At 36.6% G+C, this 72089-nt stretch overlaps 1 pseudogene; it reads left to right on the top strand.

Moving 5' to 3' along the window:
* The first annotated feature begins 28436 nt into the window (after positions 1-28436).
* On the top strand, positions 28437-30265 carry LOC102473649 (heterogeneous nuclear ribonucleoprotein H2-like; annotated as a pseudogene).
* Positions 30266-72089: the final 41824 nt, after the last annotated feature.

Raw genomic sequence — 72089 nt, 5'->3', positions numbered from 1 at the left:
TAAAGAATGAAAGAACCCAGTAGCTGAGAAGGCTGTATATAGAGAGATGCCTAACGGTAGCTGTGAGCCTTGGGGAAGGAAGAATAATGAAGTACAAGGAGAAGGGAGGGTAAGGGGTGGATTCTTCCCTTCCTTTGTGCTTCTTCTGTATGAAGAGGGCAAGAGAGACCACAGCTGCAGGATCTGCACATCAGCCTTCCAGCACAGAGATCGAGGTTCAGAAGGTAATGAGGGGAAATGAAGATACTCGGTATAACTGAAAATTGTTTTACAGAGATTACCTATAGCCTATTCTGTAGCTTGAATACATTAGAAAAATAAGTCAGAAATAGTAAAATATTTCTCTTTTCTTCTTCTTTTCTTTCTTTTTTCTTGGCTAGGGGGGCACATACATCTGCCAGAAGAGAAGGGAAAGAATGAGTAAAGTTAAGAAATCATCGCCCAGGAACCAGCAGTTAGCGTAATGGCTATGTCGCTGGACTCCCACGTAGTCGACCGCAGTTTGTGTCCCAGACCCGGTGGCTTAAATTCACGCCGGGCACGTGTGCGTGCATGCCCGAGATCCCAAGAGGAGAATGGAGGAGAAAGGATTGCGGCCTGACCATCTCCCCTGGGGGTGATTTCTCACTTTCTGTCTCTATATCTCTCTCTGTCTGTCTGGCGAGTGCACGCACCCTATAGCGAAAAAAAAAACAAAAACCCTCAAAAAACAGCATGATTCTCTCATCAATAAAGAAAAAAGAAATCATCCCCCCAGGGGTATGATCACATTGTAATTCTTTCTCCTCCATTTTACTGTCAGGATTTTGGGCATGCACAGACATGGGCCCAGCATGATTCTTGAGCCGCTGAATCTGGGACTTGGATTGCAATGCTGACCATGTGGGATCCAGCTTTAACCTCCACATCACTGGCTGAAGTATTTCTTAAAAACTCACTTATTGGCTGACACCAGGTGCATGTGCATGCGTGCCCAAGATCTCGAGAGGAGAATGGAGGAGAAGGGATTGCGGCATGGCCATCCCCCCTGGGGGGTGATTTCTCGCTTTCTGTCTCTCCGTCTCTTTGTTGTCTGTCTGGCAAGCGCATGCGCCCTATAGCAAAAACCTCTCAAAACAAAACAAAACAAAACAAAACAAAAAACCTCACTACATTCAAAGAGTAATGAAAATCATTTAAGTTTGTATAGCGTGTTCTCAGAATTATAGAGATGCTACATATGCTTAAAAATATTATTTCTCATGAAATTATTTTTCAAGTTTTTGATTAAACTGTCCATGTACATGTCTTAATAAACAGTATGTATTTTAAACACCAAATGTGTTAACAGGGACTCTAAGATTTAAGGTTTGAATGCTTAGCAGGCTTATACACCTCATGCTCAAAGTCTACTTATAAACATTCCAAACTTTCTTTTTTTGGGGAGAGGTGTTTTTTTGTTGTTTTATTTATTTATTTATTTATTTTTTGCCATAGGGCGCGTGCACTCGCCAGACTGACAGAGAGAGACAGAGAGACAGAGAGCGAGAAATCACCCCCCAGGAGGAACGGCCGCGCCACAATCCCTTCTCCTCCATTCTCCTCTCGGGATCTTGGGCATGCACACACATGCCTCCGGCGTGAGTTTTAAGCCACCGGGTCCAGGACGCCAACCGCGGTCGACTACGTGGGAGTCCAGCGACATAGCCATTACGCTAACTGCTGGTCCCATCAACATTCCAAACTTTCTGTGCTCTAGAGCTGTGTTATTTGTTAAGTGAAAAGATGATTATATCCTGAAACCTAATAAAATTATTATTATTTTAATTAAAAAATTGATGCAGAAATTTTGTGAGTACAGTATATTTCTTACTGTATCTTTAACACTCAGTGCTAATTGATACCTGATTAATGTTTATTTAAGTGATTAAATTGCAAATAGACATAGTTCATTTTTTATGTAGCTCATTTATGAGGTACATAAGATAATTATTAAACATCTTTATGTATTCTGGACAACTAAGTTATAGGAGTAAATGTTTCAGTGTATTATTAATTTTTTTCTTACAGGATTTTTGGTCATTTTTATATAAAATGTTTTATAGATTAAGTAAACAAAAAATGTCCTTTTACAAACTCCCTATACATTCATATATATATATTCAATTTCTGTTCTATATTTGAAAAGGAAATAAAATTGGATTGGGAGGGAAATTGGCAGACAAATTTTAGAGATTGATTTATACATTTAAAAAACTGTTAAATTTCCACAAATAAATTAATGGTTGCAATATGGGTATATCTTTTATAAGAATAGGCAGTGTGTAAAAATTATATCCAATTATAATTTGAGACAAGGTTTTCTATAAAACAACAACAAGAAATAGATCATTGAAACCTCTGAAGGAAGTAAAAACGTACACAGCTTCCAATAAGAAACTGGCCACTAGAGGGTGCTACTGCTCTTTATCAAGCCAACTTGATGGCATGAAGTGTACTGAAGATTTTAAAACCTAGGGGTTCAGCGTGGCAAATTTGGATCGTGGTACAAAAATGCTCTAAAATAAATCAATAAATCATCCCAATATTATATATTGGGACAGTTTAAAAACTGGGCACTTCCATTAGGATTTCCAATTGAAGATATGTATTTTACCAGTCTTTATGATATATATTGAGGGAAAAAATATCCTTAAAGTAGATATTTACGAAATTCCATAGCAGCTTTGCTTAGATAAATCCTGTTAAATATTAATTACAAAGATTTCTACTCCCACAATGTAAAATAATAATGGTAATAATAACTTAGTCATACGGGCTTTGAAATGCTATGATACAGTGACACATGCACAATTTATGTTCATCACACATTATCTTCATGCTTAAACATCTACAGTGAGAAGGGAAACATGGGTAGGACGATCACCAGTTTAAAAGGGAAAACATTGTGGTGCCAAATGTTATTACTTACCTGAATCACAGAAGAGTTGAGAATGACTATGCTTGTGTGTATGTATTCCCATAGCGGCAAAAATGGAGATAGTTTCCTTTAAAAAAGAAAGAAATCTTCATAATTAAAGAATGTATCATACATACAAAACATATACATTTCAAAGAGGGAAAATTAAGTTCATTATTGTGAGCCATTAATTCATAAGTACATATGATGATCTTTAATAAAAATCAACAAAAACATGCTCTTCTTACTATTAACTCAAAAACAAATGGCCTATAGAGAAATATAAGACATATTATTTGATAAAAACAATGGAAATGGAATTAAGGGGATGTAATACAAATGCCCATAAAGCATGCATTGCATAATTTTATGTGGAATATATGCTGTGCTGTAAATACAGAATTTAGGGAGTCATTTTTAGGTTGCAATAAACCAAAGTGCTCTATGGAGTGGGTAAAGTTTGAATCTGGACTTGAAATCTAAGCAAAACTCAAATAGTTGATGGGCTCTACAGCATGGGCAACAACTCAGTGATCTGGAAGGTTCAGACAAAATAAGGACAGTCAGTACAGAAGTCTAGCTGTATTGGTAAGTAAGGGTAGAGAGAATGAATTGAAGGAACCTGGAAAGAGAGACTGGGGACAGATTGTGGGTGACTTAGAACTTCAAGCTTGTTCCTTTGTTCTCATCTGAAACACCTAACTTAGAAGTGTGACCTAATCAAAATATGCAGAAAGACTGACCTATTTGCAAAGTAGATTCATGCAAGCAAAAGTGTTACTGAGGGAAAAAAATCTGTGAAGATGTGTTTGCTAGAACACACTTGAGATGGTATGAGTCTTAATTAGGACAGTGGTGGGTGGATAGAGAAAGGACTAAGATAGGATCCAGCAGATGGTGTAATGGTTACGTCACAGGACTCCCACATGGTCAACCATGGTACAACTCCTGGACCCGGAAGCTTGAAACTCATGACAGGCGTGTGTGTGCGCGTGTCCAAAATCCCAAGAGGATAATGGAGGAGAAGGGGGTGGTGTGGCCATTCCCCCGGGAGGTGGTTTCTTGCTTTCTGTCTTTCTTTCTCTCTGGTGAGTGCATGTGCCCTATGGCCAAAAAAAAAAAAATCTATTTAAAAAAAAAAGAAAAGGACTAAAATAGAAGTCATTTGGAAATAAGTAGTATGGATTTCGGTTAATTAAATGTGGAGGTCTCAGAAGGGAAAGAAGATAAGAAGTGGTCATAAGAATTTAAGTCAAGATGACATGAAATATAAAGAAGAGGAAGTAGATTTCTACCAAGAAGAAAAGATACAGGAAAAAATCAGTTTAGATTTAGATATGTTAGTTAAATATTTAATTTTCCTTAGAAAAGGAGGACAGATTGACAGAAAAGAGTTAGATTGTCAGTATGGATTTAGTTATATTTAGAAGTAGTAATTTAACCTGAAAGAGGGGGTAAATTTTGAGTGAAAGGAAGTAGAGAAAATGTTAAAAGTTAGAATGTTGACTAATCCACATTTTATATTCAGACAAAGAATAGTCACCCCATAAATATTGAAATTATTTTAAATGTGTATAGAGAAAAAGAGACTAATTCACCAGGACCAAAAAAATAAGAAATTTCCTGAAGCCAAAGTAGAAAAATAAGTCAAGCGGTATAAGGAAAAATATGGAGTTAAACAATTAAGAACAGATGAACACCAGTTTGGAAACTGTCATTCTATCCAAATGGTGGGTAGAATTAAGATGTTGGTACATTCAGAATGGAGAGGAGGATGATAATTTTTTATGTTTTTGACTTGACTAATATATATTGTATTGATGCTGGGGAAAAGCCATGTAGTACATAGTAAAGATGAATAGTGATTAAATATAATTTCAAAAATAGTAATAAAAAGAAGAAAAGAAATAGGCAATGAAATGAAATCAAGTAGGAATTTAGGATCAAGGGATTAACTAGTAGAGTTAAATTCTGTGCTCTAATGTTCAGGAAATATTGTATTATAATAGTTAATATAGAATATTTCATGATTGCAGTCAAAAAGGAAAAAGAAAGGAGAGAAATGAAAGATCCAAAATAAAAAGAGAATAATTGAAGGATAAAGTGTCAGTTCAGATAGAGGGAACTGAGGACACAGGTTGAAACCATACCCTTGGGAACCTGTGATAATATAACTTTTGGTAAGCCCGTAGAGGTTTGTTAGACTGCAGGTTTAGTTGGGATATTCTTAGCTATCTCAAATCTATTTTGAAATTATATACAGACAAGTCAATCAGCAAAAGTCAAGGAAGCTTGTCATTTTTATATTGTAGGGGATAAGAAGATACTTCCAAAAAATAAAAGGAAAAAGTGCGGGCACGGAAAATGGCTATATCTTTGTTACACTTTTTCTGATATTAATACTTAGTACCAAATAAAAATCCTGATTATTATGTGTGAATCAAAGTTTATTATGAGACTTCTTGTTTTGCATTTTTTTAACTTTCTTTTTCTTTCTTTGTTCTCTTCTCTTCTTTTAGAATTATTTATTTTATTTTATTTCTTATTATTTAATTGTGCTATAGGGCACATGTACTCACCAGAGAAAGAGACAGAAGACAGAGAGGGAAAGTGAGAAAGCAAGTCGCCAGGTTTGGGACTTGAATCAGTCTGCCATGTGGGAATTCAGAGCCTTACCCACCACACCAGCTGCTGGTCCCCTCTTTTTCTTTTTTCTTTTGTTGTTGTTTCTTTTTTTTCTTTTTTTTTGGTTGTTGTGGTTTTTTGTTTGTTTGTTTGTTTTTGCTGCCAGAGGGTACATGTGTTTATCAGAGAGACAGAGAGACAGAGAGACATATTATCCCCAATGGGATATGGTCATGCTTTGATTCTTTTTTCCCCATTCTTCCTTTCCATCAGAATTTTGGGCTTACATTCACCTGTACCTAGTGCGTTTTTCAAGCCAATGGAATTGGGATTTAAATTATGGTCAGCCATGTGGGATCCAACTCCTTTAAATACTGCATTAGGAGGCTGGACCAACAGAATATTTTGCTTCTGTTGATATTTATACTTAAATCAAATAGAACAGGTTTTTTTATAGTCATGAAAAGAATAGTAATATAGTATGTTGAGCAGTGTTCAAAACTTACCTGTGTTTGCCTGATGGTTTTCAATTTTCAATTTTTAAAAATATTTTGTTAGAGGGCATGTGTGCTCACCAAAGAGACACAGAGAGAAAGTGAGAAAGCATCTCTGATGGAGAATGGTCATGTTGCAATCACCTTCGCAATTTCTTCCTTCTCTCAAGATTTCAGGATCATATGCACACACACCTAGCATGTTTACAAGCTGCTGAGCCTAGAACTCAAACTATGCAGTTGGCCATGTTGGATTCAGTTGCCTTAACCACCACACCACTGGCTGCCCTGGGTTCTGGTTTTTGAAAGAGAACATTTCCATAATCGAAGCCTGAAATACTGTAATTTAGAAACAATAGAGCAACTAAGTGCCTGGTTATATTTGATCACAGCTGAGTAAAGAACTGCTTGTCAGATTTCATCACTGTGCATTGATCCGGAGGCAGGTCTATGACCTTGCTCTGCTCTTTGCTCCTTTTCAAGTTCCTATTCCTAACTCCATTCTTCATCTTCCAGTCATCCAGCACCTTTTCTGGAAACTCCTAACCTGTGTGCTTTCGCTTTTGGCCTCCCTCACCACCAGTCTGCTGAATGACTATCATGCCTTATGATTTCCTGCACCAAAATTGTTGATCAAATGTTGTTCAGGTGCTAAATTGCCTCCTGTTACTTGGCTAGGATTTATTGACATATGTAGATTGCGTACCTGAATCCTGTGCCCCATCTCCATCTACAAGCTGCCTTGACCAATCCTAATCCTACCTCATCATTCTCCTTCAGAAAAAAAGTCTTCCCCAAGTTCTAGCACAAAAGCAGTTAATGGCAATCCCAAGATTTTCAGGCCAAGTTTACAACAATGCGATGAAAAGGGTAGAAAAAGAGCAAAATGGATAACGTGCTTGGTTGTGAACTGATTTTGTTTAAGGTTGTATTTACATTATCCAATTTATATTGAATATTCACAAGGTCTTGAGGTATAGTTACTACTATTTCACCATTCAGGGAAAAATGTTTCTATCTAATCTATTTTAAAATTCTTTTTAGTTTTAGGTTTTTACCATAGGGCATGAGCATTCCACAGAAAGATAGAGAAACAGACTGTGAAAGGCAAAGTGAGCAATCACCCCCCCCAAAGAGAATGGTCACAGCATAACACCTTCTCCTCCAGCACACACACACACACACACACACACCCTAATTGATCTTGTCACCTTTGTATTGTAGGGGATAAGAGTCTTATTCCCTATAATACACTGAGGAGTCCAGCACATTAACCACTACGCCACTTACTGGCCCTGGAAGAGTTCATTTTAGATGAAATAGAATTACCATGAGAATGATGCAGGACACCAAATGTCTCTCCAAATACTAATGATCTAATATAAGAATATAGTAAATTATGATTGATATAATACATGATAAAGATAGTAAAAATTTGAAACCAGCAGATGGCATAATGGTTATGTGGTTAGACTCCCGCATACTCACCTATGGTTTGAGTTCTGGACCTGGTGACTTAAAACTCAGGCTGGGCATGTGTACATGCATGTCCAAAATCTCAAGAGGAGAATGGAGAAGGGACTGTTTGTAGCCAGGCCCCCAGGGGGTGATTTCACTCTTTCTGTCACTCTGTCTCTATCTTTCCAGTTAGTGCACACACCCTATAGCAAAAAATCTCTCTCTAAAAATGGAATATTATTAACATAATTAAATATGATTAATCTAACACATCAGAAAGATCTCTCTGGGTGAGACGCTTTCTTTGAGGAGTTTGGTGTGAAGTAGGAAAGAAGCTGGTAGATTACCTCTGGACCGCATGCCATCATTTGCTATTCTGGGAATTCAAGACTGAAAATAATGGGATTATTTCAATTCAATTTAACATTTGACTCATATTCTTTGCTTGTGGCTATAACTGCACTTTTGTGTTCTTTCATAATGCTTCATGCATTTGCCACCTCACTAGAACTGTGAATTCCTTATCTTCAATTCTGTGTCTTATTCACATTTATATATCTAGCATATGGCCCAATTCTATGTCAGAGTAAAAGGAAAAGATATACTTTTTAAGTGGTTGAATGAATATTTTTTCATCAATAACAAATAAGTCATTGTCAAAATAAATACTTTTTTTCCATGCAAAGGTGAGGAGAGCATACATTCTTTATGCAGCCCAAAGGGGATGGAGATCAAAAGGGGATGAATTTGGCGTGTTTTACACAAAGAAACACTTGACAAATGTTGTGGGAAAAAATACATAAATAGTATGACAGAAATCATGGCCATATTTGCAACTGAATTTAAAACTCACACTGAGAGACAAAGCAGGATGGGCTCTAGATCAAGTTCCAACTCACTCATCAAGTTCCAACTCATCCAAAAATATTTGAACAAGTTGAATCTATAACAAGATGAATCTACAAATCATAATTTAATAGAGATAAGTGAAAAACCTTAAAATAAGATAAAATTAGGTAATAAAGCCTTAGAATTTGTTTTCAATTCTGAGCCCATAAGCAGTGAATTGGTTTCTAAAAATTGTATCAATGTCTGGGACCCGCAGTTAGTGTAATGGCTATGTCACTGAACTCCCACGTAGCTAAACATGGTTCGAGTCCTGGACCCGGTGGCTTAAACTCATGTCAGGTGTGTGTGCATGCGTGCCCAAGATCCTGAGAGGAGAATGAAGGAGAAGGGATTGTGGTGTGGCCATCCTCCCTGCGGGGTGGGGGGGTGATTTCTCACTTTCTGTCTCTCTGTCTCTTTCTGTCTTTCTGTTGAGCGCACAAACCCAATAGCAAAAACCTCTCAAAAAAAAGTATCAATATCAAACTTTATTGATATTATAATAGTTCCCTCTCTGTGCATGTAGGAATTAACTAAATAAGTTAATGATTTATTACTTGCTTAATTTATTTTCTGCCTAATTTTCAAACTTACTTGAAAAAAGCAAACAAACAAACAAACAGAAAAACTACCTTAGCCTTCTTTTTATGCAATGGGTCTGGAAAAAAGAGAGTGCATAATAACTACAGAGCATTCAAAATGATGACTAATTTTAAAGGCGTATAATATTAACGACAATTAAAGCATTATCAATACATTTATTAACAAAAAAAATTGTGAAGCAAATATTTATTAAGTGTGTACTACACACCAGGTATTCTATTAAGTTTTGGCCATCTAATGGAGAAGTAGAAAACAAAGAACAGTGTCTCTGTTTGCTCACAAAATGTGTAATCTAGCTGAAGAGTCAGGACAATCACAGGACCTCAGGAACAAACGTGTAATTGCAGCCTTCCTAAGTCCTGAAGGTGAGCTCTTTGCAGTCTAAAGGCATAACTGATGAAAAGCATAAGATTTCAGTAAGGTCAATGTAACTTCCCATAAAAAAGGTAAAAACTGGGACCAGCAGTTAGCATAATGGCTATGTCGCTAGACTGCCATGTAGTCGACCAGGGTTCGAGTCCCGGATCCGGTGACTTAAACTCAGGCTGGGCGCGTGTGCATGTGTGCCCAAGATCCCAAGAGGAGAATGGAGGAGAAGGGATTGTGGCGTGGCCAGCCCCCTGGTGGGATGATTTCTTGCTTTCTGTGTCTCAGTCTCTCTCTGTCTGTCTGGCAAGCACACGTGCCCTAAACTTCTCCAAAAAAAAGTAAAATCTGAGTTGGTATCTTACTGATAAATAAAATACTAGCAGATATGTAATTTTTATTTCATTATTGGTAGATACAGAAATCAGTATTATATTTTAAGAAAGTAATTTGGAATTAACTATTAAAATGTAAAATTTGAATACACTTTAACCCAGTATTACAAACTGCATGCTTTTGTCTCTCCAAAATTCATGCCTTGAAGCTCTATCCATAATGTGTTGGTATCTGGAGATGGGGCCTTTGGTAGGTAACTAGGTTATGAGAGTGGAGCTCTCATGATAAGATTAATAGCTTTATGGGAACAGACAAGTGAGTCTCTCTCTCTCTCTCTCTCTCAGGATAGAAACCACAGAGACAGCAAAGCCTTGTGCTGCTAAGCCATAGAGTTACTGCCACCCTAATTGGTCTAGAAGACAGATTACTGAGTCAAAGAGTATTATTCTTGAGCCTGACAATCTCGTAGAATTTGGGGACTGAGTAGTGGTGCAGCAGTAATGCAGTACTCTGCAAAATTCACCCACGTGGGAAGGTTCCTGGGTTCTCATCCAGAGACTTCTCTGAACACATCACTCATGCATATGCCCATGGTCTGGGGCTGACTGAAATCGAGGACAAATTGTGGTATGAGGACTCTGTTGGTAGTGTCTCTCCACCTGCCCCCCTGCCTTCCATTGCTCATAAGAGGAAGAAAGAGAGAAATTTTAATAAAAAGATCTCATGGAATTTGCCTTATTAGATTTTGGAGTTGCTGAAAACTCTTGACCCTTTCATTTTTTTCTCCCTTTTGGAATGAAAATATCTGTCCTGGACCTATCCCAATACTGTAGTTTAGAAGAACATAATTTGTTTGGTTTTACAGGTTTGAAGCTGCAGAAAAAAATTGTTTTGAACATAATTAGTTTGGTTTTAGAGGTTTGAAGCTGGAGAAAAACATTTGTTTTGGGGTGAATCATACCTTGACTTTAATCCATATATGATTGTTTTAGATGGTATTTAGGTGACACAGCGTGTGTGTTAAAACAAGCATTTTTGCAGCTGCTAGGATGGAATGAACACTTTTTGTTTGTGAGAGAACATAAGTTTTGTGGAATCATGGATGTGATATTAATGACTACACGTTTGGAATACCACACAGATCCTAAATGGTGTCCTGCGCTGTATCTCCTTGGGTGCAACATCCATAATATTGGTGCCCTGCACTGTATTTCCTTAGCCCTTTTGGATTTCAACCACAATCATAGTAAACAGTTTCTCTGTATACTGGCCATAGAATTTCTAGATTGTCCATTGTTTTACCTCTGACTTAATGTCTTGGGACTCTCTCTGAAGCTACAGGAGCTAGCCTAATGCATGAGAAAGTTGGAAGAGTTAACACACATGGGAACAGACCTAAGGCAATGTGGAGTAGAATAAATGCCCTGGCATGACTTCCTTTGAAGGGATAATTCTAGGTGTAATTTACACTGTTGTTCAGACTGTCCTCAGAAGGAGTCCCTACACAGATTTATTTTTAAAGGATATTTTTGCTATAGGATGTGTGTGAGTGCCAAAGAGACAGAAAGAGAGAAGTCATCCCCCCAAGGGTGATGGCCACGCTGCAATCCCTTCTCCTCCACTCTCCTCAGGATTTTGGGCACGTACACGCATGCAGCCAGCATGAGTTTCAGACTGCTGTGTCTGGGACTTGAACCATGGTCAACTATATGGGAGTCTAGTGATGTAACCATTATGCCATCTATTGGTCCCTCAACAGGTTAGATTTTTTTAAAATCCAGGAGTTGGCAACTCCTAAGTCTGTGTGTCCAAGCATCCCCCAATGCCACCTGTTGTTGGCTGGCAGACTAGGGCAATTTTTGTATAGGGTCATGTTTTGCTTAGAATTTTGTTATAAAGTTCCCTAATAAAGAAATTTATGTGTTTACAGAGAGTTATCCAAAATTCATATGGGTAATGTTTAATGCTCAAGCGAAGTAGTCAATCAACTAAAAATATCTGTCATATTTACTGCCTCCCATCAAATGATTAGAGTATTTAACTGCTTGACTACAGATTTGAAACATTTTATGGGTTCTTTTTGAATTCACTCGTCTAGCTCCATTTCTAAAATTCATGATTACATACAGATGTAAGGTATATGCTATCAGACCAAGTCAGTGGAACCTGACCTGATACTTCTGGCTCACCGTTGATATGAACTGTGCTAGCATGGTACTCATGAAATTTTATTCTATAATGATGTCATTTATGTGCCATGGAGTGGTACAGTGGAAATAATGTTAAACTAAACTGAAACAGCTTGGTTTCTAGTTCTGTTTTGCCATAAAATAGTTAACACACCTTGGACTTCTGTTACTGATCTCTAGAGGTTTTAACATTAGATTGATGTTCCATTTATTTTTAATATGCCTCCAACATGCCTCTGAGGTATATTTCCAACTTGTTAAACCTCTTAGTAATGGCACAAAGGAAGAAAATGGAAGCTAATCCATGCTTCAAATAATAAACAAATTTTTTAAGCTGTTAAAAATAATTAAAACAGCTCTCTTGGCCGTAGCGCCATTTTCTTTGACACTTCGCGCCATGAGAGCCAAGTGGAGGAAGAAGCGAATGCACAGACTGAAGCGTAGAAGAAGAAATATGAGACAGAGGTCTAAGTAAGCAACTTGTGCACCTATGGAGGCCACCACAGCGGAAACAGAATGTCGGAGGCTCTGGGCACTGGTACTACTTGGACTGTGAGATACTGTCGACTCTACCTCTGGATCTAGAACTTCCACGGCCAGCAGATCACAAAGACCTCTGAAAGACCATGTTGCTCCTAACTAAATAACCCCTGTGGTCCTTTTCCCTGGGTGACATTCTGGAACTAGTGCTCTTACTTGTGGCTGAGTGTAATTCGTGTACAATAAATCATCTTTTCTGTCATAGCTGAAGAGAAAAATAATAATAATTAAAACAATAATAAAATTTTTGAAAATAATAAAATGGTAGAATCAGAATAAATAGACATGATATTTGTTTGTCTTACCATGTGAACAATGACTAAATGGCTGAGATTGTTTTTTCTTAAATTTTTGTCAGAGGGTGCATACATTTACTGGAGAGTGATGGAAAAAGAAAATGTAAGAAAGTATCTTATATGGGACCTGGTTACACTACAATCCCCTCTCCTCCATCTCCCCCCCCCTTTGGGGATATTGGGTATGTACACATATGCACCCAGTATGCCTCTCAGACTGCCGGATCTGGGACTCAAACCAGATAGACAACCATATGTGATCCAGCCACCTTAACCACCACATTGCCAGGCTGGCCCAAATGACTGAGATTTAAAGGACATTGTTATAAAGGAATACTCTCAAATACCATAATTAATGACAAAAGATAACCTGGACAAAGTCAACAATAACTAATACACTAACTTGAAAAATTATAATCAGCTTCTGAATTCTGAATAAATTGAATCAAAGTGATTAACTTGGAAGTATAGTCTTGAGGAAATGCAAAGAGGAAAACAAATGATAATAAAAAATGTAGATTCCAGAAAGACAGGTAATAAGATCTCCAAGCTAATTTTAAAAACGTCAACAGAAGAAAACAAAAACTGCAGAAAATTAATGTATTTTCTTCCATCAATGTTCTCCAAAAATGTCCAAATGAACATAAAAGATATCATTCTTTTCTGAGTTATTTTTGCTAACCACTGACATGTGGTATTTCGTACAATTAAACAAAACTATCTCTTCATGTGACACAAATGTAAGTAAAAAGCTAATTATAGAACATTGAAATACAAACTGTATATCTCACAGAAAGTGTAGCAATCAACTAAATTCAAATGATAATCAATAAGAGTTAGCCATTTATCCAGTAATGTTATTAATTCATTATCATACAGAAATCATTGATAAAATTAGCTATATAGAGTCATTAGTTCTAAGTACCAAAAAAAAAAGAAACAAAAGCTGCTTAATAAACGTCAGCATTTAAAGCTCAGATCTATGCTCTGTTTAGAAGCTTGGACCTTTTCACTTTACCTATTTAGAAGCTTGCCTTGAGAAAGAACTATCAGTCTTTGAGTCAATTGATGCACATCATATAGCCAACTCAGCTGGTTTAAAATGAGAAACTTCACTTGCTGGTACTCAAAAATACTTTCAGTTCTAAGTCGATTCTTCTCACCTTTACTCTTTCTACCCACAGACCTTCTAACTGATTATAACCTTTCCTTTCAACCATCTATTACCATAAAAGCCTTTTCACCTCTCCACCCAATCCATGTATCACCACAGAATCTCAAGAATTAAAAATGTTTACCACCAGCTGCTCAAAAAGTTCAAAATGACTGCTGCTCCTTTACAATTCTTTAATGAGAGTATGAAGCATTGACAACTAGCTTTGAATTCATTGAAAAAAATTTTGGGATACCTCTTCTCCGTCAGACACTTTGATGTGACTTTAGCTGACTTATGAATAAGGTGGATATGGGCTCACCCTTATGAAGTCTTATTACATTGGGGGAAGCCACGTAGCTAGGCTGCAACCTGTTACACAGATATGCTTTGAGTCCACTCCTGACTTTGATTCAGGTCAGGGGAGGTTCACATAAATAATTCTTCTAGGTTTATTCTGCCTTTGGGAGACGGCATGATTTTTTAAACAGGAAAAGTTCAGAGAAACATCATGGCATGCTTGACTCAAAACACATCTCCTTTACCAGAAGAAACTGGCATTTCTTGTATTTTTTTTTTTTAATGCCAGAAAAAGTGTGCACTCACAAGACAGAGAGTGAGAAAAGAGACAGAGAGGGAGAGAAAGTAACCCCTAATGTGGTATAGTCACTCCACAATCCTTTCTCCTCTATTTCTCCATCCCATCAAGATTTCGGTCATGTAAGCACATAGACCTGGCATTTCTTCAGGCCCCTAGGCTGAGATTCAAACCGTGACTGTATAACCTCTGTGTCCTTGTGTTACGGGCTTCCCCAATGCTGGCATTCTCAACAGTTCCTGCTGGTCCAGGTTGACTGCCAGGGACAGCCAGAACTGCCTAAAATCAGGTGGCTAAGTTTACTTGTTATGAAGTTCATTAGACTATTAAATTATATTAATACTTTAACTATTGAGTAATAAAGGTAATAGCCTATAACTTTTACTATTATTTTGTCATTGTTTCTAATTTCTTACTGAACTCTGTACCTGATCAAGAAAGAGAACTATTACATACAGAGATACCTCAGTGACTCATAACACAACTGGCACGAGAGAACAGGTGAATGGAAAGAAGATGCATTATCTAACTCTTTTTTAAGAATTATCTTATTTAACTTTATTTATTTATTTATTTATTTATTTTTTATAATTCGACCAGAGAAGTAGAGAGAGAGAGAGAGAGAGAGAGGAAAAGAGACAGAGAGAAAGTGAGAAAGCAAGCTGCCAGGTCTGAGGCTCGAACCACAGTCAACCATATGGGAATCCAGCACCCTTAACCGCCGCACCACCTGCCGGTCCCCTAACTCATTTAATACCACTTCAGTATTAAATTTCTAACAGAAGGAGAACATAAATATGAAGTTTAAAATCACTTTTTCCCTAAACCAATGTTAAATGTATCACAAAAAGTCCTAGAATTCTTAGAAATTTTTCTTTGTTTACAATTCTGACTTTTTAAAAAATAAAGCAAAAATTAAAGAAAATGTTTTTTTCTCCCAGAGAATTTTACATTTTACTTTTGTCTGTTGAATGTTTCTGACCTTTGCTCTTCCCATCCACTTTACTCCTTTACAGTCTCTGATATCTACACTTACCATTTTGGTTTATCTTTAAAAAGGCAGAATGGAAAAAGGATTAAAAGCTTCAGGATTAAAAGCTTCATTCAGGAGGATCTTTGTCAATGAACATATATTAAACAGGTAAATAAATAGATCATATTTAAATGATACAGGTTATGATCAATTAGGACAAGAACCAGAAGAAGCTTGGAAAATGGAGACACAATGGCTCTAAGGAACAGTTCTTTTAAAACATAAAATACTAAACCATTTTAGTAGTAACTTTGTTATCAGCTTGGGGTTTCAGCTTTATTACAAGGATGCAGTTTATAAAGCATTTTATTTTGTTTGCTTCTGCTACCACTAAAAAAAAATCTTAATGTGTAGATATTAAACTATCTTCACCATCATTTTGTAACCCAGGTTTCATAATAATGTGCTGGGAATTTAGCAAGATTATAATTGATTTGCTTGGTCTTCACTCATAACAAGTGTTGGCGAACAGGTGGTTATATTGGAATCTAAGCACCATAACTAATTTGATAAACAAATGATATCGCAATTCCAGTAAGAGCAAATGTTTTGCCATATCAACATGCCATATTACATAAGTAGAGTTGTTTAGCTATAGTCTAGAGAGTTACATTGTTTGATACCTCCCAAGAACAGGAGAGAATGTAACAAGCTACAGTCATCCCCAGTTCCTGGAAACTTGGATGCCTTTGAATGTAGATACTTCCCGGGCAGCGGGAACAAAAAATGGAAGATAGTTTGCATAGGTTGTGTTATTTATTACTAACTAGATATTCTTATTTTAGTCTCAATTTTCTTTCTTCTCTTTGTTAGAGTCTGACTATTAAGATTTTGACTCCTGTTTCTCCAGGTACTACAGTGTGGATCAATTTATCATTGACACATTTATCTTCACTTCAGTTTCAGTGTAGAAACAAGTAAACATGTACATAAATAACGCCAGGGGTAGCTGTTTCTATCTATCTATATATATCTACATATATCTATCTATTATCTATCATCTATATCTATCTATATCTACCTAGTTACCATGTTTCTATATTTATCATCTTTCTATTTATGTTTGTAGTTTGTCATAAAGTGCATGAGCTGTGCAGAGAGAGCAAAGAATTAGAGAGGGACAGAGAAGTGATAAATCACCTCCCGGAGGAGATGGCCATGCTACAATCTCTTTTCCTCCATTCTTCTCTCAGGATTTCAGGCGTACACACACAAATGCACCCCGTGTGATTTTCAAGTCACTGATCAGGGACTCAGACTGCGCAGTAGGCCATGTGGGATACCATCACCCTCACTGCTGTGCCACCTGATGACTGTTTCAAACTTAAAACTTTCTTTCTTGGACTATCGCATAACTGCATCATTCAATCCTCTCAGTATTTCTGAGAGTTACCTACACATTGGGCAGATATTCTTACAGTGAATCATAATTTGAAAACTAATTTAATAGTAAATATTTAGTCACTGATAACTATGGAAGTTATATTTTCCATGGCACCTGAACATCTGTGCCATGTAATTGATTACATTCTGTCCTTTTGGTAGGAATGATTTTTGAGGTTTCTGCTCTAGACAGATTTGATTGAGGGGCATTGTTTCTGATTCTTTTAGAGTACATAGTAGAAACACATTACAGATTATCTCAATTTTCTATGGTACAACTTACTTTTTATTGTTTCTCTCTCTCTCTGTCTCTTTTTTTTTACTTGATGATGGTGACATACGTGAGCATGATAAATATTCAGTAGAAACCATACTTTGAGTACCCATCCAATCATTTACTCACTTTTAGTATAGTATTCAATAAATAATATGAGATATTTAACATTTTATTATAAAAATAGATTTTGTGCTAGATGATTTTGCCTAAATGTAGGCTAATGTAAGTGTCTGAGCATGAATAGTTGGTAAGACTAAGCTATGATGTTCAGTAAAATAGATGTATTCAATGCACTTTTGACTTAAAGTATTTTCAACAGAGAATGGGTTTACAGGACCTAAGCCTATTATAAGTCAAGGAGGTTCCCTATTGGTTTTACTTGTTAACCCTTTGGTCAGTTGATCAATAGACAAATGATCGGTTTTCTGCAAGATTATAGACTGTTGGGTGAGGGTGAAATTGTATAGAAGAAAAGGATTCAGATGAGAAGTGGGGACAAAATGTGCCTTAAGGGGAAGGAAGAAGAAATCATTTTCTTACTAGAAAAGCAAGTACCTTAGATGAAGCTATGTAAAAACGAGTCACGTGTAGAGAAAAATACTTGTAGATTAATGTGTGTTCAGTAATGTATGTCAAATATCTACAAGATTTACAGGTCAAAATTCTCCATTTCCCCAAATTCCATTAATTTGAATTCTTTGTCTTATCTACTCAGGAGAAAGAACATGGAATTCTTTTACAATACTCCTCAGGATTAAAAAACAAGACAAAACAAAACAAAACAAAAAACAACTTTCCTTCAGGACACAAGTTTTAAATATTTTAAAAGTCATCGGCAATTCTACCATCTTTGGAAGGTCCTCAGTTTTGTGTCTCATTGGGCTTCTTAAATCCTTTTTCAGGAGAACCTGTCATTTGTCCTCTGAACTCGACACTTATAATTGAGAGAGAGAAAAAAAAAAAGCATAAAGTATCAAAGAGGTAAAACTAAGAATGACAAATTTGTTGAAATATTTGTTGAAAAATGTATAGATGACATCTTTCTTTTCTAGCTATAAAATGACTTTTGTTACATTTCAGAGATTCTCATTTCATTCACCCTTCAACCTATCTTTCATTATATTCCTGTCTGCTTCTATCTCTGTTCATTTCTAGCTATACTGGCACTGGGATTACTATTCATTATATTGAATATAATTTTTTCCTTATTCTAATTTAACTATAATAGCATTCTGAACCTAAACATTCTTTATGAAAGTGTTCGTGCAGAGACACACCCAAAACCTCACATTACCTTCCACATACTCCTAGTATCTTATAGCATGTAATGAACTCTGCTGCCCACTTCAAGAGTTCCTTAAGAAATGAATTAATTCTGGAAGAAGAGGAGGTCTAAATCATACTACCAGCTCCCCTAATTGAATTATGTATGACATCGTCAACTGTATTACATCTCATTCTGTAAGAGACAGCAAATTCAATTAGATGAGTCGTAGCAGGTGTGTAAATGAGGGTGCAATTTGAGTGACACCAGTGATTTTACCTTCTGGAAGTTTAGCTTGGTAGTGCACAATACTTCTATTTGAGTGTCTTTAGGAAGAATTCTATTTCCCTTTACTTACATCATTTTAAAATATGCTTCCAAACGGAATATAACAATCCCCAAAATTCAAAACCAGAAACACGCTATCATTCACTCATTTGCTCCAGTTTCGGTGGATTTGATTTAATTGCCTGAGAGAATCACCCTTTCGTTAGTAACCCAAGTTACTTGTGGCTTTGCTTTACAGTAATGGACTTGGCATGCGATCCAGTACACAAAGGACACCTGCCATTAATATTCTCATTGCAGGGGTTGAACAATGACTATTGCCAGAACACAAGCTGCCTTTAACAATTTATCTCAACCAGATATTTTTATGTTTCCAGTGCTTCTGTAAAATTCTTCATTGTGGATTGCAGATTAGGAACTAGGGAACACAGGCCTCAGTAAAGAATATACTACGTGAAATCTGCAATTAGGAACAAGCACAGCTGACAAAACGAAGAACCACGGGCTCATGCAGAGAGCATGTCTGGGAGAAGCTGCCACTGGAAAAGTTAGGAAGCAAACACTTAGCTGACACTGCAGTACCAGCAACTGTACATGGATTTCCCCCTTAACTACCCATCCTTTATTGTAACTATCAAATTAGCAAGTATGTTAGAGAGAGTGCCATGCTCCTGGGAAGGGGCAATCATTTCTTCTCCTCTCACTCATATTCCTGCTTGACAGTTCCCTAGGGGGACAGCAGAAGTAAATTTAGACCTGCCCTGATGGAGGCGAGTCAGCTCATTAGCAGCTGCCATCACAGTACTTTCCCTTCAGCTCACAGATGGAGACAAGGGCTCTTTGAAGGCGATTCTAAGGCAGCTTCGCATGGAGCAGCATAAGTGGGGATCCTGCAAAGTGCCGTTTCCCTGGAAACCAAGTGCAACAAATACCCTGTTGTCATCAGTGCAGGATGTGTATAGTTCACACATAAATGCCGGGTTTGTGGAGAAATTTGCACAGTGGATGTCTGTGTTATAGAGACATGTAAGCGAGAGGTCTTAAGGACTGTCAATCAGTATCTTTATGGAGTCATGAGCCCCCTTGGAAAGGGCAGCTTGTTAAAAGGTCTGACATAAATTACTCCTATATGATGTATGTGTGATACAGAGTTGCTGTGTGAAATACAGAATTCCCTTATGCAATTTAGAAAGAGGTATCAATTTTAATTGAATTAGATCTTGTTTTAACATAGAGGTCTATCTTGTTCATTTAAATCCCCAGATTCTTACTTGTGGGAAGACCAGTAGTGGATTTTATCTTATTAATAGCTCATGTAAAAAATCTTTCTGATATTACCCATACTCATTGTATTAAAAATAAAAGTGATACATCCAATCCAATTAAGATATCAGGAGAAATTACATAGAAAGGAATTCCAAGGATGATTATCTAAGCAGAAATGTTCATAAAACATAAATTGTTTATGCATAATGTAGATCACAGACATTTTTAACAACAGCAACTTAAATGTCCAATGATCCTCAGGCCAGCCCATGGCCTGGTGGTTAAGTGAGCTGGATCCTACAAGACAGTGGGGTCCAAGTCTCAGACATGGTGGCTTGAAAAACATGTTGGACGCTTACATATGTGAGCCCAATATCCCAAAAGGAGGAGAAATAAAAGGAGAGGGGATTGTAGTGTGACCATTTTCTAGGGGAGATGCTTTCTCCTGTCTCTGTCTCTAAGGAGTACAAGTGCCCTCTGGCAAATTTAAAAATAATAATACAATTTTGAAAAAGATATAGGTTGTCTAAGTGCCTCCTCAGTATAAACACTGAACTGGAAACTTACCTAACTTTTCTGTTTACATCTTAATTATTTAACATGCATTTAATTTACAATTCAGTTTTGTTACTTTTGTTTGTTTTAAGATTTTTGCCATAGGGCATGTGAGCTCCCCAGAATGGCCATACCACAATCTCTTCTCCTCCTTCCTCCTCCTGGGATTTTGGGCATCCATGCACCCATGCCCAGTGTGATTTTCTGCCACCAGGTCTGGGACTGGAATCATACTTGGTCATGTTGGAGTCCAGTGCCTTAGCCACTATGCCACCCGCTGACCCCACTTTTATATTTTGATATTTACAGAAAATGTCAGTTACATCATAGACAAACAGTCCTTACAGTGTCGGTGCAGTTATTATTGATCTTCTTCATATTTCCTATTAGAATTTTCTTTCATTTTGAGTGCCATAGTCTTTATTAAAATGTTCTAAAACTGTCAGGTCTCAAGTGGGTTTTAGGAAGTTAAGCATGAATGAATAGAGCTATCAAGAACCTTGGTCATCTATCTGCATTCACATGATGAGCTATTAATAGAGCCAGGTCTTTGGATTTTCTTTCTTATCACTTTATCACCAGTTTATGATAGACTACAATTCAACTCTACCTAATTAGCCTGTATAATCAGAATGGTTGATTAGTTAATATAGACACATGTACTTACTTAACTGCAATTTGATCTACTTAGGTTTGAAATATGATTTTACAGTCTAGCCTGTCAGGAGAATGGAAATTCTTTTTTATATCTTGCATATTAAATGTCTCCTTGGCTCTGGCATTACTGGATCATGGCAGAATCTAGTCTATGAATTCTCTATGCAAGTAAGTACAAGTTTTCATTTTTTAGCCATTAGTCATATAGTTCTAAACATATTACATAAATGCTGAAGTTGCATGTTTTTTACTCTACTGTATGTTACTAATGGGATTTTACCAAAGAGCATGACCTCTAATCATATTAATTTTAATCAAGCAATAAACATGCCTTGCTGTGAAGCTTGAGGCCAACAGAACTCTCTCTGGTGATTATCTTTCTAATAAATTGACAAGGGTTTTTTTGCTTTATATTATTATTGAAAAATTTGGATAAATGTCTGAGTGTTCAATTCCCAGCAAGTACCCTAAAGAAACTTCTTAACTCTCCTACCTAAATAAATGAGATATCCCAAATTGAACTTTATTTTCTCAAAGCTTTGTTTATTTAGAAATAATCTTAAAAAAATGGACTTACTAAAAAGTTTTTAAATTAGAGGGAAAATATAATCAATTGTTAAATTTAAGTATCAACAGCATGAAATATTTTTTTTGAGAGGTTTTCACTATAGGGCGCGTGCGCTCGCCAGACAGACAGAGAGAGACATAGAGACAGAAAGTGAGAAATCACCCCCCAGGGGGGATGGTCACGCTACAATCCCTTCTCCTCCATTCTCCTCTCAGGATCTTGGGCAAGCATGCACACGCGCCCGGCATGAGTTTTAATCCACCAGGTCCGGGACGCGAACCGCGGTCGACTACGTGGGAATCCAGTGACATAGCCATTATGCTAACTGCTGGTTCCCAACAGTATGAAATATTGATAACATTTTAAGAAGTGAGTGTTCCAAGAAAAGCAACAGTGATTGTACAATATGAATAGCCTTCGATTTATGATGGTTCAGCTTAACAATTTTGTGACTTCACCGATGAGTGCTAATGGAAGCATCCATATGACCATTCTGCGTTTTCACTTTTCACAGAGTGTCCCATAGATTACATGAGATATTCAGCACTTTATCATAGTCTTTGTGTAACTATAGGCTAATGTAAGTGTTCTGAGCACATGTAAGGTAGACCATGTTAAGCTACAGTGTTTAGTAAATTAGGTGCATTAAATGAATTTTTAACTTATATTACTTCAATTTACAATGGGTTTATCAGAATATAACCTCATTGTAAGTTGAGAGATATCTCAAATAAAAGAGTGGCCCAATGTGACATTGATCTGCTTAGATTTACTTAGGTATTTCTTCTATAGATAACTTTGGGGCAAAAACAATTACAGCAACCACACTGTTCCCTCCTCCAGGCACAGAAAAGGAAAATTATCAGGTTACTGCCAGGCTCTTGCAGTCATGATAAGGTGGGTACTTGTGGTTGAGTTTTGGTTAATTGTTTGTAACAGAGGTAATGTGAGCCACCTCCTGTCCTTAACTTTAAAAACTATGCTGCAATATTCCCTAGAGTTCTCTTCTCTATCTGCATTAATCTGGAAAGCCACCTGCTACAGATGGTTTATCTGCAAGACAGAGAATCCTGTGCTTCTGTGGTTTAGAAATGTACTATATTCTACAACAAATAATTTGGGGACTTGTCTAAGCTTCTCAAATTTTCTAAAATTAATTTATAGTTTGAGTTCAGCAGTCATCGTGAAATTATCTAAAACATAATTTCTAGGTTGTCTTTTTGAAGATACTCTACATGGGATAATATTGTAATCGTAGTAAAATTCAGTTTCTTCTTTTGATCAATAGCTTGTATTTGTCCTTAACTTTGTCATACCATATTTAAGGCTAACTAAATATGTTTAAATATCAAGTCTCTCTCTCTCTCTCTCCTCTCTCTCTCTCTATCTCTCTATCACACACACACACACACACACACACATACACACACACACAGAGAGAGAGAGAGAGAGAGATTGACCAAAGGAGGAAAAAAGCAAAGGGACATGAATACTGTAACTCCATGACTCTGTGGCATTTCTGGCTCTAGGCATGAAAGGTGCAGCCCTTTTCATGGAAGCAGAAAATAACCTAGGGGCCACAGAAGACTTTGCATTGCTGGTCCTCAATCCATCCATGCTTGATCAAAACTAGTGGAGTTCTTTTGGGCTGCCTCATGGTTAGCATGGCATAAAACTCAAACACCTGTGTTGATAGCAAGCATTCTGATCCTTTAATATTTAGAAGAAAATGGTTGTTATTATTCAACATCTGTTTTTAAAATAACGATATACTTTTGGTGATCTTTTTGAGTCATTTTGATCAAAACATTGGGTTTATTTTGTTTTTGTTGCCTAATGTCTCTTTTTAGTTCACTTTCTCCAGGACTGACTCTAGTAAATTTACAAAGAAATAACTTTTTGTTCAAAGGAATTTTCTCTCTAATGCAGAAGTCATTTACTTCTTCAGTTTATTCTAGATGTCGTTTTTCTTTTGTTCTCTATTAATTTTCAAAATGAGTGACCATGGATATGGTTGGCTCTTTACTATATCTGTCTAAATTGTAACCTACCATATGCCTTTGAGAGGAATAGGTGGAGGTCTCTGTATTTTATGAGGAATTTATATAAGGGGCTCAGAATGAATGGTCTAGAAGAGTATGAATGTTGTTGTAGATTTATAAAGTAGTAGTTCCAAACAAATGCCATGAAGTACAAGAGTAATCACTGAGATTTGTGCTTTTAACTCAATTTCCTCCAAAAAGAACAGCTGAAAAAAAAAACTATTAAAAATCCATTACCTGTTGTTTAAGGACCAAAATAGCATTTTTCAGAAGCTCCTTATCAAGCAATTGAATGCAGCAGGATGGTGTACAGTGGGAGTGAGGGTTAGGCTGGTATTGACATTTTGCTTCCTAACTTAAATGATTAAACCTTCACTAAATTAGATCAAGGAATTTAATTTCTTTTCAAGCCTTTATGAATTTTCTCTAATACAGAAATGATCCAAGACAGAACACTCAGGAAAATTAAACAGAGACAACCACTTTTTATGAAGTCTGCCTAGCACCCTGTGGGGGGCACTCATGGACCATCAAACAGACAGCTGAGAGTTTCTTGGCTAAATCTCTCAATATCATTTTCAAGGCAAATTCAGATTTGTTTGCTCTATAACCACAATATATTCATGAAGCACGACGTGAATGGTAGAGCTAAGCTGAAACTGTAGACAACCACTCTTTATTAAGGTTTTGTAAGCACTTTCATTGACTTAGAATTTAGGCATAGTATTAGTTACTAGGTAAGTTCAGTGTATATTATTTTTCTTATCTATGTCAGACATGAACAGAAGTAAATCTACAAGTAGGGAAATGAATAGTAAAAGTGCCACATCTTAACAGGGGTCATGTTGCATATGGCAGAGACAGGACAGACTTAGGGCAATGCAGTATCTTACAGAGCAGTCAAAGATAGGCTGTCCCTAGAGTAAGCAAGTTCTGAAAGCTAGCAGGTCTTTTCTTCTAAGACCAGGGCCAAAAGATCATCTCCTGTCCCGTACGAAGGAAGTGAGTGGGACTCACAGGTCAACATGATCACTGCCAGGTCAGAATCTGAACCCTTTTATGACTTAAATAATAAAGATGCCAAAGGTGGCTTCCGAGGAGATATTAGATCTTTCCTCAAAAATCAAGTCTTTACTAGCTTTAAAATCAAATGTTCGGTTTGATGTCTGAATATTGTATTAACTATTTAAATAAATGTACAAACTAACAAAAATATTAAAGTGCATGCTAACAATAGTTTTAGGATACTCCACAAATTGAGTACCCTCAAGCTTCATTCCATTTTCAAGCTAACTGCCCATATTTAAATTCCTCCTCTAAGTAACCACCACATCTTCCACATTAACAAAGAGAAGAAATATATTTGCTTTAGGGGGGGAAAAAAAGAGAAAAAAATAGGGCAGGTCAACACTCTTGTACTTTTAGGTGATTGCTACAGTCAAAGAAAATACATCTTTGGGATATAATATATAAGCACATATATACAAAACAGGAACAAATTCTTTTTTGGAGAGGTTTTTGCTATAGGGCATGTGCGCTCGCCACAAAGACAAAGAGAGACAGGGAGACAGAAAGCGAGAAATCATCCCCCAGGGGGGATGACCACACTGCAATCCCTTCTCCTCCATTCTCCTCTTGAGATCCTGGGCACACACACACACACACACACACACACACACACACACACGTGCACGCCCGGCATGAGTTTAAGCCGCCCGGTCTGGAAACTCGAATTGTGGTTGACTACATGGGAGTCGAGCGATGTAGCCATTATGCTAACTGCTGGTCCCACAAAACAGGAACAAATTTAAGGAAGATTTTATCTGCAAGGATTAAGAGGAAACTGATATTTCTGAGTGGAGAGTAAGTCATTGGGGAAAGAAAGAAACATTTGTTTAAGTACTTTTAATATAATATGGAAATTAGTAAAATGACATATTCAGTTCCTGAAATGCCACCAGGATATAAAACAAAATGCGTTCAGTTCCTGGTGGTTAAGGCAGCTGGATCTCACATGAGTAATGGTGTGGTATGAGTCCCAGGCCTGGTGGTTTGAGAAACACACCTGGCACTTGTACATGCATGCCCAAAATTTCAAAGGGAGAGACTCTGGAGGAGAACAGATTGCAGTGTGACCACACTCCAAGCAAGTAGGAGGTGGGTATTCTCTCAATTTCTCTTGCTCTCTTTGGTGAGCACATATACACCCTCATACACATACACACCCTCTCTCTCTTTGGTGAGCACATATACAAATCAAAGGCAAAAGAAAAAAAGAGAAAACAGAAATATTCAATGCCCAGAAAGTTCCCTACGAATACTTAAAAATTTACTAGTCAGGGGAATCAGCAATTGGCGTAATGGCTATGTTGCTGGACGCCCACATAGTCGACTGCGGTTCGCGTCCCAGACCCGGTGGCTTAAAACTCACGCCGGGCGCGTGTGCGTGCGTGCCCAAGATCCCGAGAGGAGAATGGAGGAGAAGGGATTGCGGTGTGACCATCCCCCCTGGGGGGTGGTTTCTCGCTTTCTGTCTCTATGTCTCTCTCTCTCTGTCTGGCGAGTGCACGCGCCCTATAGTGAAAACCTCTCCAAAAAAAAAAAATTTACTAGTCAGTAGGGTTCTCTTCAATTAGATTATAGATGCTATTATAATTTTCTGAGTGCTGTAACTTGAGAAAATATCAAAGAGTTGTTTTTTTGGCGTGATTCTCATAACCATAGTTTTAGAATTCTAAAAATTAATCAATTCAATATTTTTAAAGAAAAGCAAATTTAAGAATTCTGCCAAACCAGTAGAGTCTGAAGCTAAATTATGACAAACAGAACTGCTTCTAGTATGTGAAATAAATGGACAGTCTCTTGTTATTTGTTATTTCTGAGTAATATGTTTTACTACCCCAATGATAATATATAACCTATAGATTTAAAAAGAACATGCAAATCAATAACATAATAGTCTAAATTACTATTTATTTCATAAAAAATATTGTAGGACTAGAAATTGCTGAAAAATGAATTAGGAAACTTTACTAATCTCAGGAGGTACGTGAAAGAATTTGATAATCAAGACTTTAAGATCAATGCTAAGTAACTGATCAAGCATTGTCTTTTTGTTTTGCCTTATGATGCATGCACTTGCTAAAGAGAGACAGAGAGACAGAGAACAAATGAAAAGTCAGTGCCCAGCAGGTACTGGCCACACCACATTCCTTTCTCCTTCGTGCGTGTCTCAAGATTATGGGCACATACCCCTGGCATGATTTTCATGCTGTCAGATCTGGGACTTGAGCCTCAGTAAGCCATGTAGGAGTCCAGAACCTTAATCACCATGCCTTCTGCTAACCCCGAAGCTTTGCTTTTTGTGTTTTCATGGGAGGATCAAACTGAAGTGCATTGAGTTTCTTGACTGCTTAAACTGAGTCATAACAAAAATAGTCAAAATAAGATTCTATTAGACTTTTTTTTTTTTTTAACTAGATGAGACTGTAAAGTAGGATTGAGTATTAAACTTTGATCTTCCATCATTAGTTTTTCAATTCAAGCGAAGGTAAAAAAGATACTGAAAACCAAGGCTGTTCTTAAAGGACACGGTGTTGAACCTTTATCTGCATTGTAATATGCCTGAAATGCTTGTCAAAGTTGTCAGCCTCTACTCATTGGAATGCTGGAATCTGAATTGAAGCAGAAAAATGGAATGAAAAATGGATGGCTATATCTTTTGCTTTCTTACAGTGCCAAACATAAGCTCAATTCAGGGAGACAAAGGATTCCCCACACCATCAGAAACCTGTAAATCATGACATATTGTATATCTCTGTACCAGACACTGATAAACTGTGCCTAGCTCCCCCAGTGAAAATAGCAGATATGCCTACCCAAGCACTAATGCTTATTTCTGCTCTCCTGAAGGAGAGCTCTTATTTTCAAACAATCCTAAAGACTCATTGTCTTAATATTTTTCAGAGTTGTTCAGATTGTTCAGATTAAGACATTTTGCAGTATTCTGCATAAACTTGAGTGTTTATCTCAAGAACTTTTAAATTTGACTTTTCTTAGAGCTACCCTTAGTCAAGGGACATGATTTCTTTTCTTTTCTTTTTTTTTTTTGGAGAGTTTTTTTTTTTTTTTGCTATAGGGTGCGTGCGCTCACCAGACAGAGACAGAGAGACAAAAAGCAGGAAATAGCCCCCCAGGGGGGATGGCCACGCAGCAATCCCTTCTCCTCCAGTCTCCTCTTGGGATTTTGGGCATGCACGCACATGCACCCGGCGTGAGTTTAAGCCACCAGGTCCGTGACTACAACTGTGGTCGACTACATGGGAGTCCAGCGACATAGCCATTATGCTAACTGCTGGTCTCAGTCAAGGGACATTATTTCTTGAAGTTTAATTAAATCCATTGTTATCAGGAACAGATTTGCATTACTACCCCTTTCTCAAGGTTCGTAAGTCATATTAGACCACCTTGAACCACTCCCATTTAATATCTGCCAAAATAATATTTTCTCGGTCTTGCTATAGCCGTTTGAGGGAAGAAGGAGGAAAATTACCTGGTATCGTTAGAGTGCTACAGTGAACAATTGCAAGTACTTCTGTTGAAGGAATTGTAGCAGGGTCAGAGGCCCCATCAAAATTGCACTGAGCCAAGCTTGCCACCAAGAGCCCAACAGTCAACATGATGCTGAGCACAGGAGGCAGGGAGGGGTTCGTGGTGAAGGTCAGGGGCCTGCCCTGGTCCTGCTCAGCTGATGAAGTGATGTGCTTCTTCTCTGATTGCAAAATCCAGAATGGCACATTGGATATCTGTTTCATCTACACCAGAGAAGGCAGACCAAGTGGTGAAGCATTTGTCAAACTTGAATCTGAAGATGAAGTGAAATTGGCTTTGAAGAAGGACTGAGAAACCATGGGACACAGATATGTTGAAGTATTCAAGTCCAACAGTGTTGAAATGCATTGGGTATTGAAGCATACAGGTCCGAATAGCCCTGATACTGCCAACAATGGCTTCGTCCGGCTTAGAGGACTCCCATTTGGCTGTAGCAAGGAAGAGATTGTTCAGTTCTTTTCAGGGTTGGAAATTGTGCCAAATGGGATGACACTGCCGGTGGACTTTCAGGGGCGGAGCACAGGGAAGGCCTTTGTGCAGTTTGCTTCACAAGAGATAGCTGAAAAGGCCTTAAAGAAACACAAGGAAAGAATAGGGCACAGGTACATTGAAATCTTCAAGAGTAGCCTAGCTGAAGTCGAACCTATTATGATCCCCCTCGAAAGCTCATGGCTATGCAGCGCCCGGGTCCCTATGATAGGCCTGGGGCTGGCAGAGGGTATAATAGCATTGGCAGAGGAGTTGGGTTTGAAAGGATGAGGCGGGGTGCCTATGGTGGAGGGTATGGAGGCTATGATGACTATGGTGGCTATAATGATGGCTATGGCTTTGGGTCTGATAGATTTGGAAGAGACCTCAATTACTGTTTTTCAGGAATGTCTGATCATAGACATGGAGATGGTGGGTCCAGTTTTCAGAGCACCACAGGGCACTGTGTACACATGAGGGGGTTACCGTACAGAGCCACTGAGAATGATATTTACAATTTTTTCTTGCTTCTTAACCCCATGAGAGTACACATTGAAATTGGACCCGATGGTAGAGTTACTGGTGAAGCAGATGTTGAATTTGATACTCATGAAGATGCTGTGGCAGCTATGGCAAAAGACAAAGTTAATATGCAACACAGATATGTGGAGCTTTTCTTGAATTCTACTGCAGGAACAAGTGGGGGAGCATATGATCATAGCTATGTAGAACTCTACTTGAATTCTACAGCAGGAGCAAGTGGTGGTGCTTATGGTAGCCAGATGATGGGAGGGATGGGCTTATCTAACCAGTCTAGCTATGGAGGTCCTGCTAGCCAGCAGCTGAGTGGTGGTTATGGAGGTGGTTATGGTGGTCAGAGCAGTATAAGTGGACATGACCAAGTTCTGTAGGAAAACTCCAGCGACTATCAGTCAAACCTTGCTTAGGTAGAGAAGGAGCCCTAAACAGCTAATACAGAAATAAAAACTGTGCATTTAAGGAAGTTAAATAGAATGGGAGGGATGTCTAGTATATCCAGTATGATTGGTAAATGGGAAATAAAACTGATTCTGATCACTCTTGGTCAGCGTGTCTTTCTTTCTTCCTTCCTTTCTTTTTCTTCTTCTCTTTTTTTTTTTTGTTTAAGAAAAACAAATTAAGTTTAACAGTTTTGCATTACAGGCTTGTGATTCATGCTTACTATAAAGTGGAAGTCAGGTTTGTTTTAAAACTTCAAGCTCAGTAATTTTGAACACTGAAACATTCATCTAGAACGTAATAACAAAGTTCAGTATTGACCATAACTGTTCAAACAATTTTCAGCTTTCCTCAAGTTAGTTATGTTGTAGGAGTGTACCTAAGCAGTAAGCGTATTTAGGTTAAAGCAGTTTCACTTATGTTAAATGTTGCTCTTATACACAATACATTGAAAACTTCGGATGCATGTTGAGAAACGTGCTTTTCTGTAAAACTCAAATATATGAGCTGTGTCTATGATTCAAAATGAAAACATTTGGCATGTTTGTTAATTCTAGCTTTTTGGTTTAATATCCTATAAGGCACGTGAGTGTATACTTTTACTTTTTTTTTTTTTTATTAAGATCTGGGATAATTTTGAGATGTAATACCAATACTTTAGGAGTTTGGTCGTGTCGTTTGTATAAAATTCCGAGGCTTTGATTTAAATCTTTACTTGTATTGTCATTTCCATTTAGATGTATTGTACTAAGTGAAACTTGTTAAATAAATCTTCCTTTTAAAAACTGGAAAGATTAAAAAAAATATTTTCTCACAATAGACAAATTCACTTTATTGTACCCAAGATAATATACCAAGCATAATACCAAATTTACTATGAAGCAGCATTCATAATTTTTTTTTAATATTATACTTTATAATTTGGGGATCCAAAAGCTAATTGGGAAATCCTCATTTTAAAATATCATTCTATTATATTTAAAAATTAATTTAGTAAATGATTTGGTCACTATTATATAAATCCTCCCATTGGTTTTTCAGAATTGTATCACTACTATAAAATATTTTAATTTTAAAAAGCAATAAATAGTTAACTGTTCAACACAGAACTTTGTGTTTAAACTGTTCAACACAAAAATTTTGTGCTTAAAAATTAAGAGGTTTGGTGAAATATAACATCTATTTACTTGCAGCAGCCCAAATAACATCATATAACCATCACAAAATTAGTAGAACAAAATTATTTTCAAAAATTATTTCAGTGTAGCTAAAATGTTATGTGTATTTTACATAATCAAATGCAATTTCACTGGTTTTAAAAATAGATTTCAAATTGTCATATAAATATATTTAAAAATATCTTAAGCTGATGCATGTTTATTACAGAATAGTTTTCCAAAAGTTCATTTATTTGCCTATATATTTATTTATTATTCAAGAGAGAAAGAGAAAGTGGGAGGGAGAGAGAGTTTTTTGATACGTTTCATTTTGCGCAGATCCTTTTGCTTCAGCCTCCTGGCTAGCTAGAGCTGCAGATGCATATGACCACACCTGGCCTGTTTAGGTTGAGCTGAGAGCCAGAACAGGGCATCCTGTGTGGTTTTAGCAGCATATACCACCACAGCTGAGTTAATTGCAGAAATATTTAAAAAAAAATTTTACCAATTATGAATAGAAATTCCAACTTAAATTTAATTAAACAATGAGCTGGACCTATTAGCCTGCATCATCACTAAGTCCTTCCTTTCTTCTGTCAGGTGATCCTCATTCAAAGGGTAGACTGCCTCAATGGAAAACAGACAAGAGCAGTTGCAGAGTTCATTTCTGTGTATTGTACCATCCAGGAGAATTTTTTCTCCAGAAGTATCCAGCATTAATCTTATTGAGATTAATAAGATTTTATTCAGATTAGTAAAATGAATTAGTATATCTTATTAAATCTCATATTTATCAATATCTATGGCTGTGATGATGACATTATTCAGGAGCTATCTTAGATCACAACTACATATTTGAATCTAAGAGAATAAGCTTAAAAAGATAAAATAAAATGTGTTTCGTAGGGAAGGTTTCAATACCGAAAAGAAAATTGGGATAGTTCTCAGGTGAAAAGGATTAGATTTGAGGAATCCAGCCACAAAACCATTAAAATAACCCAGTGAGACTCAGCTCCCCTTTGATTGTGTGTTGAGGTGAGGTTAGTTGAAAACTCTCTTTTAATGAGAATCAAATATACTGTAGAAAATGACATGGTAGCTTGCTTTTCTCAGTCTCAGTCTCAGTCTCCCAATGCTTAACCATTTTGATCTTCCTTGCATTTTTTGGTAATAAACTATGTATTTGACAATAGTTTTGTATTTGAAGAGAAGCGGTCAAGATAGTTTGGTGTTTCCATGTGCTCCACCTGTTTTTCCTATTGTTCGCATGTTCTATAACTATGTTGCATTAGTCACAATTAATTATGAATACAGTAGTGTTAATTAAAGCTCACATTTTATTCATATTTGTTAGTTTTTATCTAGTGTGCTTTTTTTTTGTTCCAGCATACCACATGAACATATTACTTTCATGTCTCCTTAATTCCTCTTGGCCCTGACAGTGTTTTAGTCTTTATTTTACTTTTTAATTTTGTTGTTGCGTAATCATGGTCTTGACAGCTTGAGGAGTCAAATATTTCTGGAATACTCCCCAATTGGACTTGGCTGATTTTTTTCTCATGATTAAACTTGAATTATGGGATTTAAGGAGGGAGATCACAGAAGTAAAATGCCATCTTCCTCACATCATATCAACAGTACAAATCATCCTCATAACTTACACTTTTGTTGTTAAAGTTGACCATCTCTCAGAAACGGTGCTTGTCAGGAATCTCCACAGTAAATTTACTTCAGTACTACTGTTTTTTGTTTGTTTGTTTGTTTGCTTGTTTGTTTTGGGGGGGGGTTGGTTTTTTTTCTTTTTTTTGCTATAGGGTGCGTGCACTTGACAGACAGACGGAGAGAGAAACAGAGACAGAAAGCAAGAAATCACCCCCCAGAGGGGATGGCCATGCCGCAATTCCTTCTTCTCCACTCTGCTCTCGGGATCTTAGGCACACACGCACATGTGCCCAGTGTGAGTTTAAACCACCGAGTCTGGGACTCGAACCGTGGTTGACTACATGGGAGTCCAGCAACATAGCCATTACGCTAACTGCTGGTCCCAGTACTACTGTTTTCACACTCTACTCTTTGGTAGCAGGTCACTATGCACAGGTCACATTTCAGGAATAGAGAATTATGCTCCACTTCATTGAGAGTACAGTATCTTCATAAATTATTTTGAATTCTGAAAAGAATTCTTTTTTTCTCCAATTGTTTGCTTATTTAATAATTCATTTCAGAGACCAGCAGATGGTATAATGGTTACCTCGCTGGACTTCCACATGGCTGACCACGGTTCAAGTCCTGGACCTGGAGGCTTGAGACTCATGTCAGGTCCATGTGCATGTGTGCCCAAGGCCCTAAGAGGAGACTGGAGGAGAAAGAGTTGTGATGTGGTTGTCTTCCTAGGGGGTTATTTCTCACTTTCTGTTTCTCTGTCTCTCTCTGTCTTTCTGGCAAGTGTGTGCACCCTATAGCAAAAATTTCTCTGAAAATAATAATACTTCATATTAACATTGACTTATAAATACGTATTTTTTTAAAATATTTTTGAGAGAGATTTTTTGCTACTATATGCACTAGCCAGAGAGGCAGAGACAGACAGACATAAAGAAAGAAATCGCTCCTTAGGAAGGATGATCATGTCACAATCCCTTCTTCTCTATTCTTCTCTTGGGATTTTGGGCACTCATGCACATGTGCCTGGTGTGAGTTTTAAGCCTCTGGGTTCAGGACTCGAACCACGGTAAACTATATGGGAGTCCAGTGACATAACCATTACACTTTCTGTTGGTTCAATCAATATGTATTTTATACTTTGGGTTCTAATCCAATATTATATATTTTGCTGCTCAAATTTTTCTACCTTTGGCTAGTTGGATGGGTTTAGTTGGTGTTAACATATATTCTGCCCAAGTGTTTTCCTTTATACTTACATTTCTTTTTTCTTTTCTCTTTTTTCTTTTCTCTTCTCTTCTCTTCTCTTCTCTTCTTTTCTTTTCTTCTTTTCTTTTCTTTTGTAGAGAGATTTTATTTGCTATAAGGTGTGTGTGCTCATTGGAGAGCCAGAGTAAGAGAGCCAGAAAGTGAGAAATTGCTCCCCAGGGGGGATGCCCATGCCTCAACCCCTTTTACTCCATTCTCCTCCTGGGATTTTGAGCATGCACACACATGTGCCCAGCATGAGTTTAAGTCACCAGGTCTGGGACTGAAACTGTGATCAACTATGTGGGAGCCCAGTGATGTAACCATTCTGCCATCTCCTGGTCCCATTCCTTTAAAACTTCTTTGCTGCTTGGAGTTGTAATCATTGCCCTGGACTGTTGGCTCTCAAATATGGTTCTTGATTAAGAATACCACTGACATATGAGATCTTTTCAGAAATATGGGCTCTCCACCAGACCTAATAACAGAACCAGAATTCTTAGGTGTGGTATCCAGCAATCTGTCTTTTAATAAGTCCTGAAGATAACTCTGATGCCTGGGAAAATTTAAGGATTAGTGCTAAAGCATCATGAGAAGAAAGGAAGAATGTATTTGCTCCATTCCACATCAGATAATTGAATAAAATAAGTCAATGATTCACTCATAGGCACTCAACAAATTCATTATATTCAAAATGAAATGTACTGATTTCTAGTCTGAAACCATTTATATGATCAATAATCTGGCTTCTCTTTAAATGACTCTTTTGCAGTTTTAATTAAATTTTCCAGGAATGGTTTTACACAGAGCATTTTAAATTCATTTCTGTTAATTTTAAATTCTCTTGACTTTGAATATCATTCTGAATTCTTTATTCTAAATGTTAAATTTTCTCACTAATAAATATATTTGGATATTTTTAAACATGTGGTTTTCTTTTTCTCTTGTATAATTATTTGTGGGGAAAAAGTCAGTACACTGCAACTAGAATCCCATTGAATAAACCAATTGCCCACATAGATTATCTCAAGGTAAATATTAACTACTATCTTTATTAACCCAAAACTTCTTACTGGGTGTGTGTGTGTGTGTGTGTATGTGTGTGTCTGTGTGTGTGTGTGTGTGTGTGTGTGTGTGTGTAGTCAGTCTCTCATCAAAACCGATTAATATGAAAAGAGAAATGCTGAGTTGCATATCATTGTGGAAAAAGTGCTGATATATCAACTTATTTCTAAGGTTTTCTATTTCAAGTTAATGAAACTCATGGTCTTCTATACTCCTCAATTATTGGGTTTACAGAAAAGTCATATAGTAATTTTTCTATGCAAAAGTGAGTCATAATTCTTCTGACAATCCAGTTTTTTTCTAATAGTTATCTCAATTGCTGATAATATTTTATTGGAAACCAATCATTATTTTGAGTTTTTTTTTGACTAATGACTACTTAAGCTCCTTTCAGATTTTAAAATATTAATATACAGAAACTGGAAAACATTGTGTTTGACTGACCCATCTGCAACATTAATTATTAACTTGCCACAGAACTTAAGATACAACTTAAAAATGTATACGTAAGCTATAATTTTTTGTAAACATAGGTCTTGTCCTTTTATTTGACTCTTATTTATTTGTTATTTCTTTCATATTTATCTTGTTAAGTTACAAAGAGAACATAATGGTTTCATTAGGGCTTTAAGTTTTCCAAAAGAAAACATTTGACGGCATTAAGTACATCTTTTCCTGTTCCCAGTATATGCTTTAGGTAGTTTTTTATGTACATATGTTTAAATAAGTAGAAAGACAATACATAGTTCAGGTAGCATGGTGGTGGAGGTGCTGGACTCCCATGGATGACGGTAGTTTGTGTGTCAGACCTGGAGGCTTGCTTTCTCACTTTCTCTCTGTCTCTCTTGGGTTAAATTAAAATCATAATAGCAATAATACATGAATATAATCATTCTTTTTTTAAAAAAAAAGAACCCACGCATACAAAAAATTTCCAACAACCAACCACAAAAAAGTATCTGTGAGTTGATTTTAATGCTACAAATTCTCTAAGTGTTAAGTCATCAAGAAAAGGATCCTAACATTGATTAAGTCTCTTTCTTTCCTTCTTTCTTTTTAAATTATTATTACGTTTTTTGTTTTTGCTATAGGGCATGTGTACTCACAGGAGACAGAAAAATAAAAAGCAAGAAAACAACCCCTAAGGGTATGGCCATGCTGCAAACCTCCTCCTTCATTCTTCTCTCAGGATTTGGGGCATGAACACACACATGTCTGGCATGACTTTCAAGCTTGGGTCCAAGACTTGAACCATGGTCAACTACGTGGGAGATCAGAGCCTTAACCACTATACTACCTGGTAGCCTCAATCAGTTCTCTTTCTTAATGAGAGAATCATACATCCCAACCTCAGAGTACCCTCTACAGAGACACAGCTGTCACTGCCAAGGACTTCAGTGCTTCCATTGTTAGGCTGCATGATATCTGATTGCCAAAGTAATACATCACTCATTACACAAGATGACTCATACCTCTGCATCCTGGCAAGAATATACATATCACTAATAATGGCATTGCTTTGGGAAATTTTAGGCATTAAAACCTATTTTTCAGTGTAACCTAAAACTCAAGATCTTCGGAATATGGTGAACTTTTCTCACAGCTGGATAATAAATCCTGGGGCAGTTTTTAAAACTAAAACGAGAGGGTACATTTTATTTTTAGTAATGTTCTTATAATTTATTCCTAAACATCTAAGATTATTGTAAAATTTTAATTGTCATTTTGTTATGCTTGTATTGGACTTTCTTTGGTGTCTATGACAGATTCAGAATTAGTAGATTTGATTGTTAGGTTAGGAATTTTAATTTTAAAAACATAGACATAAAAAAGAAAGCTTTCACATAAATAGTAAGTCTGATACTTTAAAGATGGAAGACATTAATTATTAAAATTTTGGTTTATCAGATATCTTTTTTCTTCTCTGTTGAACAAAATTTTACAAACAAAGTAAGACTAAAAGCTGAGCCTGAAACATAATATTTCAAAATGGATTTCAAAGAGAGATTTCATGTGCTCTAATCTGTAGCTGTAGGATGTGGCTCATTTTTAAGTGCACAATGGTAGTTATTATTTTTAAATTAATAATTTTACAATTCCTAAAATTGTATAACCTTATACAGAGTGTAATAAATATATTATGTACTATATTTCAAATACTGTATCATCTTAAAGATACATCACCATTAAATGTTCTCTGCAGTAGTCTGATATAATTTTTATTATAAAAATGAGATGAAAGATTTTAGAATAGCAATTATTCATCAAAGGACATTTAATAGTTCAATTCATCTGGTATAAAATGACATGAAAGTTAATAATGAGCTAAAATTATTAAATAAATGTTAATGCCTCAAACCAAATGATGGCATTTTTTTCTTAGAAATTTCTGCCTAACCTACTAAAGAATATCTTAAGAGATAAACTGTGTCCTGCTCTTTTGAATGCACACGTGCACATACACGAACACTCCCACATATAGAAACATGTATATTCATAGTTAAAAATAGCTAGAAAAATGTGAGCTCAATGTTGTTTGTTAAATTGCTTAACATATATTATTTTTTTAACTCATTGTTGGAAGACATGTATATTGTAATCCTGAACCAATGAAACCTAAGAACAAAATTTTAAAAAGGTAAATGAACTGTCAATTTCAGGAAAAAAAAATAAACAGAAATTTTATGTCATATTTTATTGTATAAAAGATATAGGCATGGGACTAGCAGTTAGCGTAATGGCTATGTCACTGAACTCCCATGTAGTCGACCACGGTTCGAGTCCCAGACCCGGGGGCTTAAACTCACGCTGGGCACGTTTGCGTGTGCCCAGGATCCAGAGAGGATAATGAAGGAAAAGGGATTGCAGCGTGGCCATTCCCCCTAAGGAGTGATTTCTTGCTTACTTTCTCTCTGTCTCTCTCTGTCTTTCTGGGGGGTGCACACGCCCTATAGCAGAAAACCTCTCCAAATAAAGAAAAAAAAAATACATAGGCATAAGAGATGTAGATTACAATACATTTGAATGTTTTAGCGGCTCTAACAAACAGTAATGGCACTCTGCATAATTGCCAGTAAATACTGGTTATACAGAAAGATAAAAAAATAGAGAGTGGGCCAGACATATGCCAATTTACATAATCAAAATGTGAAAACTCTTCACTAGTTTTCAAATTCCACGGGAAAACAACAGCTAGAGTGGAAAAATGACTATTTTAGAAAAGGAGAGACAATTTTATCTCCAAGAGCTTAAAACCAAAGATAAAACACTGAAAATGTTTTAGAGTGGAACTGACAAAGATGAGACTTGAATATTCCTGATTCAAAGTAGAAGGAAAAAAACAAGAATATGTTGAGGATCCACATATATTATACTAAAGCTATATCAATGAAAGTAACATCACAACAATTGATAACCTGAAAAATTTTTGTATGTGAAATAAAATTACAAGTATTTACTCATCAAAAAAAAAAATGCTACAAGAATAAAACCTGGGAAGGGTCTAGAAAGTAAAGCTTTTATAAGTGAGCCATGTCCTATTTCATTAGGAAGTCACAGAAGACGAGATTTGTCAATCAAGAGTTATCAGTGTATGCCACCACTAGAACAAATAGAAAAGCAAAGAATAGCTATCTTCTAGAAGTGTTCCCAATTGTCAAGAGGATGAGAACAACCATAGATACCTTTTAACTATAATCTATTTTAAACTTTTTGATTCTTTCATCAATGGACTTGCATAATTTTCTTTCAAATTTTAAACAAAAACTAAAGCATTACACATTCTTTCACAAATATGTCTCCATCTTTTTTCCTCCTCACTCCTGCCATTCACCTATACCTTTGGTAACTACCACTGTGGGCTCCTCTACTATGGAATCAACTTTTCTAGGTTCCAAATACACCTGAGACCATCTGGCATTTGTCTTTCTGTTCCTGACTTATTTTACATAATGTAATATTCTTTAGATTCATCTATGTTTTTGCCAATGACAAGACTTTTTTCTTTTTCTTTTTTTTTTTAATAATAGGTGAGCTATTTAATTCTTTATTTTTTTTTAAAGGATTTTGCTATAGGATGTGTGTGCTTCCCAGAAAGAGAGAGACAGAGAGACAGAAAGGAGAAATCACCCCCAGGGGGAATGGGCACACTGCAGTCCCTTCTCCTCCATTCTCCTCTTTGGATTTGGGCACGCATGAACTCTTGCCTGGCATGAGTTTAAGTCACCACTTCCAGGACTCGAACCACACTTGACTACATGAGAGTCCAGAAATGTAGCCATTATGCTATCCGGTCCCATTAGGGGGGGCTATTTAAATAAATGTGTCCCAAATAGGCAAAGATATGTAAAAGCAGAAAGGTGATAATGATTGCTTGGTCAGGAGCGGGACTGGACATAGGGGAAAAGTAGGGGTGGGAAAGAAATACTCCTAATCCTTACGAAGTTTCTTTTTCTGTTTCCTTTCCTTTTATTTTATTTTATTTTATTTTATTTTATTTTATTTTTACTGGAGTTTTGTGCTCTTGTGACAGTGAAGAAGAGGTAGGGGTTGGGAAATTTTCTCCCAACTGGCAATTATGCAGAGTGCCATTACTATGTGAGACATAGTCACAACAAAATCCCTTCTCCTCATTTCTCCATCCTGTTGGGACCTTGAACAGACATACACACACTTATGCCTGGTGCGTTTTTCAAGCCACCAGAGCTGAGATTAGAACTGTGATTGTCCATGTGGGATCTGGCTCCCTTAATCACTAGGCAACAGGACACCCCATGTAGTTTCCTTTTTATGTAATGCAAGACTTCTAAAAATTATTTTGGAGATTCGTGCACACCTATGTGAAAACATTTTTAAAATTTGGCAGTAATTTTATTCTGTACATTAAAAACCAGTGAAAACAATCTTCACTTACACAATTTAAAAAATTTTTCCTTGACAATGACTAGAACTATTCCATAACCATAAAGCTATAAATAGAGCAAAGTTAAGAAAGCAAAAATCATAGTTATATCAATGATAAGCACCATGACAGAACTTTTTTGTACTTAAGACCTGATTGGTTGTATTTAAACATAACCTCAACTAACAGAGGACCAAAATAATACTGAAATACTGAAATATTGGCAGATAAATAAAAAGGATAAAAATACCTACAGAGGTCTGGGAAGAGTGAAGAATGTCTACTTTAAAAATAAAATAATAAAATCAATCATACTTGTTTTTTAAATTAACATGACACTAGCAAAGTATATTCATAAGTCACTTTTCTTGCACTTTATTTTGTTTTATACAATTTAGACTGCTCCATTTCTTGGTAATCTGTTGTCACACTAAAGTAAATGAGTATGTTGAATTATGTGGGTTTGATGTAATGAACATGAATCATTAGGGCTAAATCCAGTAGCTCCAACAATATTACTTGCAACTCATTCCAACTGGTTGAGATACAGTTTATGTAATTTTTTAAACCCTAGCTAGATGAAATCTCATGCATTTGTGCATGTACAAGTTTGCTAGAGCAGTGTGAGAAAGTGAGTACAAATCAGAGAGGCGAGATACATAGACAAGCTTATGCAGTGGTCCAATTAACCCCTAATAGACTGGGCAAGTCAGACATTGGATTATCCCCAAAATAAACCTGAGATACCACCTAACCTCTGTCAGAATGGTGAAGATTAAAAATATAGAAAGTGGTAAGTGTTGGCAGAGTTGTGGTAGAAGGGGAACTCTCCTATACTGTTGGTGGGAATGTAAATTGGTCTAGTCACTGTGGAAAACAACATGGAGGTTCTTCAAAGACCTACAAATAGAACTACCATTTGATCTAGTGATCCCTCTTCTGGGTATATACCCAAAGGACAGGAGAATGCTTAGAAAAGCACTTGTGCATCAATGTTTATTGCAGCATTATTCATGATTGCTAAGAAGACATGGAACCAACTCAAATGTCCACAAACAGATGAATGGATGGAAAAAGTGTGGCTGAATACTATTCAGCCACAAAAAACAATAAGACCCTGGCATTTGATAGAAAGTGGTTGAATATGGAAGATCTATTGCTGAGTGAAGCAAGCCAGCCTATGAAAGAAAAATATTGTATATATCTACTTAGTATATACTGACTATCCACACTTTATGATAGAGTTGAAATATTTGAGGGTATAAAAGCAGTGAAAATAGTTATGGATGCCGAAGACAGTGTGGAATGGGGTTGAGGGAGAACAGAAGAGTATAGAGAAGGATAGCAAGAGAACAAATGGAGAGGCATGACATTAGTGGGACATAGAATGGTTTATTACCTATTAATGAAAACATGTATAGTATTCCCAACTGGACTGGTCTAAAACGTATTTCATGTTGAGTAAATTCTTTTTACACCCAAATGATACATAGTGATTGAATGTTTAAAAAAAATGAGAATAAATAATAATAATCTAAAAATGAATGATGAAAGCTATTTGATGATGATGATATGGATAGTGATGTCTTTGTCTTGACTAATATGCATGGTAATCATGCTGGAAAAAGAAATGTAATATGCTATAAAGATAAATGTGATTAAATGTAATATAAAAATTAAAAAAGGAATAAAAAAATGGGGGCTGCACATCGGGGGAATTAGTGGATCTGGTATCACAAGGAAGAATCAGTGACAGATTTGGAAAATAAAGTGTAAAGAGGATGCCTCAGCCACATCATCCCTATGACACTACAGGATACAAACCAGCAGCAGTCGATTCTCAGGATTCACAGGCAGGGATCTGGGGTTGGGAATCTCCTGGATCTGCAGCTAAAGACCCGTGGCAAGTCCCAGAGGGCATGATAGCCTCTGGCAGTGGCCCTCCACCTTTCCCAAGGGATAATTTCTACGTGGGCATCCTGCTCTCCTAGTCCCCCTGGTTCTCCTACTACAGACACTATCCCTTCTAGAGACTTGGTTAAAACCATCACTCCCCTTCCACTGCCAATTTGGTCTCAGAAAGAGTCTCCTGTGTGAACATTTTAAGAACTACTGGATTATATAGTTTAAATAGATGAATTTTATAATACATGAATTATATCTCAGTAAAGCTGTTTTAAAACATATAAAAATTAAATGAAACCATTATAAAACAAAAATAATATGGTATTTGTATAACCATTCATGATTGAAATACTGAGAAAAATAAACAGAAAAGAAAGCAAGCTAAAAGAATTAGAGGGGAGAAGATAATAAAGGCAAAAGGATGCACAATATATGTAAACTTTGGTTTAGCAATCAGTCTCACCTGGCTTTCAAGTTACTATTCTTCTTTCATTTAGCTATGTAATTTTGGGCAAGTCATTACATTTACCTAGTTGGACTAATGTTTTGATTTGTAAAATGAAGATCAAAATTATATCATTCTCATAAAGCTGTTCAGGGTAAATAGCACATGGAATCTTCAAAAAGTTCATGGAAAATGTTTATTATAAAAAATGTATTATGAATTCAAAAATAGTTTGCTACTAAAATAAATTTTACATTTAATTCCACTTTTGAAATTCCCTCGGGACCAGAAGTTAGTGTAATGGCTATGTCGCTGGACTCCCATGTAGTTGACCATGGTTCGAGTTCCCAGATCCGGTGACTTAAACTCACGCCAGGCGTGTATGCGTGCGTGCCCAAGATCCCGAGAATGGAGAAGAAAGGATTGTGGCATGGCCATCCCCCCTGAGGGGTGATTTTTTTCTTTCTGTCTCTCTGTCTCTCTCTCTGTCTTTCTGGTGAATGCACACGCCCTATAGCAAAAACCTATCAAAAAAAAAGAAAAGAAATTTCCTTATACACATAAAGCACTTAGTGACTAGTACTTAGCCTGGCAATGTTCACATAAGTAATACTAAAGAAATTATATGGGAACTTAAATATAGTCTTACTAAAATGTAAAGACCAGTTACTAAGAGAAGATTATAAAAACGGAGAAATTTCAGTCATCTTTATATGAGAAAATGCAGAAAATTAAAGAGTATCTCATTAGTGAGAAATGAACTATAACCACAGTTATAGAGGAGATTAAAATGTAGACCAAGGGGCGAGCAGATGGCATAATGGTTATGTCACTAGACTCCCACGTAGTCAACCATGGTTCAATTCCCAGACTTGGTGTTTAAAACACTCCAGTTGTGTGTGCATAGGTGCCCAAAATCCCTAGAAGAGAACAGAGGAGAAGGGATTGTGGTGTGGTCATCCCCCCAAAGGATGATTTCTTGCTTTCTGTCTCTCTGGTGCGTGCATGTGCCCTATAGCAAAATTTGCTCTAAAAAAATGTAGACAAAACTATGCCTCAATTACAATAATGTAACTGGGTGCTTTACTTCCACTGCCTCCTATACTTTCTCTTGAGACACCAATTGACCTTCTTAGAACATAAATCAGACCATGTCATTCTTTCCCTTAAAGTCTTCTGTGTCCTTAGACTAAAACTAACCTCTCTGATTATGGCCACAGTTTTCTACACAAATACTGTAACCCACTTGGCTTTAGTCTTGATTTTCTTCATTATTCTTGACCAAAGGATATTTTTGTGTGTTTCTTTAAGTTTCATTTTAACTTGATTTTTTTTCTTCAGATCTTTGTTTCAGCTGGTTCCTTCTATTCATCCAGATTTTAGCTTAAATGTTGGCTCCTCAGAAAGGAAATTCTTATAACAAGACCCTGGCATTTGATAGAAAGTGGTCAGATATGGAGGATCTATTGCTGAGTGAAGTAAACCAGGCTAAAAAAGAAAGATATTGTATGTATCCACTCAATATATACCAACTATCCGCACTCTATGGTAGAGAGCGAAAAAATGGAGGACATAAAAGCAGTGAAGGTACTTAATGAGAATAGGACAGGGTGGAATGAGGGAGGTGAAGAGAAAAGGATAGAGAAAGATAGCAAGAGAACAATAGAGAGGCAGGACATTAGTGAGAAACAGATATGGTTTATTACCTGTTGATGATGACATGTATAGTATTCTCAACTGGATTGGTCTGAGAAATATTTCATGATGGGTAAAGTCTTTTTACAAGCAAAATGAGAAACAGTGGTTGACTGTTTTAAAAATAATAATAATAATAATAATTGGGAAAAATCATAGAAAAGATATTGAATGTTGAAGTGGGGAGATTAATGTCTCTGTACTGACTGACATGCATGGCATTCCCTTTTGAAAAAGCAATGTAATACACTGTAAAGTTATATGTAATCCAATGTAATATAAAGAAGATTATGATGATAATAAAAATAAAAATAAAAATAAAGAAATATAAAAAAAGAAAGAAAATTCTTGTGAACTATTTAAACTGTTTCCATCTTTTGACCATTATTTTGTATTTTAAAATCATGTTTTACTTTCTTGATAGGATTTCTTACTATATAACTTTTTTGTTTGTTAACATGTTTACTTTTATTCTCACTAGAAATATTCACCATAAGAATAGAAACCTTGCCTGTATTTTCACTTCTTACCTTCAATGAATAGACTGATACCTAATTGTCATCTTTCTATTTATTAAACATTTGTAAAAGCAGAAATAGCAAAAATCTACATTTTGACATCAAAAGTGATTAACTTTCCTGAGTTACCTAAAATGTGTTAAAGATCTACCAATTTATCCAGTTAACTCATATTTTGAAATCAGATAGAATAGTCAAGTTCTTTTCTTTGAACTCTATGCTGATATATATTGAGGTCTGGGTTATATTGTGCATTTTCATGGTTTGTTTTTAAACTATTACCAATACTTCTCTAATTTGCCTGGTTCTGTGGTAAGTTTATCCCTGAAATGCAGCTAGTACTTCTTAAGCTGGACATGAGTCAACACTGATGATGCGTTTAAATGAAAGGTTCTCACATCTCTATTCCTGACCTGAAAAATATGCAAGGAGTCTTCAAGAAGTTTGTAGAACATATCTATTATGAAAAGAACTATATGAATTTCAATTTTCTTTGTATCAAATAAAACTCGTACTTTAATTCCATTTTTCATGAACTTAAGTCCCCTCATATGTGCACATCATATGTAAATAAAATGAAATGACAGTACTTTCTTTAAAGTTTTTAATAATATTGTTACATTGCTTTTTACATGTTTTCATTTTTTTTTTTGAGAGATTTTCACTGTAGGGCGCGTGCGCTCGCCAGACAGACAGAGAGAGACATAGAGACAGAAAGCGAGAAATCCCCCCCCCAGGGGGGATGGTCACGCCGCAATCCCTTCTCCTCCATTCTCCTCTCGGGATCTTGGGCACGCACGCACATGCACCCGGCATGAGTTTTAAGCCACCGGGTCCTGGACACGAACCGTGGTCGACTACGTGGGAGTCCAGCGACATAGCCATTACGGTAACTGCTGGCTCCCTACATGTTTTCATTTTGAATCATCTTTTTCCTATACTTCTTTTATAACTGCCAATTATCATCCATCTAGACATGTTTTACAACCATAAAGGAAAATCTTCAGAATATCTCAAGACCTGGTGTCAAGTACTATGATTTTAATTGGTGTCACTCTCCTATTTGTCAATTTGTTGTAAATATAACAATTTTTTCTTTTTCTTTTTTTTTGAGGGGGGGAGATGTTTTTTTTTTGCTATAGGGTGCATGCGCTCGCCAGACAGACAGAGAGAGACAGAGAGATAGAAAGCGAGAAATCACCCCCAGGGGGGATGGTCACACTGCAATCCCTTCTCCTCCATTCTCCCCTTAGGATCTTGGGCAAGCACGCACATGCACCCGGCATGAGTTTTAAGCCACTGTGTCCGGGACGTGAACCGCAGTCGACTACATGGGTTTCCAGCAACATAGCCATTATGCTAACTGCTTGTCCCAGTAAATATAACAATTTTTGTAACAGTTTCCTGTTCCATTTCATGTCTTCCTTTGCCTATAGCATGAATTTTGCATACCTCAGGCTGGAATTCAAAGTCTCCTCACCTAATTGAAGATTAGATGAGCATCACTATTTAAATAGTTTACTCTTCTTCACCCTTGAACACATCCTGTTTAGGATTTACAAAACAATCTTAACACATCGATTTTCCTTCTTAGAATATCTAAAATCCTGATCTTTGTACTTTTAATTGGAAAATTTAAATTATATATTACAATGCATTTTATCTCACTCTATATTTTCTACTCCAAATGAATGAAAAGCTATTAGGTTGTCAGTAAAGTCAGGGCATAATTTTCTAAGTGAAAATGCATCATGGCTTTCCCAACAACTTGATATAAGAGAGCAAAAACTTTGACGTAAACATATTTTGCACCTTACGTATTTCTTGCTTACAGTTGCTGTCATTTAACATATTTGATCAAAAGAGCGAATAAATACAATGATTACCATGCACTCTAGCTCTGATCACTAAACATCTTCCCCTCACCCTGATAATGAACACATAGCTATACAAACTTCTCAGTTGTCCTTGCAGTGAGGTGTGGTCATTTGACTGAACGTGACCCAAAGGAGAGACAGGGGAAGTAGCATGTGCCACCTCATGCAGTACCCATGCAATCTATTAATGATTCAAACACTTCCTTCTGAACAAACTTAATATTAACAATCATGGGAAAGTATCAGAAGCTACTCATTGAAGAGGGAGAAAAATATTAAAAATATTAAAATAGCCTGAGTTTCCCTCTCCAAATTTTCACCCCATCCCCCTCAACAACAACAACAACAACAAAAACCAGAATACCCACCAGTTAATAAGAAACTGGAATGGACTTACTGTGAAAAAACAAAATGAAACAAACAGATAAAACTGTCATGTTTGATATATGATGTTTATTGCAACAGATAACATTATCTTAACTAATTTACCACATTTCTAAACAGGTAAAAGCTAGAGCTAGCAGAACTTATAATCTTAGTTTTACCATTGAACAACTGAAGATATTTGTCATAAAGAGGGTACTTTGAAGCTTGAATGCATAGATTTTACCTGACTCTTACATTTTCCCCATTTGCCAAAATTTATGAGTGATATTTAGTGTTTGTATAATTCATATCTAAACTATTTTAATGTACAATTATTCTTTTTTTTTAAGAGAAATTTTTTGCTATAGGGCACATGTACTTGACAGAGAGATACAGAGACATTGCCCCTCAGGAAAGATGGCCATACCACATTCCATTCTCCTCCATTATCCTCTCAAGATGTTGGGCATGCACACACACACATGCCTGGTGTGAGTTTTAAGCCACTGGATCCATAACTCAAACCATGGGAGTACAGCAACATAACCATTATGCTATCTTTTGGTCCCACAAATTCTTTTAAATGGTAGAAAGAAGTACTCACAATGCATTCTTTAGAAAATTATTGATTTTTGCCCCTTTACAGAAATGTGCAGAACCATTTTTTTCAAAATATGGAGAAAGACTCCTAAAATTCCAGGGACAGAAGTTATCTTTCTTCTTGCACTTTTAAAATAGATTTTATTCATTTTATATTTAAAAAAATTTAAGTAAAGAGAGTGATCAGATATATCTTCTTGAAATCTTAATTACTGACATAATTTTTCTGGATTAAAAACAATGTATGCAATCACCAATATTTCTCTGAAAAGAATAGCGAATTTATCTTTGTGGGTGTACACACAATTCTTACAACCCTGGGTATATTTTAAGTTCTACATGGTAATCTTAAAGAGAGAAATAGGGACCAGTAGATGGTGTAATGATTATGTCACTGGACTCCCATGTAGTAGACTATGGTTTGAGTCCTGGACCCTGCGATTTAAAACTCAAACTGGATGCATTTGCATGGGTGCATGCCCAAAATCCCAATAGGAGAATGGAGGAGAAAGGATTGCAGTGTGGCCATACCTCCTGGTGGGTGATTTTTCTCACTTTCTGTCTTTCTGTTTCTTCACAGAGTGCATATGCCCTATAGCAAAAATCTTAAAAGACACATACAGAGAGAGAGAGAGAGAGAGAGAGAGAGAGAAAGATTTAATTTTGGTATACTGAAATGATTATCGGAATTTTCAGAGAAACTGTTGAAATTTAGTTAAAATTGTCACTTTTCCCGTATTTTAATATATGTATTATATAATGAGAAAAAATAGACTCCTATCTCACACTTTTGCTGGAAAATAATCATTACCCTTCAATCTGTTGTCCTCTTGGCCTTCCTATACCAAGTTTACATAAGGGAGCCCACCTAAATTGCTCTGCTTTTCAAGATTTGCTTTTTCCGATTTGTTTCTTACTATGCATGCTTTGCAACAAGTGTTTCAACAAATTGTGTTCTTTTTTTCTTAAAAAAAATTTTATTATTATTTTAAATTAGGTATAGGGCATGTGTGCTTACCAGAGAGAGACACAGAAAGAGAAGGAAAGAAAAGGCAAGCCTCCAGTTTGGGGACTTGAACCTCAGTCAGCCATGTGCAAGTTCAGTGCATTAATTACTATGCTACTTCCTAGCTCCCAAATTATACTTGTCTCTCTGTTCTCATTTCTGATCCTTTGTTCAAAAAGTTCACTTTAGCTCATATTTTTTCCTATTTAAAATCTAACCTTTTTAAAATTAGCTAAAATATAAACCTTTGTGAAAAATTATTTTTCTTTATTAATGTAAAGAAATCTTATTCTTACCTGTGTTCTGAATATTGTGTCTGTTTCTACAACAGCCTTTTATTCATATTACCTTATACACATTTATGCTCATGCATTTGTTACTGGAGAAGAGAAGTCATGGAGTGCTCACCTTTATGCTCTGTTGCATGTGACAGATATTTTATTAATAATTGCTGCACTCATATTAGTTTCTTTAATTGACTCCTTAACCGAAGGTTATTTTTGTTTTTGTTTTTCTGCACAGCTTGAATTCACTCTTATGAATTCACTTACCCAGAACTGAAAGAGTATATATTGAATTTCTCTTGACTATTAGAGAAATACGATCTTGAGTATTACTCACTCTGCTACGTAGGAGCCCACCCTAATATATTTGGGCAATATGTATAATTACATATTTTTTTACAGGAGGCAATTCTGATAACATCAGGCTATGATCTGTTGATAGCCTTATAATTATCTCTACCATAGAAAATGTATCCCATTCCTACTCAATTTTGTAATAAAAAGAAAAACTAGCCTCATTACATGGGAAAAGTATTGTGTTACTTTTGGAGGACTTACATGACTAATAAAAAGATTTTAAGAACAATATTTAGTCACCAATTACTTCCATCTGACATGAGAGGACAAGACCAACAATAGGGAAAAACTCATCCTAGAATTGAAGGACAATTAAGGCTGATCATACCACAATGATCAATGATGCTTTCAAAAAAAGATCTAGGTCAAGGCAGGGAAATGTGAAGATTATTAAAAACCTGAATGGAGAGGGAAAGCAGGTGGCATGGTGGTTAAGGTGCTGGACTCCCACATGAATGATTTTGGTTCAAATCTCAGACCTGGAGGCTTGCTTTCTTACTTTCTCTCTCTTTGTCTCTCTCTGTTGAGTGCACAGGCCCGTCTGCAAGTTTTTAAATAATAATAATAAATACAATTGAATAAATACTTAAAAAAATCTGAATGGAGTTATTTGTTTCAATTTGACTACATTGAGCTGGGAAGATCATAGAGGAGATGTTTTCTCGTGCGATCACATCTGCTAACAAGAAAGTCTGTTGGAAGAACTCTGACTTGTGTTTTTGTTGTTTTTGCTTAAAAACTTGTCAGAAATTTCAAACCCCTTGATGAACATGTTATGAAAGTATGCTTATCTGAGCTGTGCCCTAGTGCAGACTTCAACTTTATGCCCAGATAAATGTGTTTTGTTTTCTTTTGTTTTTTTACAGTCTTTACCAGATTTGCTTTGTGCACTGAATGTCCATATACATGCTATAGATGCTTAATCTCAAAACCGCTTTGGGAAGTGTTTAAATTCTCTTCTTTGTCTGGAAATACACTGTCCTTATACTTGTTCTGCAAGTTGTTGCTGCCCTTATTGTTACAGTGGACTTAGTCCTTATGCTTTTAATGTACTGGCTGAGCTGTGTTCTTTGAGTTGCAACACTTCTATCTCAAGCTGATGGTACTTCAAGGATACCAGCCAATCACAACTTCAGACCCATCATACAAGTAGACCTCAAACCTCACCTTGTCCCATGGACCCTTAGATTAGCTTGTCAGACATTTTTCCCCCATTGATGGGCACAATTCAGCATGAAGCAGCTTCAGTAGACAGAGACCTCCTCCCTTCTACAATTGCTTTAAGATTAAGGGAAGTAATAAAATCTCTGAAGGGTGAATGAAATTGGAGCCCACTGAGTTTGAGGGACATTCCACACACCTAAAAGTTGATAGGCAAGAAGAGACAGGGTCTGAACCAGTTGAAACCGGAATGGCAGCTGAAAGGACCACCACCTAACCTTCTAACTCTCATTGAGCCATATTACCATGCTAGATAACACTCCCACCTGCACCGTGACAGTTTGGAATAACTATGGCAACAACCCAAACCACCTTAATAATGCCAGAAAATGGAAAGGGATTGTGGTTTTCCTGGCAAAGTCGTGAAGAAACCAGCCCTTAGTTATCCTGGCACTAAGCCAAGCCGTATAAACCAGATACACACCAAAGTATGAGGCAGCTCTGTTTATGGGATAGCCCTTCTGTTTTTAATTCCAGGGAATAGTTCTGTGCTTCTTCTCAGAGGAAGGAATAAAACTGTTCACTCATCTCCTCCTACGGGACCAGTTCCACATATGGAGTAGTCTGCTCTGTATATTTTCCTTAATAAATTTCTTTCCACTCTTTCGGTCCCCCCACCACACACACACACAAAAGTATGTGTTTAAATAAAACAAAACTTTTCTTTCGTGTGATAGAGAATCTTGACACACTGTGACCCTCCCTCCAGTCTTTCAGCTAGTTAGGATTACAGGCACTCCTGCTGGTGTGCTGGATCCCTGGCCCTTCCCTTACAGCTCCGATATTGCACAATGGCATCCAACTCCCTTTGCCACTGCAACTGGGCCAAATATTTTATGAGAAAGAAATAAACATTTGTTTTATTTTTAAAACTACTCATATTTTGGGCTGTTAGTGTTTAGAGAATTCTTTCATAAAAGCTATAATTGTTATATGAAATCTTTTTCTTCTTTCTGAAGAATAAATTACTTACAGAAAGGCTAATAGATAAAAAATGTAGTTTTTAATTTATTTTCAAAAAGTGATCACAACCTTTTAGTAACTAGTTCCCAGGAGACAGTTGTTACCCACACCCTCCTTACTATAACCACCATCTGGATTATCAGCACAGACTAGCTTTGTTTCTCTTGAATTTTGTAGAAATGAGAAGAAATGAGAAGGATTATTCACATCTGGTTTGTTCAGGGCTACATTCTGTTTATGCAACTTGCCTATATTTTTGCATAGAGCAGTAATTGTTCATTGTGATTGCTACATGAACTACTGAGGAACAGTTAACTTCTTTCCAATTTGAAGCCATTATGAATAAAATGTAGTGAACATATTTTACATGTATTTTGTAAATTTATGCAAGTATTTATGTCAAATATAACCTATAGGCCTTTAATTTGAGCTCTTCTTTTATGTGTATGTCAGTGACTGGTTGTCCTTTTAAATGACATCCCACTAATCACTAATGGAGTAACATGACTTAGTATGTCCATGCAAAGACAATGCAAGGCTGACCATGCTGTGCTTCCCACCCAGGTACTATTCTATGACCTGAAGAATTTGCTTTAGTGATTCTTTCAGTGTGGCTCTTCTACTGATCACTTATTTCAGTTGTAAATTGTCAAGTTCAACTACATTTTATCTTTATATTCAAAGTTTATTTTCACTAGACCTCTAATTCTAGGGTGTCATTTTTGTTCATCAGAGCTCTTGGAGATATTTATCAATAGCCATATAACTTCTTTTTCTTTTTTCTTTTGTTTTTCTTCTTTAAAAGAGTTCTTTCTTTTCTTTCCTTAGTTTGTTGCTGTTGTTGTATTTATTTTGTTTTGATTTTTTAGAACCTGACAGTTTACTGTAACTTATAATGTAAACTTTTAAGTTATCTGCATTTTCACTCTGGAAGCTTTTAACATGATTTCTGTCTTTCATTTTAAGCAGTAATGTGTATGTTATATCCAGTTAATTATTATTATTATTATTATTATTATTATTATTTGTAGAGGTTTTTGCTATAGGGTGTGTGAGCTCGCCAGAAAGACAGAGAGAGACAGAGAGAAAGAAATGGAGAAATCACCCCCAGGGGTAATGGGCATGCCGCAATCCCTTCTCCTCCATTTTCCTCTCAGGATCTTGGGCACGCACGCACATGTGCCCAGCGTGAGTTTAAGCCACCAGGTCCTGGACTCCAACCATGGTCGACTACATGGGAGTTCAGGGACATAACCATTACGCTAACTGCTGGTCCCTATCCAGTTAATTTTTGTTCATATTTATTTGTTTTGAATTTTAATTGCTTGTTACAACTGTGGCTTGATGTCTTTCATTAGTCTTCAGATTTTTTGCCGTTTTCTCTTCAATATTGTTTCTGTTCCATTCACTCTTTTTTATCTTTTTGAGAGTAAATTACTCATATATTATGTCTTTTCACTATTGTTTTGTGTATATTATGCCTTTTTCTGTCTTATTCTTTATGAGATTTTCATTTACCATATTTCATTTACCATTATGAGATTTTCATTTACCATAGTTTGGAATTCTTTTGAACTCTGATATTTTACAGGTCACTGCTTTTATTTTTCAGCAAAGAACACCCATCATATATATTTTTTGCCTTGTTTTATTTTGTTTTTAGAGAGATTTTTGATATAGAATGCGTGCACTCACCAGAGAGAAACAGAGAGCTAGTAAGCACCCCCCAGGGGATCACCACACTGCTGTCCCTTCTCCTCCATTCTCTTCTTGGGATTTTGGGCATGCATGCACACATGCCCAGCATGAGTTTTAAACAGCCAGGTCTAGTACTTGAACCGTAGGTGACCATATGGGAGTCCAGCGATGTAACCAAAATGCCAACTGCTGGTCTTTTTTTTTTTTTTAAGAGAGATTTTTGGTGTAGATATTTGCCCTCACTGAAGAGACAGAGAGACAGAAAGTGAGAAATCACCCCCTGGGTTGGGGCATGGCCATGCTTCAATCCCTTCTCCACAATTTTCCCTTTAGGATTTTGAGCACACAAGCACACACATCTGGTGTGAGTTTTAAGCCACCAGGTCCAGGACTTGAACTGTAGTCAACTATGTGGGACTCTAGCGATATAACCATTATGCTATCTGTTGGTCTCTTTATCATATTATTTTTAAAGTTTCCATTGTGCTTCAAAACTGAACTTTCTTTCAGTTGCTTGCACATACATATGGTTATTTTAATGCCATACAAATATCTTCAATATTTGAATCTCCTGTAGGACTGTTTATAATGCTGATTTTCTTTTTTCTATTGATTTTGATCAGTATCTTTCTTTTTTCAGGTTTCTACCACAGGACCTGTGCACTTGCCAGAGAGACAGACAGAGGGAAAGTGAAAAATCATCCCCCAATGGCGATGATTACACCACAGTCCCTTCTCCTCCATTCTCCACTCAGTATTTTGGGCATGTACCCACACATGCCTGGTGTGTTTTTCAAGCCACCTCATCTGGGACTCAAACTTTGTTTGGTCAAATGGAAGTCCAGTGCATTAACCAGCATGCCACCTGCTAGCTCTCAATATTTATCTTTTTAAAACTTCACTATTTGATTTTTTAATTGAACTGCATGTGTTTTGTATGAAAATCTATAGACATAGTTATATACTCAGTCAGTTCTTCACTTTTGAATTAGCAAACTTCACATGTGCATTTGCCTTGCAAAGCTTCGTATTTTAATGTAGTAGCATCAACTAGCCTACTGATAAGCATGTATTGATAGACCTGTTCAACTTCATCTTTTTGCACAGTGGAAAGTCTGTGTTATGTAACAGAACCTTCATCCATGGTGATATTTGGTTCCAGTTTTTATCAGTCCAACAGTAAGTTTTGTTCAACATGCCTGCTCAGCTTCTCATCCTATCATCCATAGCTTTGGGCCTGGCAAACTCACTTTCATGGAAAACTAAGAACATTCCTGGGATTTTCTTCTCTCTCAGAACTTGCCTATTTTTCTCTTCAAGCTCACATAATTTATAGAAACAGATTTTTTTTTAATTCTTTTTTTTTTTTTTTTTTTATAGGATGCACGTGCTTGTCAGAGATACAGAGAGACAGAAAGCAAGAAATCAGTCCTGGGAGGATAGCCATGCTGCAATTCCTTCTCCATTCACTTCTCAGGATTTGGGGCATGCATGCACACATGTGCCTGGAGTGTTTCAAGCTGCCAGGTCCAAGATTTTAACTCTGGTGGATCACATGGAAGTCCAGCAACATAACCGTTACGCCATCTGCTGGTCCCTGAAACAGATTTCTTTCTTTTTTTTTTTGAGAGGTTTTTGCTATAGGGCACATGCCCTCGCCAGAAAGACAGAGAGAGACAGAGATAGATAGTGAGAAATCACCTCCCTCAAGGGGGATGGCCAAGCCACAATCCCTTCTCCTCCATTCTTCTCTCGGGATCTTTGGCACACAGGCAGAAGTGCGCAGTGTGAGTTTAAGCCACCAGTTCCGGGGCTTGAGCAGCGGTCAACTACATGGGAGTCCAGCGACATAGCCATTTTGCTAGCTGATGGTTCCCTTGAAACATGTATTTCTTTTCTTTTTTTGTCCAGGTTTTGTTGTTGCCAAACTACAAAAGAGGGTGATTTTTGAAACATAATATCTGCACCGTCTCTGTATAATTTTTCATACAGTCACCTAAAACACAGAACATCTTCATTATTATTATTTATTTCTAAATACTCTTTTCTCATTTTTTCATGTTCATTTATTTCCAGAGAAATAAAAAATTCAGAGAGACAAGGTCAAACACCCCAATAAGTTCTTACATGGTGATCCCTGGTCTCAGCCTTTCCCACCCAGCCAGGATCACGGTCCTGGCCACGCTCCAGCAGGTGCAGTTTGACCCTGGAGTCAAACCCCAATCTTCCATGTGAGCTACAGTACTGCAGAGTCATTGTGCTACTTCTGCAGCACCATGGTTAGGCCATGAGACATTGCTAAATAAAATATGAAATGGCACCGTTCTTACAAATGGAGATAACAAATCGAAAGAGCAGCAATACATTGTAATAGATCATTCTGATTAGGATGTATTCTATGTATACTATCCATTAACAATTTTAAATTAGACATTCAAAACAATTACTGAAATTATGTCTAGCATTAGGGAGGACTTCTGTTAATATATCTGTCTATTTCTTGGTCACAGATCTCAGCATAATAACTTATTATTGATTTTCATTACTACTCACATAAATTGTTTTTCATTAATGTGTTAAGTATTGATTTTATATAAGTAGCTTTCAAGGTAAAGCATTCAGTAAGCAATCTGCTGATATAAAGCAATATTAAATTATTTGTTATTTAATATTATCCATATGTTTTTAGACATACTGTAGTTTTAAAAAAAATTATGTATTTTAAGCATTAAGTAACTATATATAATTAATTAGAAACTTTTTTTTACTGTGATTAATTTGTCTGCCTCACCATAATAGTTACTTGGTGATTTTACAATTGTCTCTTCATATCCTTTGACGCTCTTATAGCGTAGTCCCAATGGCTATGTTCCTTTCCATTTAAAAAAGAAAAATCCAAAGCAGAGGAAGAAGGCTTAGTTTTTAAATTAAGACTTTGTTTCCTTTAGCCTATCTTCTAAATCATTATACATTTAATAAATCGTTTGAGAACATTATCTATTGAACACCATGTAAGAATTACCTGACTGTAAACTGAAGATGCAGAGAAAACAATACTCACTCCTACATTAGTTGAGTGCAGACTTTGTGTCAAGAATTAGACCAAGGTTTTAAAATTACACTGGTGAAAAGTATATGGTGCTTGTGAGCAAGCTTATTGTCTGAAAGATGTAAATACATTTAAACAAGTACATAATAGTGTTTTAAGCACTATAAAAAATCCATTGTAAAGATTTCATGAAGAAGAAATTGTTACATGTCAAATGACATCTATATGTTGGAAGGTAAGTTCTAAGAGCTTTGAGTCCACTAATCAGAGAAAACTCTTGGGATTAGTGAAAGAAATGAAGCTGGTAAAGTAAGTCTACTGAGATCGGATGACATAACACATAATATTTTCTTCTGTATTTATACTCTTTCTTTAGTAAATGACTTTAAGCATCATTTATTGATAAATACATATAGACATACCTCCAGCCTTGATTTCTGTTCACCTTTGATAAGTAATATATTAAGGGAGAGAGTTGAGATTGGTAATGGTAGGATCTTGGAAGAGCCCATGATGACATGACATTCCTGTCAATTCATCTAGTGATTGAGAGCTGGTTAATGTAATAGCAGTACTGAAGTTAAATAACCATTATTTATTGAATCACAAATTTGATTAATTTAAAATGTGAGCTCATTAAACAATGCTGACATAGGCATTATTTTCCTACTATTGCAGTTAAAATTTTAACATCATGGGAAAAATCTCACAGTAAGTAAACAAAAGTCAAAACTAAAAGTTAGATCTGTCCCTCCAAAGCTGTTGAATATTTTTTCTGAGCTCTTGAAAGTGACTCAATATAGAGATTTGTTCTTAAATCTGATATGAAAGGAAGGTTTGAGATTGATATTAATTATAGGTAAAGAATAGTAAAGAGGGCAAATATAAGACCTTAAATAATACAAATATTTCATAAACTTTTGGAGAAATAGGAGCAGAGGAAGGAGAATAGGAAACATATTAAAATCCGAAATAACATGGGAACCAAGGGAACACGTCCCAAATAATTGGAAATAGCCACTAACATCAATGCTGAAGAAAGGATAAATAAGGTGAAAAATCAGGCTATGAAGTTCAGATTTATAGAATTCTGCATCCTCTACTCCGTCAGCCAAAAAGAACCTCTCTCAGTGCTAAGGAACTTCCAGAATTTCATCCAGCACCATATCACTTGAATTAGAAAAAGAATAATCTATAAAATTACTGCAAATTGTTAATAATATTGCCCAATTACTACCATCTATATATCACTGAATAAATTTACAGTGGCAAGAAGAAAGTGTATTTACAGACTTAGTTTTATCCGTTTAAGTAAATTTCCAAGAGAATTTGGTAAATTAGTAACTTTTCTCAGTCAGAACTTACTAAAGATACAAAATAAAGAATGAATCAATATAAGCACTAAAAAAATTGAATTTTGGTTGAAATAGAGACGTTCCTAAAGAAGGTAGAAGGTAGAATATGTGTGCTCTTGCCAGTCATAATTCTCATTAGTATTAATTAATATTTGATGACATTTAAACTCTTATTTTATCAGTATCTCAATTTACTTGGGACTTAGGATTTTATGGGAGGAATTTGAACTACTTTCATGTGAGTCTGCAGTATCCATACGTGTGTCTAATTAACTGGGGTACTTCTAATAGAATCAAATCTGAGGGAAGTAAAACAGGGATACAATATTGTAAATTGCTCCAGAAGAGACAGGAGACTGAGAGGATGATCCATAGTTAGAAACTAAGAGGACAGTGCTTCCAGGAGCTGTGTGTGTTCATGTGAAAAATGTTTTGTTTCCATATTACCACTTCATCAAAACACACAGACATAAAATCTGGGAGAACCAATACTTCCATTTAGAGTAGAATAATTATTTTGCATACATTTTCTAGTGTTTTGAAATCACATAGAAATATCTATGCTCTTTATTTGAGAACGAAATATTTTTTAGGTAAGTTTCCATATTTCACTGAACTGTTCATTAAAGCAACAGAGTTAAAGTATACTGTTTTACAGTATACTGTATATTTTAGTGAAACATCATACTCTTTTGAATGCAGTACATGAGTTGCATCAGATATAAAGTTTAATAGCAGATAGATGATGAATTATAAAAGAAAAATAAATACTTGATTTACAGCCTAATGTATACTATAACTTGGGGTGTCTGAAATTTTGTTCAGAAGTATTTCTAGAGTCTGTAAGCCACAGGATAATTGGCTGAACCATTTTTCACTAAACAAACCTAAATTATACAATATCCTGAGATTTTCTAAATTAAATGAACTGTAATTATTGTTTGTTATTGGTTGTTCATTACTGACTTCCTTCTGTTATCATTGTGTTTGTTGGGGTGGTCATTTATAATTTCTACTAATCTTGAGCTGTTTATTTTCAGTACATTCCTTACTTAACTTTTTCATTTTAAACTGAAAACAATACAAAAAAAAAAAAAAGAAAGAAAAAGAAAGTTCTCTGTTTTATTGTCTACAATTTCAGATAGCCAAATTTTACTGCTTCCATTTACCTGTAGCACAATGAGAATTTCTGCATTATCCTAAAACATTACATACTGCCAGTAGCTCAATTATATATACTTTTATAGTTCATTACCCAAACCACCTCTCTCTCTAAGAAATCCAGAATTTAGTTAAGCCTCATTGATTCACAGTAGATATGCCAATCTGGATGGTGTTTTTTTTTAAAAAATAAAAAACTAAAAACAACTGTTCTAATTTCCATATATACTGCACTATGATCTGTCTGTTACTTTATAGCAGCAAGGGTTCCGTTAGTCTACTGAATGCTGTCGTATTCGTTTAAAGAAGTTTAGAATGTGTTCTCTTTCTGAAACAATCATCCTTCCTCTAAGTCAGTCTTATTAAAATCTCAAGCTAATTCAGCAAACAGAAGTTGTAAACCCAACAGAAAGTTTCCTGCAATTTACAATAACTTTCTTTTCAATTTTGAGTCCTTGCTCTTCAGAAGGTCAGGTAGATATATGAGAATATGAGAGTTATCACTAGAACATGCTCTTATTACATTAAGCCCAAAATGAAGCTTTCCTTTGAGTCTTTCATTAATATATGATCAAACATTATTATTAATGTTGCTATGATTATTAGAAGTATTTTACTCAATGGCAACCAGTAAGTGATTAATCTATTCTTCATCTGTAATATATCTTACAGTTGTGTCTGCCATGGCTTTTTTTTTTCTTTTTAATAACATAAGTATATTAAAATTATTTAGATCACATATAATTTAGATCCTCAACATTAAAGTCCTCCAATGGATACCTGGAGCAAAATATATCCACCAATAAATTAATTGTAAGAATCGGTCATTTTCTTTATCCACATGGAAGTTGCAATTGGTTATATTGCTCTGTACCCACACTAGTCACCAAAGTTATCTTTGTTCTGATCTCAGCAATACAGAAGAACACATCCTAATCAGATATCAGGCATGCAGAAGAAAGCATGCACAATATTATTATAATCAATGACAACTTACATGGTCTTAATTTAACAGAAAGTATTTCAATAAAAATAATTTTGTAAAAATGCAAGTTATCTTTAACATAACTTTTTTTTGTTATAGTTTTGCTATAGGGTATGTACACTCAATAGAGAGAGACAGATAGAAACAGAGAAGAACAGTTAGAAATTATCCTCCCCCCCCCCAGGGCTTTACCATGCAATAATCCCTTCTCCTTCATTTTTTTTTTTTTTGGATTTTTTGGGGCATGGACACACAAGAACCATGTGTTTCTCAAGCGGCCAGGTCCAGGACTTGAACCAGGAGTCTGCCACGTGAGAGCCAGCTGCCTTAACACTATGTCACTGGCTGACTCAATGTGACTTTTTACTATTCATTATACTATTTCTTTCTTTCTTTATTTTGTTTCTTGCTATAGGGCACATGCACTCTCCAGAGAGAGACAGACACAGAGAAAAGAGAGAAAGTGAGAAATCATCCCCTCCCTCAGGGAAATGTGCACACCATAGTCCCTTCTTTTTCATTACCCTCTTCTAATTTGGGGTATGCATTTACACACCTCTGGTGTGATTTTCAAACCACTGGTTATGAGACTCTACCTGCAGAGTTGGCCATGTGGAACCCAACACCTTAAACTCCATGCCACTGGCCCTTAATATACTATTTTTGATTTGTTTTTGTTATTCCAAATAGTACTGAAAAAAATATCCAATTTTTTTTCAAAATGAATAAGACAGTGCTATAGAATTCTGATAAACATGTCTAAATTATGTTAGTCTTTAGTTCAATGAACCAGTTGTTACTAAAATTGACTCAATATTTGCTAGTGAAATAATAAAAAATGGGATTTTCTTCATTTGCTTTATGAAAGCTAGGTAATATAGTCAAAGAAGTCATTGTAGAGGTCAGCAGGTGATGGCACGGTTAAGGTGCTGAATTCACACAGAGCACACTGAGGTTTGAGTCCTGGACCTGGTGACTTGAAAATCATACCAGCACTGCAGAATGTATGTCCAAAATCCCAGGAAGAGAATGGAAGAGAAATAATTGTGACATGGCCATCCCATCCTTTTGAGGGGGAAAAGATTTCTTTCTCTTTCACCATCTCTTTCTCTATCTCTCTCTGTCACTTATGGACAGTACTCACACATGGCCTATGGCAAAATCCTAAAACAAAACAAAAAAAAATTAAGAAGAAGTTATTATAAAAGTGAATGGTATTCAAATTCTTACTCTTTATGAAACTAAATAGTATATTATATTTTCCACTTTACCAAGTAGAAAACGTAAACATTTTATTTTAAAATTGGGATTTAATAAATAATTGTAAATAGTTTTAGAAAGATACTATTGTGTTTTGTTTTGTTTTGTTTTGTTTTGTTTTGGGGAGAGATTTTCAGTACAGGGAGTGTGCACTCGCCCGACAGACAGAGACATAGAGACAGAAAGCGAGAAATCACCCCCCAGGGGGGATGGTCACGCCTCAATCCCTTCTCCTCCATTCTTCTCTAGGATCTTGGGCACGCACGCACATGCACCCGGCGTGAGTTTTAAGCCACCGGGTCCGGGATGCAAACCGCGGTCGACTACTTGGGAGTCCAGCGACATAACCATTACGTTAACTGCTGGTTCCTGAAAGATACTATTGTGTTTTATTTATTTTGCTTAAATCTATTAAATTTGGGGCATCAGGTGCCATAAAGGTTAAAGCAGCTAAATTCCACATGGCTAACTGCATGGTTCTGAGTTCTAGCCCCAGAGGCCTAAAAACATACCAGGTGCATGAGCATACATGCCCAATAATCTCAAGAGGAAAGAGGAGAAGGGATTGAGGTGTGGCCATCCCTCTCAGGAGTGATTTCTCACATGCCCTCTCTCTCAATATTTCTCCCTCTTTCTCTCTTTGGTTAGTTCAAGCACCCTGTAGTAAAAAATAAAAAGAAATAAAAAAAATAATTTTTAAATGTACTCAAAAAAATCATAGACCATAGAAATATAAAACTTGGTATGTAAAATCATTTAAAAATACTTTTCACTTAAGGAAATAGTTACTTTATAAATCTAAGCACAAGATAATCTAGAAAGCTCATTAATCAAGAAAATTAGAGAATTCAACAAGTACTCAGTAGTAGGATAACTATCTTTCTCAATATGAGACCACACAAGTCTTATTGGAAACAATCAGAATTAAAAACGTTCATTTGTAAGTCCCTGCTTACATATATGATGCATTTAAATGAACACTATTTGAAATTTTAGGAAAACTAAAACACTTTCGGACAGTACTCACACATATCTTGTGAGAAACTGAAACAAAATAGCAATTGTCATCATAAAGTGTTTAATATAAAACCTTTAATCATTGTGAGGGAGTATCATCCAGGAGAAATTCACGAGATTTTCTTTCACATTCTACTTCATAAAGTTCACGTTAGTGAGGCTTGCTAATTCTAATTAAAAAAAAAATTCTTAGCCTTTAAGCTTAAAAGTATGATTGAGAATCATTTGTAACAGTCACATAATTTTCCACTACCTGATTGCTGTCTGCTTTCAACGTACAATCATTTGTAATCGCAAATTATGATTATGATGTAAGCACCATCTTAAAGAAGCTCTTTTCCAGTAACCTTTCTGTTTACTCTACAATTTGTTTACAATGAAAACAAATCACCCCACATTTCTGTAATTTTCACTGATGAAACAGTTTTTATCTCTGACTCAAAAACAAAATCCTTGGTTGATTCGTTCATTAAATTATGACTTTCTTTTGTTTGCTTGGTCCCTGTGCAGTGTTAATAACACCATGTATGGTTCTTTCTAAAGAGAATAGAAGTCTGAGAAGAATCGAAAGTAGATTTCTAGTAATCCTAGTGTGCTCTGAGCAGTGATTGGATTCCTCAGCTGAGGGAATTTAGCACTCGTTTTCATGTGTGTGTGGTTACTACGCAAGGCAGATGAATATGCTGTGAATTTTTTCTTCCTTGAGAAAAACAGGAGATTTTCTTCTACAACTATTAGATCTTAAACCCATCTTGTTTTAAATAATTGAATAAATGTAGACAAATATTGATTATCCTTTTAGAAATTATTGCTTTTATATATTCTTTTTTGCTCCTTGGCACAAGAAATTGATGCATTAATATTGCGTTACCTCCAAGATGTGCAGGTTTATTGTCTGGAAATTATGTATGCAGCTTCAATTCATTTTATAAAACATCTGTGTATGTGTGATATACAAAGAATTTACAGTTAGCCCTAATCCACCCAGTGCAAACCATATAAAATTATTCTTTTCCCTCACTGCATAACCTACTATTAATTTTATTAATGTGCTCAATCTTCAAATAACACAAAGTCCTTGGATAATGACAAAGGTCAAATTCTCTGTGAGCTGGGCATTTAAAAATATTTTTTGAAAGGTCAAACTAATTTAAACCACTAGGCTACTCCCCTTCAGCTGCTTTGATCCACAACTATTTGTACCACTGTTTGTCTGAGTGCAGAGTACTCTCTCTGATAAAAAGACAGAAAACAAGACAGTGACAGTCACTGCCAGAGGTCAATACTAAAAACATTTTAAAAACTTCTATTAATAAAGCTAACAATAAATGATGTGAGTGAATGCTGACAGGCAGTACTTTGTCAACTCTTCTTGGAACACCTACTACTTTTGTATGACAATTTTTATTGTGGTAGTAATTTGAATTTCTACCATTAAATAGAATTACTGGGAGTCCAACACTATACAGTGTCACATCTATTGTTATATCTCAAACAGGATGACATGTTCCTGGTTTTTTAATCCATCAGAGCTGGATGAGGAATATCTGGTGGAATCAAACACAACAATACCTAATATCATTGCAAGAGCATTAGCAATTTCTATCATATCAACTTAAAATATTAAGTAACCGTGGCCAGCCAGGTGGCATGGTGGTTAAGGCTGCTGGATTCCACATGGCTAGCTGTGCCATTTGAGTCCAGGACCCTGGAGGTCTGAAAAATTAGCTGTGCATGTGTGTCTGTGTGTCCAAAATCCCAGAGAAGAGTGGAAGAGAAAGGATTGCAGCTTGGTCATCCCTCTTACACAGGTGTTTTCTCATTCTTTCTCTTTCTCTCTGTCTCTCTTTGGTGAGCACAGGTACCCTATAGCAAAATAAATAATAAAAATAAATAAACAAATATTAATCTAATTGCATTATTTTAAAAATATATATTATGGATGATCACTCACTTTTCAAAGATTTATCATAATTGCTCTTAAAAAATAAGGTTCATTATAGATCTCCAAATGCAAGTGCATTTATAAAAGTACAGTAAAAGCATACATCTTTATTAACATTTTCACTGCTCAAAAATTTCAAACAATATGTATATATACATAAAGTCATATACACATAAAATCTCACTTTTTAAAAGTTTTGGGTGAACTGGTCACAAAATAATGCTGAAAGGAGAGCAACATTTTTTAAAAAAATATTTTTTTTTTTAGAGATACTTTATTGAGAGTTTATTTTCTATCTAAACTTTTCTTTTAACCAAATTTATACTTGCAGCTCTTCTTTCTAAAGCATTGTGGTATGATCACATAATTTGAAGTAGAAAGGAAAAAAACATCCTTTTAAAATAGTTCTCCATTTCTTCCACCACAGCCAACTGGTCCTTAAAAATGTGATGAATAGGAAATATAGTCATTTAATCCTATACATTACCTAGGAAATACATAGAAAGGAATCTAAAAGCTAAGAGACTTTTTTAGTGATAATACACATAGGATTTCATCAGGCTTTTACCACAGTTAATAGGACAAAGATGGCATAGCTTCACAATATGAGAAATAATGCTCCATTCCCATAAGTAGTCATATAATACCAATCACAGCAGCACTTAGTCGTTAACAAAGGACCAAATGAGTTCTTTCTGGAAGTTACTTCATCCACAGACCAGGACAATGAAAGACTGTTACTGTGCATTATTCAGAGGAAGAGGCAGAAGGCAGAGGGGGTGGGGCAAAGAGAATAGACATATCTGAGACAGCCTTGCTAGGAGACTAACCTGACACAACATTTGTACTCACCGGCTTTAGCGTGGCTTGTGATCCTGCTCAGCAAATTTCTACAATGTTTGTAAGATTTTTAAAAAATAAACCTTTATAAATTTTATATCTTCCATGAGATAGAGAGCACACAAGAGAGACAAAGAGGCAGGCATCTTCAACAGGGTCTGTTCGCATTGAAATCCCCTTCCCCTAGTTCTCCAGCTAGTTGGGACCTTGGATGCATGTATCTACCTAGTGTTTCAGGTCAGCTGGGGACCTGAACCCACAGTTGGCCCTGTGGTTTCTTGCACTACAGAGCATTATGCTACACCAAGGCAGCCAGGCTAGATTTAAAGATGAGGTCAAAGAGGCTTTGAGAGATTTATTCTAGTAGGTATTGGTCACACTTCACATTTATGGTTAGAGAGAGTAATAACCTACATTTGGAAAATTAATTAAGGTTATTCATAAAGAAGAATCTAGTCTTCTATAATCTGACAAACTACTGCATTTGATATGTTCTTCAGGTTCAGTAAAACTTCACTTTATACGTTCATGGCCATTGACTATGTTAATTTCTTAGCAAATTGAGTTTATTTGACTTAGTGAGCAATAATAATTTATTTTCTAAGTTGTGTATTTTTTGCTAAGTTTACTATTTCTTTCATGAAAGTAAGAGATAGAGAAAGAGAAAGAAAGACAAGCACCCTCAACAGTCTCCTATAACACCCTACTCCTAATTCTTTCATCCAGGCAGGATCATGGGCACCCATGGGACTCTGTATACACTGTACCTGGGGAAGCAAACACGTGGTCATCCATGTAGATCCAGCTTCACTTGAGCAGTACATTACCCTGCCCTCTGTGTTAGTCAGGTTTGTTTTTGTTTTTTTTTTTTCCCATGGAACAGGTTATATCGCACTTGTTCTACCATATCATGATAGTAATCCATCTTTACTAAAATTGCCAATAGCACACACTTGCCTTTCTAAACCTAGTACCTCTATCTGGCTCACAGAGTGTTCAGTTTTCCCAAACAAGGCTCTTCATTACATAGTCTTGTATCAAGGGGCACTCTGGCAGATAAAGCATCAACAATGAAGCATGGGGTCCGAAAGTTCATAGGTTATACTACATTATTATCAAGAAGCTACATGGCTAGTGGAAAGGTGGAATGACAGAACTCAAAGATACTCTGCAGTTTATGTGCTCTCTCTCACATTGCAGCGTGTACATAAAATTGGTAGTCATTATGTGGCCCCAGGTCTCCAATATCCAGAATACAAGTCTCCTAGAACAAAAGAATAAAAAAAGAACAGCCCATTTCATTATCATTCCCAATGAGTTACGTGGGTAATCCTATTCTTGTGTTCTGTTTTACAACTGGAGGCACATTTGGATTTGAGGCCCTGGTTTTTAAGAGAATAAATGCTTCTGTTAGAGAATACAGTAAGGCTTTTACTTAACATGTAACAGTGACTGACTTCCCCCTGGTCATTCTGTCCTTTACATAATGATAAACTAGAGTATTAGAGAAGAGGCTTGGACAAAAGTTACTCATATCATGCCTGAAATTTTTACAATAATTATTATGGGAAGCAAGAGTTGCATTATGTAATGAGAATACTAAAGAGTATATCTGTACCAGAAGGCATTCACTTAGGTACCTTGTGATGTTTCTGTGCTCAAGGGTAATAGTAAATAGGAAATTACAGCAACTGAGGGCATAGTAACAGGATTCAGTTCTTTTTATTCCATGTGTGTTGAAGACCTATGCCACCCCACTATGGAAATGACAGCAGACATGCTAGAAGAATATAAAGACTTCAAGAGAAATGGTGATGAGATACTTAGTTAGGCTAATAATCAGTTAGGCTCTTGAGGTCAACAGCACCAGCTTGAACTCTAGTTTGACTAACTCTTCTAATTCTTATTTTCTTAAGAATCACAGCTATTCCTTGAAGAATCAGTGAAAAGTAGTGGGTTTAAAGTTGGCCATGAGTTTTACATGGCATGAAGTATGTTTACATGGCATGGCTTTGAGTGACATATGTGTTTACATGGCATGGCTTTGAGTGACACAATCTGTACCCCAAATTCTTTTAGCCAACCCTAGAGAATAACTGCAATTTTGTTAGGTTCTTCCAATGTGCCAATGACTTTGCATACTATCCACTTATATCTATTTCTAAAGGCTTTCTTTGGCTACACAAGCGAGATCTATTCACCTGCAGGACGGTTATGAAATGCCAAGGGTATTAATGACTGTGGTAGCAAGTACCAAACAATGAGTATGAACGTTAGTGAATAACCAGTTCTCTTCTCATATCTCAGGGGCACACTCCTGAGATGTTTTCAACATAGTTCTTCACTGCCATTGCACTCTAATTACCTTCAGTGGTTACTGGCTCACTAATGTACCTTTATTGCTCATTCTCCTTTATCCATCTCACATTAGCATTCTCTCACCACACAAACTATTGTTTTAGAAGCTGGATTATGGGGAATAAAAATTAAAGACTCCATCATTCTATAAATCACTATCAGATTATTTTTCTACCAGAAGCCTAATTTACAGATATAAGTTTGGTTAAATAAACCATATTCTCTATCATGAGGATAAAATATCCATAGTGTATAGGCATAAGTCCTTAAATAAGGAAGAATAGCAACACTCCTCTATGATTGCAGAGTGATGATCAGAGCTGGATTCACAAGTGAGATACAAGGATTAAAGTCATGAACTGACATTAACAAGAATTTTGATCAAGAAAATGAGCATGTTAAATGATCCAAAAATGTCATCTTGGCAGAAAATGGACCCCTTTAAGGGCATTGAAAGGACTTTGAGGTCACATAGCCAACTCTACATCAATAGGAAATGTTCTTTGAGCTTTATTTTCAATGGATTTGTTACATTGACATTGTGTATAAAGATAACACTCTGGAGTGAAGGTAACAGTCAGTTTGCTATGGATAGAAAAGAGGACTGGTTCCCAGGGAGACTAGGTCCACAAATTAAATTCTTTGGCTTCAGCTCCTGGTATGTCTGCTTTTATTGCTTGACCCTTGCACACAGGCTTAGCTCTGCCCACAGTTCAGGATCAAACATGCTTCTAGTCTGGACAAATTTAGAAATCCTTAATTCAGTTGCACAGAATGGTCAGTACAAACACCCTTGCTGAAAGTCTTTTGTCCCAGAATAACTTAATTCTGCCTCAGTGCAGTGACCTGCGCCTAGCCACTGCACTAAGACCGCTCCCCTAGTTATTAGTGACTCAAGCTAAACCCCAAGCTCTCATCTAAGTTCTCATTCATGGATATTCCCATGGTATCTGTCCACTGTACTGTTGGAAACTTTAATTTTTCTTTTTTGATATAATTCTAGTCCTTCTACCTTATCAGTTGAAGATTATTCCTCTTTTCTGTACTTTAGCTTCTTTTAGTTTCCCATCTTGGCCCAGAACAATAGGAAATGATGAGCAATAATAAATACACGCACATATAATATTATCTATTAAAATATGTGTAAAGGAAAGGACCTTATATAAAGAGGTAACAACACAATGCAAGAAAATCCAAGATAATGCTACTTATTGCAGTCAAGTATGTGATAATAACCATGAGCACACGGCTGTTCATATACTTAAATTTCCACTATCTTTACACTCACCCTCTATGCAGAGAGATCACAGGATGTCTTGCAAAGGTGAATCTCTGTGCCTACCTCTCATCAAGCTACAGGCTTGAATTTCCCCACTGCCTGCAAAGCACATTGAAACTAATAATGTGCCTCATTTAAAACTCAACTCATCCCATAATGAATTTATCATTTTCTTTTTGTTTTTACTTAGGGTCAAATTTTACCACTTTTTTTTTTTTAAGGTTTTTTGCCATAGGGTGAGTGTACTTGTCAGAGAGAGACATAGAGAGGAAAAGTGAAAAACCATTCCACAGGAAGAATGTCCATAGCACAATCCCTTCTCCTCCATTCTCCTCTCAGTATTTTGGCATGCACACACACACAGCACGATTTTTAAGCCACTAGCCACAGCATTTGAACTGTGGTCAGCCATGTGGGAGTACAACTCCCTAATCACCACATCGACTGCTGGCCCCTTTACCACCTGTTAAACACCAAAGATCATCAACACACTGTTCCAGGCTTTGGTGACACCATGGTAATAGAATTTTACTGCCTTCAAATTTAGTATTCAGTGTGGCATGCTACTTGTGGATCTGCTTAACTATGCCACCAGAGAAACCACAGATCTGGTCTTGCCACCCTCACAGATTTAGAATGAAATCAGCCTTCACATTTTTGCATGTCATGCAGTAAGATAGTGAAGATCACACAACTACCCACCACACCAAAATTGGATAAAATCCTATCCAGTCCAAAGGGGTCAGAGGTGAACAGAGCTTCTATACAAATGTTTTGGAAACTTAGCTAATGAAGAGGGATATGCAGGAGGAAAATTTATTCCACTTTCAGACCTCTTTTTAGCTGTAACCTATTGTCACTATGAACATTAATATGTAAGCAGTTTTTGTAGACAGTCATCTGGGCAAAGATACCATATATAAGAAACTTGACCAAGAGTAGAAGGCATACTTGCCATCTAGCAAAATTAAAAGGTGACACTTTAGTGTCTGCAAAATAACAGCAAGCTCACCCCAGTGCATTGATGTCAATGCTTTTATCCAACAGAAGGACATGATGCCAGAGGACACTGTGAAACTATCAAGAACAAAATGGCACAGAGACGGGGACCAGTCGACCTGGACAAAGACATCACTTCGGACCTGCAGTCAGTGGGTTGTCAGAGTGCTCTAACTCAAGCAGAGGCAGCTGGTTACCTCTGGCTATCAGTGGCTTTGTGGTGGTGAAATCCTCTCCAGGAAGGATTACACTAAGGAGAAATGATCTGCAGTCCAGTTCTCTGGGTGATAAGGCCCTGCTGAAAGCTAGTCTGTGCCACAGAACACTTTTCTAGGGATTTGTTAGAAACAGAGCAAGTCACTGAAAGTGCTGAGTGTGAATCTGGTCTAATGCCTAGTCATTGTCAGGATTTATGTTGGAAGTTCACATACTACAGACAGCACATTGTGATTTTTAGGAGATGCTAGTTTCTATGAGAAGTTTCTAAGTAGCTTTGATCTTGAATGAGGACTGGTGCTGGCTCTAGAGTCCTCATACTCATGTTCCACCTTAACCCTAGACACCATTCCCAGTTTTCAGACAGTAATTACAAGGATTGCCCTTGTAATTCCCTTCTCATGAAGGAAGATACAGAGTTACAGGAAAAACAATGTCTTTAAAAAGAATCTGTTTTCTCATCTTTGTCCAGGGCCCAAGATCTTTTTTTTTTTTTTCCTTTGGAGAGGTTTTTGCTATAGGGCATGTGCGCTCGCCAGCCAGACAGAGACAGACAGAGAGACAGAAAGCAGGAAATCACCCCCCAGGGGGGATGGCCACGCTGCAATCCCTTCTCCTCCATGCTCCTCTTGGGATCTTGGGCACACACGCACACGTGCCGGCGTGAGTTTAAGCCACCGGGTCTTGGGACTCAAACTGCGGTCAACTACGTGGGAGTCCAGCGACATAGTCATTACGCTAATTGCTAGTCCCGAGAGCCCAATATCTTAATATCTCCATTTACACTCTCTCAACTCTTGCCTATCTGGAATGTCCTACAGATATCAGGACTATGTGTAGTCTCTCCTGATTTCTGAGAGCCCTTGTCTGGAGAAGCTGTGCCTCACTTACTGCTGGCTTCACGAATGTGTACCAGTGCACAGGGCCTCATGCTTGCAAGGACTCAGCACTCTTCAGTGTCTGTCTTGAAATTCTTAGTATATCCATTTTTGAATCTGTTTGTAAGCCAAGTTCAATGGGACAATGGCAGGCACTGGGGGCATGGACCCTCCATTCACATGCAGTTGCATACCCTACCACTTCTCTGCCTCCCCAGAACAGATTCTGAGCCATCCACTGTCCACGTTCTGGTGTCCCAGGTCTACTTGGTCTCCCTGTCCTCACCCACGCCTCAACTGTTGTACCTAATTTGTGCCTGTGAGCAGTCTGAGGTTCTTATGTTCCACTATTGGCAAGGTGTCCTAGCATAGAAAATTTCAGTGTTAAGCACCAGTTTTTCATGCTGTAAGGTGACAGTGTTGTGGCAATTCTGATAGGTGAATGAGTGAGGTCTCGCTCTTATTCCCAATTTGTGGGTTAGATCAGTGGGATTATGGGAAGGGAAGACTGACTTTTCCACCCCCGGCCAGGATCCTGCATTATCAATTAGTGCTGGTCCACAGTGTATGTAGTCCTTACTGGTCTCATCTGTCATGCTACACTCAATCCCACTGGCTGTCGCCTTGACAAAACCCATTCTTTAGTCATCTTTTGATAGAGAGAGGACTAGAGACAAGAATCTTGAACATTTAAATTTGTTAAGTCCCATGTTACATGTTTGTTGTTAACAATCAAATTTCATGAACAGATCCAACCAATCATATCAAACCCTGTTGGTTGCATGTTAAAGAGGGTCAAAGTGAAGCATAGATATTCTAGAAATTTTCATGAAAGACTCTGGATTGGAGGCATCATATTCTGGATTCAAATCCAGAATGCTTGATTTGACTCTCACAAAGTTTTGTCTCATCAAAAGTGGGCTGGGCCAATGCCAGAGAAGAAAGGGAATCTCAGATTCCAATTTGAAACAAGGCTGTGGACTTCTCTATAAAGGCACTAGTATTACCATGGCTGATGGAGTTAACTTGTGGTTTCTGGGTGAGTTCTAGGCAAATCTGGGAAAGAACAAAGAATTATCTAATTAGCCTCAGGCTTGGTTTCAGATCATTTAGGCTTATCCGAGTGTCTGGTTCTGGAAAGCAGGATGAGCTTTAGAAACCAAAAAACAGTCACGTAATTTCAGCAAACTCACTGGTGATCCTACATAGGCTAGAGTCCCTGGATGTTTTCCTCTTGCTGCACAGACTCTGGCATGGGAAACCAGCATTTTTTGACTTCATTCTCACCTGTGATGCCTGGAGCATAAGTAGCTGGTCCTAACATGGGCAAAAATGTCTGCCCATCACATGGGGCAGCTGAACCCTGACTCTCTCAGGTTGTGCTCTTCAAACTGAGTTCTTGATGGTTCTTATTCTGGACAAGATTAGAAAGCTTCTTAAATTTTTTCCCTAAGGCTTGATAATCAAGATTTGTAATCCAATGGCAAATTTACTACTCAATAGTGATCATGATGCCTGAGAACTAATAAGGAGAGACTGATTTTATGGGGCCATGTACAAGTAGGACAACTTTCTGCTTAATGGAACCTGATAGATTCTCAACGAATCAGGGTCTTAGCAGCTGTCCTCACCTTAGATGTCAGACTTTGATAGACAATTCTCTCTCCACCAACCCCCTGAATATCACCCCAGACACACACTGGCTTCACATCCTTTATCAAACTGGGTCCCAGTTAGCAGTATCTATCTCTCTCACTCCTCTTAGGGTCATAGGATCCATGTGTATGAGGCTTAGACTCCAAAGAGAGCACTGGGGGCTTGTTCTAAGGTAAGTAACAGTATAAATCGACTAGGACTGTCAGGTCCGGAGGCTCATCTGGTGAAAGAGCAGACTGCATTCAAGCCT

This window comes from Tupaia chinensis, unplaced genomic scaffold (genome assembly GCF_000334495.1).
Source record: "Tupaia chinensis unplaced genomic scaffold, TupChi_1.0 Scaffold000157_1, whole genome shotgun sequence".
Lineage (NCBI taxonomy): Eukaryota > Metazoa > Chordata > Mammalia > Scandentia > Tupaiidae > Tupaia > Tupaia belangeri.
Note: the sequence above shows the minus strand (reverse complement) of the source record. Positions and strands in the feature narration are given on the sequence as shown.